Source organism: Ciconia boyciana, chromosome 1 (genome assembly GCF_034638445.1).
Source record: "Ciconia boyciana chromosome 1, ASM3463844v1, whole genome shotgun sequence".
NCBI lineage: Eukaryota > Metazoa > Chordata > Aves > Ciconiiformes > Ciconiidae > Ciconia > Ciconia boyciana.
The window spans coordinates 114,652,951-114,725,039 of NC_132934.1; the positions used below are offsets into that span (position 1 = coordinate 114,652,951).

The 72,089-nt window shown below is 44.6% G+C and overlaps 1 protein-coding gene across 3 annotated transcripts; it reads right to left on the minus strand.

Moving 5' to 3' along the window:
- Positions 1-263: 263 nt before the first annotated feature.
- On the minus strand, positions 264-59,595 carry CYYR1 (cysteine and tyrosine rich 1). 3 transcript variants are annotated; one of them, XM_072844740.1, is made up of 5 exons: positions 58,720-59,128; positions 57,546-57,608; positions 57,145-57,247; positions 6,004-6,161; positions 264-2,959 (listed from the first exon to the last, which is right to left on the minus strand). In XM_072844740.1, exons 1-5 carry the CDS (start codon positions 58,865-58,867, stop codon positions 2,826-2,828), a joined length of 606 nt encoding a protein of 201 aa, XP_072700841.1. In that variant the 5' UTR covers positions 58,868-59,128; the 3' UTR covers positions 264-2,825. The 3 variants fall into 3 exon arrangements, with proteins under 3 accessions (XP_072700841.1, XP_072700859.1, XP_072700850.1); XM_072844749.1 differs by lacking the exon at positions 264-2,959 and adding an exon at positions 2,966-4,452 and having other exon boundaries at positions 58,720-59,174; XM_072844758.1 differs by lacking the exons at positions 57,546-57,608; positions 58,720-59,128 and adding an exon at positions 59,417-59,595.
- Between the last annotated feature and the right edge of the window lie 12,494 nt (positions 59,596-72,089).

Here is a 72,089-nt window from a genome sequence, read left to right on the forward strand (position 1 = left end):
ATGGATCTGCAGAACACTGATTAACATACTAAAATCAACATCCTCATTAGCGTTTCCATATCAAACAAATAGCTCACTATCGCTATGAAATTCTCAAGCTGCTATTTCCATAATTTTCTCCTGGAATAAGCCATGTATACATCGTAGGTACTTCAGTCACCGCGACCTTTATGCAACATCATCAGAGGCAACATGCAATCGCAAAGCTGAAAAACAGAGGACTCTGTGATCAGTGTCTTTTAGTTATTTTCCAGAAATGCCTTTTTATTTAAGAAACCTACTTTATAACTTGTTCTGACAAATGTCACAGCTGGAGAAATTCTTCCTCTAAGGGAAGATTTACGATCTATAGGATAGTTTTCTTTCTCTGTATTTTTCAGGAGACGGGATTCATCAAATACAAACTGCACTTTGATTTGTGTGCCTGCATGTTCAGCACAAAGAAATGAAATACAAGAATGGGAGAAATTACAATACTTGTTATCTATAGGTAACTTTTTGGCACAGAAATATCATCCGGTGTGATCAACTGGAAAATACTGAGGTACTAGCGTAGAATGATGCGGCACAAACACGATTTCCCGCAGAGAAAACTATGCTTATTCTGTTCTTCACGCTGGCCACTACGCTGGCAGGCACATCAATATCCCAGCAGATGGTTTTGAGTAGGGACTGCCAAAACACTGTGCACAGAAGGCTGCACTTCATGGGAGGATGTCAGCTGAGGAACATCCGTCTCTTGAGAGGTCATGGAACCAGCTGAAACATCGCAGGACATAGCCCAGAGCAGAAGTAATTGTAAGGATAACCTAGTTCAGGACTTGTCACCTCTGAACAGCAAAACAGAAATGAGAATATAACTCTCCTTCCTTGGAGAACACTCCAAGGAACCAGCAGCAACCAAAACCTGTGACGCAGCTCAGTTTTCCTCTGACTGGGCTACAAATGCCTAGGTAGCTAATGGGCTTGTGACTCAAGGCTCAGTTTGGCCAAAGGCCGCAACACAGATCTTCTGAACTTACAGTGACGAGGACTGAGGCCACTTGCGCTTTCAAGTGGGGTTTCAAGAGGATAAGCTTAGTCAGCCTGGAAAGGACAAATACAATTACAAAATCTGAACAAGTACAGTCAATAAGGTCTTGTTTACAAGAAAGCTTCTGAATAACTTCTGTGCTCAAAGTTAAAAGGTTGCTTGAGTTCTTCCCTGAATCAGGACTGAATGCCAAAAATATCAGCCTTAGGGGTGATGAGAGGTTGTCAGTTGACTTCACTTGGATATGGTACCACCTTTTGCAAGCTGTTTTTTTATTCATTAATACACGGGTGCACCTGAAAAGAAGATGAGGGCTACACTGGAAAACATTTAAATGTGTTCTGATCTCCAGGAATCAGTGGTAGGCTGTAGTCTCTCCCTCTGAAATGGACCTGATGCCGCATCCTGAACTCTAGGTGCCCTATTTTTGTCACCTTCTGCTATTTTGGCTGTAGCATTCTCAAACTGCCCAGCCACCCAACTCAAACTAAGGGTGTTGAGCACTTTTAAATCCCCAAAGAGAACCACTGTCTTTGTGGTTTGCATAAAAAACTGAGAAAAATACTAGTCTTACCATTGAAGGATGATGCTTTAGGTAATGGGATACTCTATTCTGAAGTCAAATAGCTGCTGCTGAATTACAGTTAGCCCCATAAGTACATGGAACATTTTAAATCCTGAAGGCCTGTACTTTACATAGTAGAGATTAAGTAATTTTGAACAATATATGTGACAAATGCAAAAAATATTATTTGGTGACTTACAGTTTTAAAATGCCCAAGACAACATTCGAAAGTAATCTGATGCTCACAGTCTCTCTGCTCATCTGTTTGGTTAGGCCGAGTACCATTATTACTGGCAAACAATATGATTTAAAAAAAAAAAAGTCTCTATGCAATCCAACTGAAGACAAATCTATGATGCTTTAGTATTTGGTTTGTATTTATTCTCCCACTTGTGAGTTTTCCCGATTCAGTATTTTTTTTTAAAATCAAAATATCATTTGCTGATAAAAAAGGCATTGTAGCATATCTCCAATGTATACAGTATTTAAGTCCAGTAAATCAGCTATAAATTAGTGTATTTCACATATAAAAATGCTCTTTATGTTTACATTTCAGGCCACAAACTAGTCTCAAACTGTTTAAAGTAGGCACTTAAAACAAGCTGCACTTGGCCAAAAATAATATCCATCATTTTTTGGTTACTGAATAACTCCAACAGCAATTCTCTTGATAATAGCCTTATCAGACCAATATGCACAGCTGATCATCAGGTATTGTCAGCCTGAAGTAGAAACTGAAAATAGCTTCAGTCTTCCTTGTTCTTCCTTATTCCCCTCATTTCAAGAAAAGGCGTAACACATGCTGGAAGACAACAGTTGGGAGTTTTCCCCCAAAATAAGCCCCAGCAGCTGCCTCTTGTGCTTTCGAAACAGCTTGTTGAAGCATTTGCACCACTTGCATGTTCTTACATGGGAAGACCCCCACTCCCACACGCTGTAACGGGCTGCAGCTGAAGCTAAGCACTGATGCAAAGCACTACTCATCAGGTACTACTAACTTACAGGAACTGTTTTCTTTGGTCACGCATTGTTTAATCATGAAACGTGATGGTCCCGAGTGGACAGTATTTTTCTTCATCCTGAGCCATGGCAACCCTCCCAGGTTATTTCAATATCTGGCCGTATGTGTTGATGCAGACCTCATCCTATTTGTCCCTGAGCTGACAGTTTGTTCCAATGGTGCTGGTTGTTTCAACAGGCAGTTGATATCCAGGTGAAGCCATGCAATTATTTCCCTGAATATCCAGGGTAAGGAGGGGGTGGGGGATACTGTATTGAAGTCTGTGGAGTTGGAGTATAAGGTGGAGGTAGGTCAGCTGGGTACTCCATTTCATATTCATAACTGTATGGTGGCGGAGCCACTGAAATGGGAGAAAAAAGAAGACATAGTTAAAAACGTTTTTTTCAGATGCAGGCCCCCAAGTATTTTCTCGTTGACATTCAGACTTCCATACAACAGATGTAAAGTCTCCTGGCAATGCGCTCACTTTTTTTTCAGACTGTCATCATACAGTCACTTTATGTCAATGCAAGTCCTTGCTTATTGCCCTTTCCTTCCCTGCTTAGCCGTGTGCCCATCGACATGTTGTGCTGGTAACAGTGTTTGAGTGGCCATATGGCAGATGATACCAGGGTGATGTGGCAGAGCTAAACTTTTTCAGGGGACGAAGGCTGGGTTTCTATCCGATCCATTCCCTTTCAACCCCTTCAGCAGCAACATGGACTTATGTCATCCCAAACAGACAGCGTAGCGAGGGCTTTTGCTGATCTCCACAGACCTCTCACCCACCCTCTGGATCCCCAGGAGATGTGTGCCATGCCATGCCATGCCATGCCATGCCAAACACAGCTGAAAGCTCCTCACTGCACAGCAGTGTCACATCTTCCAGAGCAAATGCTGGACATCTTCCCAGGATGTTCCCAGGGCTTGGGCTGAGGAAGAACAAAGCTTTCACCTTGTTCACCCCAACGGAGGCATCTAAGGAGAGCCCTGCATTTGTAAACTGGGTCAGGCAATTAGGAAACAACAAAAATATTCACAAACAGCTGAAAACATTTTATCAACTACTTCTAATAACCTTACAGAGGAAGGATTAATTCAGTGATCATAAAGACAGTAAATGCTGCAGAATGATAGCACTAGTCTCTACAAATGTTAAGGTCCAGAGTCTGTTGCTTCTCTGTTCATGTCACCATGGATGCTTTCCTATCCCCCCCCTAGATGTCTCAGGCAGACTGGCAGTGAAATAGCACTTGAATAGAGAGGAAAAAGAAACTTAGGATGTTTGTCATGGGGGGAAGAGACTCAAATCCCAGTGTGCCATGAAAAGCATTCCCCGCTCTCTGAAAACCCGTCTGCCACTGTGGGTGAGGCCAAAGGAAGGGCATCTCCTCGCTTGCCGTTCCTGCCCAAAACAGGTAATGGCAGGGGGGAGGGTTGATCACAAACCCTGCAGTCAAAGCCAGGTCAGTCATTACTCCAGAAGTGTTCATGACAGCGGGGAACACAGAAATAATTTCAGAGCTTCTCCATCCTCCAAAAAACTGCTGCTGCTGAGAGGAAGAACTGCTCGAACTAATGTTTGCACCAGGAACGGGGAGCGTGCAGAGTCAAACTGCCTGGAGGTGGAGAGACAGGGTTGAGTCATTGCAGCAGCAGACTTGGGGAGGGAAAGGCTACAGCCCTGGAGTCTTCATTTTGCTCTTGTTTTTACAGCTTGCAGTGACTATTAGATTCTGAAGTAGCTCTTCGGCAATTCATGGTTGAGAATATTGCAGTTTTCTTTCATTACTCATCTCTCTATGCAAAACAAGGTAGCAATGATAAGGATGATTATAGATGGTTTTAGTTTAACTGGAAAGTAAGAGCATGAGGGAGAAAACAGACACTCAGAGCAGTGGATGTGATAAAGGAACACATTATAAATATTGCATAGCTTGCCTATGAGTATACATAATGCACCTGGGGTTTGCTGCAACTTTTGCAACAGGAGGGAATATAAAGGCAGGGGATCTCTAAGAGTGGGATGAGGGGACTTCATCCATGAAACACCATTGCCTTTTATTACCGTGAACTCTCAAGTTATCCCAAGGCAATCGCTCCTGGATTTGTAATTAACAGTGTCACTGAAGCAGAGACATAGCTGCATTGTATAGACACCGTTAGGGTCAGCTTCGCTCTTCAACAACATGGCCACTTTCTCATGGTGGGGAGACCATACAAATGAGCCTTGTAGACCCCAGCTGGCTTGGTGCAGATCTACCTTTGGTGCTCCTGTACCCCAATCCTAGACTGGCGTGAGTTGACAAGTGTGGTGCAGAGAGTGGCTCTGCACAGAGCTAGCTCAGGTACAGCCTGAGGTACCAGTTCCCACTAACTATGGGCACAACTGCACTGGAGCAGACCCATGAAGGGTCCCCTGGGGTGCCCCAGAGTCTGTGACAGCTTATTAACTCAGTGCCAGATCCGACTTAGGCTCTGTGCCTCCCCTGGTGTTGCTCTGCACCTAAAAACCATTACATGAAAACAACGTAAACCCACAGACAATCCTGCATTGAGCACGTCCAACACTAAGCTAGAGCTAACAAGCACCATGAGATGTCAGCTAACTTTGACCAAGGCACAACGGGCATCTCTGCACCATGCTCCAAGTGCCTACCAGTTCAGGCACGGTGCCAGGCGAATGCAGAGAGCTAGCTCGGATCCAGCACTGCATGCCAGCCAGCAGTCCCTCCTGGGACACACCGCAGAGAACGCCGTGCAAAGACGCCTGTGTGCCTTTGTAGAAGTCGTCTGGGATCCCGCAGCACCCAGCAGGGCTTGTGAGCTCTGGCCGAGTACCAGCCAGCTCGGGCTGCATTAGACTCCACGTGGCACCACTCGAAGCCTTTGCGCTATGATCCACAGACCTTATTGTCCAGGTTTTCCCCTCTCGGTGGTATGCTGGGCCCCCATTATATCAGACAATGAAAGGGAACTGACTGCACGTGAACAAGGGCAAATACAAGAACCAGAACACAAAAGAACCGATCCATTGCCAGAAAGCCCCTGGCACAGGGAGAAGGTCTATCCCGCACAATGCAGCACCACCCTGAGCGAGGTCTCAACGTGCTACTGCGGGCACCCCAAGTCATACAGCTGTGCGAGTATGGCACCCTGCCAGATCTCATTAGCCCACTGAGTAGCTGAATAAATTAGCCCAGACAGAGAGCTGCACTGACGAACACTGCGCACGCTGAGCTGTCTTGCATTTCTCAGCAGGGAGTCGTGCCGTTCCCCTCCGGACTGAGAAGAGCCGGCTGCTGTATTCACATTCCCCATTTACTGCAGAGCTGCAGCTATCCAAAGACACACTTCTACCATGAACGCAGGCACTCTTGCAGGCGTGTCATTTCGCGTCCTTACCTGGGTACGTGCTGATAGTGTTGATGTGCGTAGTTCGGATGACCCCTACTCGAGTCCCACGGTTGTTCTTCATGCACATGCAGATACAGATGGCAATCCCGGCAATCACTCCCATTATAAATACTATACCAAAAACAATTCCAGCTATCGCTGTGCCTCTGCAAGGGGAATGGAAACATGCAGTCAGTCTCAGCCAAATAATGTTTACAAACCAAAATTATTTTCTCAGGAGTGGGCCTCATTTGAGAAAAAAAGGGCATATTGATTACTGAAAATGCTGCAAATTTTGATCCATCGGGGCATCTGAATAGAAGAAATGAAATATCTCCAAGACCAAAATGAGAAACTCTTTCAAAGTCGCCTTTGCAATCATGCCAGATCACTCTGCTGATTTACCCTATGTTAAATCCTGCCATTCCAGGGCTTTCTGAATTTAACAACTTTTAAGTATTACCAAGAATAATTTTTTCTCTTTCCCCTCATCACAGCAGACGTTTTTGTCCTTAAAGGCATTGGTATGATTTTCTTTTGAAAAGAAACGGTAAGTTATCCCCAGTAATATATTCCAGAAGCATCCCAAAGCGCCTGCATGCTGTGCTTCCACCGGAATGGTTTTGTCATTGTTTTATCTTAGGTCAAAAAGTCCTTCTGCTGTGCTTCTGAGCCCACAGATTAAGGAGAGGCTTCTCTTCTTGAGAATGAGCAGCAAGAAGCAAAGCAAATGCCCACTCTCACACATCTGCTGCTGCAGCCAGCATAAGTATTTGAGGCTTAAACGATTTCTTTTAAAATGGTCCAGAGGAAAGAATTTAGCTCAGCCCCTGAAGTAATGAATGAGACTTTCCTTGAAATTACATAGAAAAAGGAAAGGAAGCCTTATTGCACTGACACATGGGAGAAAAACCTCACCAAGAGGCACTGAAGAGCTCCCAATAATACTGAGGGCAAAATCAGCCTTTCTGATGAACCCTAGTTCACTCAGGTTTGTTGTCAGGCACAGGCAGTGAAGCATGTGTTATATGAAAGATGGTATTTATAACCTGCCCTTTTATGAAGAAAACCCAGTGACTTGCCAGAAATATTCTTACTCTGTGCATCTCTTCATCTTCCAGCAAAGATTTCAAATAGCAACCTTGCTGGCAACTTTTTTACTGGACATTTTAATCAATCCAAACTGATAGTTTGTCAACGTGAATAAGCTCCACTAGGAATTATTGCAATGTAGAGAATAAAACAGGCACGGCAATACTACAAAGACAAATATTAAAAGGAGTCTAAACCATAGCTTACCTTCCCCATACAAGCATGGGAACACATAGCAGGCCTGACTTTCAAAATGCTGATAGCCTATTGGCTTCCAAAAAGTCAGCAGAAGTCAAGATGGACTCAATATTTGAAAAATCAGACGTCCTATCTGGGAACGTAAATATGAATTTAAGAGCTTGGTTTTAGGCCCCAACTATTCAGGAACTTGGCCAAGATTTGCAGTACAATTACTGAATTGTATAGCATAAGTAAACACAGACAATTTGCTGTCTTACTAAAATACACTGCCAGGGAGCTAAATTGCTCTCTGCTGTTATGTAGCAATGAATGAAGAGTGTGCAAGGAAAGTAAACCTGTTAATATTTTGCAGAATATATAAAGGCCTAATTTACAAAGCCCTAACTCATGGCACCAAGCATCTGGCTGTAAAACCAGTAGCTCCAAACACTGATGTAATCAAGTGCTTTGGTATTAACCACCCTGAGAAGCTGAGAAACACCTCCCCACCCCCTCCACATGCCCAATAGTTTGCATCTAACAAAAAGACAGTCGGATGCTCTTGGAAGATGTGACCAAGAGACCTCCAGTCTTCCCATCCTGCTCTCTCTGGGAACATTACCTCTACCTTGAGAGAAACTGCCATATGAGAAAACAGTTTGATTCAGGAGACGCCTTAACACAATACTCTCGTCATTCCAAAAAGTTTTCTTAAAATATCACAATTTAAAAATCAGGCATAATGCACGGTACCCCTATTATAAACAACAGTGAATTGCTACTGCTTTTGCTACATCCATTTAGTGGATGAATCACTGTGCCCTTCGCTGGGAGGGCTGCATTGCAGACTCACAGGGAACTCCATTATGCTGAAATAATCCCTCTCCCAGGTGGAAGAAGCAGAACCAGCCACTGCTGACCACTGGCCTTTAGGTCCTGCATTGCATTTCTGCTTTGTGCACAGTCCACTGCTGCCCAGCTCCTGCATCCCAGGTACGCTCTGCCGGGCTGATCTGCTCAAATCCCAGACACCACAACAGTTTCTTGCACTTCTAACCAGCTGCACCCTGAGGAAAACCCAACCTCCATCCTAAAGGCTGACAGAAGTGGGTAACACGCAGCGTACGTTACCTTCCCAGTGCTAAATTAAGATTTCTGTATTAATAAAGCCCACTTTGAACACGGTTTAAATAGAGTTTGTCTCAGCTGTCTCCAAAGGCAAAGGTGTCCCATTTGTTCCAGAATCGGTTGGCCAGATGCCATTCGGCCATCTGCCCTGAGCGATGGGTTGCACTCTTCACATGCTGGTGCCTACCGGACACCCCAGCCTCACACCCAAAGCCCACTCTCCCCTTCTGCATGAACAGCAACTGCTCCAAAGCAATATCGCTCCACTAATTTAAATGATGATTCCATGATACTTTACGTAAGAAGTAGAAGTATTCATAAGGAAACGAAAAAAGATGACAAAAGGTCCGACACCATCTTCAAAAGGAGTTTCCACCTTTCCTGAGGTATTAAGCAGATACTTATACACCTGCCAGCTTGCTTCGGGTGAGAGAACTGAGATCCAAGGTCTCACTTGCAGTCCTATAGCTTTTCCTAGTGACTCTTTGGTAGTGCTGGCTGACTGGCACTACCTTGCCTCTGCAAAGGAACAGTGGTAGGGCACCACACAGCTGTAGAAAGCCCATCTGTATCTGACTGCATCTGAAATTCAAAAAGGGCTGAAGTCCACTGGCAAAACTTCCAAGCTGGAAAAGGCCTCTCAGTCTAAATGCAACTATACTGGAAAACAAAAACCACTTCTGTTGGGCTAGCAAACCTGGGTCAGTAAGCAAAATAAGGAATATCAGCTAAAGAATTCTTTTGCTGGTCCCCACCATAGCTCCTGTTGGTATAGCCACGAACCAGAAACAAAAATGGTCACCAAAGAAAATATTCACCAGCTTAGCTCTGCTGACAAAACTGGTAAGTGCAAGTCTTACTCATGGTTCTGAAATCAGGACAAAAAGCAGTTTAAATAGCTAGACCCACCGCTGCTCGTGGATTCAGGTTTTCACACTGCAGTGGTAAATTTAGACCACCTATGGATGGTTACGCAAAGAGAGCCTGAGATATGGAGCAGAAGATGTAGGTCACACTTTAAATCTGGTTACAGCCTGACTAAGTACCAGCAGAAAGGTGCTTGCTGGTCTCAGTGGGCTTCAGATCAGACCCAGTGCCACGCACATGAAACTGTTCCAGGAATCGAGTCTATAAGTTGAAAAGGACCTGTGTGAAAGGACTTCAGGAGATGTACTCTCCCAAATACCTATAACACGGTATATATAACACTACACCACTCTCTGATGGTGAGTCAAAGCGTAAAACGATCCTGATTCAGAGACCTGCAGCCCCTGCCACTCACAATGGCCCCCGGTGTTTTAGGAGCACGCTGCCTCTAAACATCAGGCTGCACCTTCTCAGCACCAAATCCTGGCAGGACGACAGTCATGCAGTAGCTGTTCTGGGCACACAGCACAAAAATAAACGCTTGTTCCTTTTGTGGAAAGCCTGTGGTACGACCAGAACATACGAATTAAAATAGGCATGTATTTTTTATAAAATGGTGAAGTTTCTCTTCATGCTATTAGGGATTTTTTTAAAAATAAATATCCTATCAATAAATATCCCTTATTTTATATTAAACAATGCTTGCTTTGCCTCTCTTTCTCTCACTGATATTTTCGACTTCTGTGTAGAGACACAGAGTGATATAGAGATTTTTCATGCTATCACCACAGCAGAGCTGTTCAAGGGAAAGTGCCTAAGAGAAAAAGGACACTGTAAAGCAAAAGAAGACCTAGAAACCACACAGCAGCACATAGCAACTAGGAAGTCTGAAATAAAGCGAAAACTTTGAAATGGAACAATTTGAAGGAAAACATTATGCAAAGTCCTTTACAGAAGCAAAACCAATGAAGAGAAAAAGACTGCCACAGAAAACAATGCACAGAAAAGTAAAGATGGAGACGGGGAAAAATAATTTTAAAGCCATGGAAATGTCAAGAGAAATTGTCGGTGCAAAAATCAGATATTCAAAGAAGCAGCTTTCCACCTGCTTTTAACAACACCCCGCTGCAAAGAATATAAATCTCATTCACAGCTTAACATTTCTGGCCCAGCAGAACCTTGTGCAGGGATCAGGCCGTTTGCCGGGTGGCACCAACGCCTTGGCAATGTTGGAGCCAGGCAGGGCTCTCACCACTCTTGCAGCCGGCGTGGCTGAGGTGCCCGGGGTCAGAGAACCCATCCCTTGGGGGAACCGGTAACTTGGGTGTTTTACACAAGTGGCAGAGGTATTGCCAGCGGTTGCTCCAGCCTGTGACAGCTAGGCTTGAGACGACTGGAGAAAAGGAGAGAGACTGAAGAGCAGCCCTGCTCCTTCAGGTCTTAATGAGTGGGAATGGAGTTCATATAGTGGCCCTTCCCCCTCCAGAAGGCTACTAATTTGGGATTTAGGCAAGCAAAGTGGATGTCAAATTTGCTCAAGACGCATACTGCCTCCGTGGTCATCTCCACTTTGGGGACAGTGGATCTTGGAAGCCTAAAAATCTTATGGCTCAATAGGTTAGTGTTTCCTGAAGGAAGAATGATTACTGAATAGGCATCAATTTTTAAATGCATTGTCAAAATTTGGGAACCAGCTATACATGGCCTGCACTGCTGTATGGCAGGGACTTTGTAGTCCGTTGGCCTCTGTTTTTCCTTCTTGGGTTCTGCCCTAACTTCACACGTGGTATGGTGTGGAGCATAAATCTTTGCCGGGGAGCCTAGTTTATTAGTACAAAACTGCAAAGAAAAGAAAAAACCTTTCAGTCAGCTTTTCCTGAAAGCGCACAGACTGTAATGCAAAATGTTTTAATCCCACTCCACCTCTGCTGCCCACCCAGGGATCCCCAGCAAATTGCATGTCCCAAAAACTCCCCAGATCACTGCGGCCAAGGGATGCTGCGCAGCATGTCCCCCTGGCCTCCTCCTGCCTCTGAGGTGTCCTCAGCATGGGGGCACGTACAGGTCTGGCTCCAGTTATGGGTCAGGGCAAACCAGGCGAGGCACGGAGGGACAGATGCCCGCCAGCCCAGCCTTGCTGCACCACAGACCTCCAGCCACATCCTTACGTCCCCAAAACCCTCTGTCTGCGGCTTCCGTTGTCCTCCTCCCTCATGTTAGCACTCATGCCTCCACACCTGCACCTCCTCAGTGCGCCAGGGCAGCCCCAGCTGCTGGCACCGTTCTCCGAAGATGCCGTGGGGACAGTTTCCATTTGCACATCCTCCCACGTCCCCACCGGGCAGCAGCCCTTGCCCCCTGGGTGCCTCGGAGGGAGCGGGTGCTGCCTGGTGCTCTGCTGGCTGTGCCCACGCCCCCGACTCTTCAGCTTTGGGTTGTGCACCCTCACACCCCTGCCCTTCTTGCATTTGTTGTCCTTCACAAGCAGGTGGTTTCTCTTGATTCCTGATTTCCTTTAGCCCTTTCCCTCCCTGGAACACCTTTAAAGGCTTTCTTAAACTGGAGAAGCCACGAGGGGCAAGTAGCCAAAAAGACGCCTCGGGAAGAGCATAAGAAAAGGGAAAAAACTTTCTCTCCTGGCCTCCTTCAATGATTTGCAGCTCAGCAACTCTCTGACCCAGACAGGTTGGTTTGTTTTTTAACTGTATCAGTCAATGGATTTCTCCTCTGCAAACCTGCTCAGCCTCATCCTGAGCTCATGTAAATTTTAGCATCCACAGCCTCATGTGGCGAAGAGCTCCCCAGCTTAATTACGTATCCGAAGAACTGTCTCCTCTGGTCTATTCTGAACTGAACGCCCAGTAATTTCACCTGAGCCTCCCAGCTCTCAGCTCGTCAGATGCCAGCTACCCCTTCTGCACTGCCCATGATTTTACAGACCTTTAGCATCACGCCCGGCAGCCAACTCCTCCCCATCCTGCAGCAGCCCCGTCCTACTCGGCTGTTCTGCGCACAGGGACCACTTCATGCCTTTGATCACCCCGGCCACTTGTCCTTGCACTTTTTCTCATCCTCTTCTGTTGTCTTCTGAGAGCTGCAGCAGAAGCACGTACAACACAGAGGCACAATAACATTTGCTGTTTTCTTCTCTGTTTTCTTCTTAAATAATCTACAGTATTAGATCTGTTTTTTCTTGACCGTCAAACAGTCGGGAACTAAGGTTTTATGATTTACCATAATACCAAGTCTCATTTCTGAGAGGTAATGTCAGCCCAGAGCCCATCAATTCATGTGGGAGTTTGGGTTGTTTTTCCCTGTATGCATTACGTAGTGCTTATGGGCCCTGGATTTCCTGCCGTGGTGCCTGGACTCGTGTCCTCTACCGGAGGACACAGGCTAAAGCTAGCACAGGTGAACTTAAGCAACCAGTTTTTCCAAATCCCAGCTCACTCTGTAATACTGTATCAGTGTAGAAACTATCACTGCAGAAGTGACAGAGCTCCGCACCTGAAATGCAATTATATTGGCATAAAGGTCTTGTCATCCTGTAATAGCTCACGTTAGCAATTTTACAGAAATTTGACCGACTATGGCAAGAAGTTGTTAGAAGCATGTGAAGATCAGTATTCCCACTCTGCCTTCGCTATATTTCATTACCATATTACTGCAAGAAAGACGTGCCATTCTCAGTCTTCACTTTGCTCAGCTGATCTCTTCCATCTCATCATCTTTCCTAATTTCCAGTACTTCTTTAGTTCTCCAATTAATTTATTGCCAACTCTCTGTATCTATGATTTGCTGGCACTGCATCTCTAGAATAATATTAATAATAATGCATGCAATACACTTTGGAATACTACTGCTAATACTAATAAACACCCTTTAATTTTTTCCCCTTTCAGGCATTCAAAAAGAAGCTGATAAGGGATTTTTTAAAAGTCATTCTCTGAGATAAAATAAAAAAAATCAATGATCTTTGATCTTCTGATCCAGCCATCGACGTTTTGAAAAATGTACTCTTTGGATTCTTCATCAGACTTGATGTTACTTGGAGGGAGGGGGTGTTGAGCTAGTAATTTAATTTGGTTGGCAAACCCCGGGTTACTTGGACTGTCAGCAGAAGTGCAGCGGGGTCACGTGCCATTTTCTCCTGTCTCCGCCGGAGTAGGCAGACCCGTTCTGGGGGGTTTACCCCTCTCCACAGTTGTCCCTTTATTTTCCTAAGGACAAAAGCATGTAGTGAGTGATCCTCTAAGAGACTGGCTTTGCTGTCCAGGGCATTTGGCTTTACGGCTGGGGTACCTTGAGAACCCCAGGGCAAAAGCTGATGGAGGAGCCACTGAAGCAGCTGGGGTACCCCATGGCTGAGCCAGCAGCCTTCTCACCACAGCGTTTTGCAGCCCTGGAATGCAGACACCAGGGTAGCATGGACTGAAAAGCCATCCAAGTCAGGAATCAGTTAAATAGTCAGCTAGCTGCTGCCTCCTGTTTTAAATGAAATAATTAATTTACAGAGTGGCAACTCAAATGGACCAGGTTGTCTTTGGGGCTTTATTTTGCAAGTTGTACTTAGACAAAATTCCTGCTACTACTTCCTTTAAATACCCGTTTTACTGCAGGGAGGAAGGAGATGATTGTCTGTTTCCGTAAACAAATCCCACCTGCCTGTTAACACTGGGTACAGACTGTACTTGAACAGTATTTCCCTTCTTTTGCTCGTACTCGGTTGTATTTCAGGTGTGTTGTTAATGTTTAATTCCTTCCAAATAGTTTCCTCCGTGCCGTTGCCCCTCCACCTTGTTATATTTGCAAGATTATTAACTCAAGCACCAAAATACCCTGAGTAGCAGCTGTACAATGAAAAGGTGGTGCGTAATCATCCCAGTTCCTGACCTCCCTCCTCCCAGCTCCTTGTGGACAGGTCATCACTTTGAGACTGCCCCATATTGTTAAGCTACGTCATCTTGCAAAGGGTTAAAGGATAGTATGTTCTGTCTTTTAGTATTGCCAGTGCCTGAGCAATAGGGTACCTTCTACAGCTTGTTAAAAGGCTGCTGAGCCACTGAAGCATAACTGTGGCATACTTGCAAAACCAGAGAGAAAATCGTATGACTGCAAACCAAAAGGATATGTAATTACAGCTTGTTCTGGTTTGGGCTATCATTGGACAGACTTTTCAGACAACTTGCCTTTTGAGAAATATGTAGACGTTTTATGCTTACTTCCTTTATGCCAAACCATATGCTTTTCTCCCCAGCACACTGCCGGAGATGCTGCCTGGCCAGTAGTGCTGCAAAGCGCTTCAAATAAGCGATGCTGGAAAGGCCAACGTAGCTGCTACAGTAAAGGGAGAGTAGAGAAACAGGCTCTTCCTCTAGCTGGTTCCCAAACTGCTTCCCCTGCCTGTGTATGACAGGCCTGAGATCTTCCCACCACCCCAGACAGAGAGGGTAGAAGGAGGGATGGCATCACTTCTACCCTGCTTAAGACTCAGTGCAGGGCTAGCTCAGAAATAATTTTAAGGACAGAGGGAATGATGCATGAAATACAGCTGGGAGGTGCATGCGGCAATATAGCAAACACAATACTTGATACGCAGTGGTGTTATTAACCGATCACGCCTAAGCAAATACATTTTGATCAGTCCCAGCCTGTCCAGCATTTTCATCAGACTAATATGTGCACACACGCAGATGCTGGTTTTGAAACACTGAGTCCATCTGTCTGGCAGTTCAAAAATCTCAGAATATTGCCAGAATGTGAAACACCCCCCCAACAATGCATATTTAAATTAAAACAAGAGATTAAAAAAAGTCAGAAATACAGAAGTAAGGGGGGGGGGGGAAGCTTTTTTTTGACCTTTTATGTGAAAAAATTCCGATTAAGATATTGCAAGGATTCCAGTTACCACTTTTCACCCTCATGCGGTCCTGCTGCTTCCCTGTCCTTGTTTTGCAGCAGCTCCTCTCGCCCCACCTTTCCCTCTCAGACATCCTGTGCTGTTCCCTGCAGTCCTGACCTTCCCTCGCTCTGTAATGTGCTTCACATGCTTCCCTGGAAAGGAAACAAAAGCCATAATGCAATTTCCACTTTCCAAAACATTCCTCATTGTGCTCACGAATCCAAGGCCCAACCTGACGCTGACTTAAATAGAAAACTATGGCACAATTGTACCTAATGTAGCCTTTGCTTTAATTTAGGGATTTTTACTCTTTTCATGCCTGCAGTTTGCATTGCTGGCTGAGTCTGCCATTTAAAACACTTTCTGAATCAACAGCAACGGGAGAGGCTGAAATTGCTGCCCAACTTCCAGCCCTTTGAGCAGCAAAGCGTGAGAGGTCAGGACGATATGGTGGGCTTCCAAGAAGACCACAAAGTTAGTAACCCCCAGTTACTAACTGCTCACTTTTGGCAGCTGGGTTACTGGGTACAAACACTTAGGAGAATCCCAGGAATATTATCTTTCTGGTAATTCTCAACATACTCTTTCTGACGGTGATTTTATTTATACCAGCTTCTGCAAACACTTGACTTCGCACGGTCCATGAGCTCAGCGCAGGAGAATCCCGCAGCTCCCCTCCTGGGAAGCTCTTGCTGTAGGAGCCTGATTTACTATTCCGACTTCTGGACCTCTTGCCTGTCAGATCCTGAAATCTCTGAGCAATCGACAGTCAAACCTGCCTAGTTTTACCCAGGCATGCATCTAGAGTGTATTTTTACCCAGCCTGAAGCCAAGCCTGTAGAGTCACGGTTGCCAGAAAGGTTGATAGTTCGGCACCTTTTAGCATGTCTGCTGCCTGCTTTGAGCCTGTACAAACCCCGAGGCCAGCCACGTGTGATGTGATTTTGATGTGCCAGGGAACATCCTGCACAGGGCTGTTTTTTGGTCTATGAAACAAGTCAGCAGGCACTAAGGGAAAGGGCCAAAAGACAGGGCTCTTAACTCTTGCTCCGTGAGGCAGAGGAGCACCAAGGCAGGATGGAGGTGACCCACAGATTAATTAATTTTAAAAGAGAAAGAACTGTTCTGGCTGTTATGAAAAAGAGCAGTTCCTCATGATTTCCAAGGCAATGGGCTAAACAGAGAAGTAAACGTTAGATATGGAAACCAAAGGAGAGCTCTGCCACGCTCCAGGACGTCTTCTGTGTCCTCCCTTCATTTTCTTGCTGTTGGCCTTGATGTCTGTCTTCATAGTTTCACACCACTCTGCCCGTTCCTATCAACTTCACTTGCAAAGTTTTGCATAGTTGAAGGCTGGTGCTTACTGTATTTAATCTTCTCCACACAAGACTGTCTCCTTCTCAACAGCCTTGTGTGTGCCATCTAGCCACCACCCTGAGCACTGCAGCACAAGCTGTAGTTGCTGGCAGAGCTATGAGCATCCTCTGCTGCCTTATTTCCTTTAGCTGGAACAAAGAAACCAATGAAAGAGAATGAACTGGTTGTTGGCAGAAAACCTTCTGCCCCTTAACATGACAACCACACCTTTTTATTGCAGTTTCTGAAAAATAACCACAAAAGCAACAAAAAAAATAGTAGTAGCACTCTCCTCTCTGTGTTTCATTTGGGTGGCAGGGTGAAAGAGGACAGGCATTCAGGTGACTTTCCCCAGCTGTTGAGAGCTGGGACTTGATTCCTGGACAAGGCATCCTCCAGGCTTTCCCACAAGCGCTCACCCTGGCACAGCAGAGACCAGGACCGAGTGGCTCAGGAGGGCAGCTCTGGAAAAGACTTCTCTTGCCCATTCCTGGTGGCAGCACAAACTCATGCCAAACTCAACTGACTGTGTATCTCTGGCTGAAACTCAATGACTGAGTGAACTGAGGTAACAACATGTTATTTCCCTGCCAGATAAATCCTTTCCATGACAGGGTTGTCTTTGAGAAGCAAAATGCCACTGAATATAACTCTAAGACAATGTTATTATCTGGTTTGCTAATGAGAAACCTGTTTGTATTGTGTAAACGTGGCTCTTCTAGGCTGCAACCCTGGACCTTCTAGGTTCCCCTCAGGGGCTTCCAAAGACGGCCACGGTTCAAGCATTCAGTCTCAAAATACTCTAATGGAGGCAAAATCCCAAACTTGGTATCTTGCATTCAGTCCATGCTTCATAGAAAATTGCATGTTGCTGACTCAAGATCTCCTTCCCAATTGTGGAAAAGTTGAGGCCAACAGAAACATTTTTTTCCTTCTTGGTGGTCAGCTCTGAAGACAGAAATAACCTAGATGCCAATCTAGTAGCTTATGTAAATTGCTAAGTAAGACATATTCTTAATATTGAAAGATTTCTGCCTAGATGCAACATAGCCCCTAAATAAACACTTGGTGAATCATTGCAAAGAAGTGCACTACCAGCTCCTGACAGAGACGGCACAAGCCAAATATGAGCTTTCAGAGGAATGAAGACCACAAACTGCAGAGGGAGAAGCCACCAAGCAAATGCCACAGACTAGATATTACAAAACTGATTGCAGCTCTTTCTTGTGCGAACTGAACTGGAAGAGCATCACAGAGATCCTCATACCTGAAATGCTCCCTGCTCATTCAGCCCATTGTTCAGGAATCCATCATTCTCCCTCAAGGGGGGATCACAGATCTTCCTCTGGCATCCTAGGATATATCCTCATCACCTATTTAAAAGTTGCGTGGGACCTCAGATCATCCCGAGTAACTTCTTTTCAGGAACACACTGTTTCTTCATAAATTGCCTCTCTGAAATAAGTACTGTCTTGGGAGAGATCAGTAGACACCTGAATGCAGCAACACCAGAAGAGCAAACCATATTTATCCACAACATCACTGGAAAAGTATCCGAAGAGTAGAAACAAATTGGAGGCTTTCCCCGCTCCCCCGCCCCGGACCTTCTGGAAAGACCAGCAATGCTCCTGCTCCTTTTAATGGAATGTTGCGTGGACACCAGCGCCGTGAGGGAGGGAGCACCAGGACCCACTTGCTGAAGCAGTGTCAGGGCTGGTGCCAGTTACCTGGTGACTACATCTGCAACTAGAAAACAGCTTTGATGGCAACAAGCCAAGCCCCTTTCAGTTCCTGCAAAGCTCAACCCACGTGACACGCAATTCATGGTCCTTTCCTAATTAATAGTGTTGTTTCATTTGTACTCTTTCACTGGCATTAGTGAGGTATAAATTACTGCCAGAGCAGAAGATTATTAACTCTTCTTTTCTTTTTTTTTTCTTCTTGGAAATTGAGGGAGGAAGAAGGAGATAATTTTGCCTTTTTACGCAACAAAGAAGAGGAAGATTGTAACCAAAAACCCTTTTTCACAACAACAACAAAGTGAAAATAACATAGAATAAGACAAAGCAATAAAATATCTGAAAATGAACAGATGCCTGCAAACAACACTACTTTATGGACCTGAAAAAAAGGGTTTTGACTTTTTCAGAAATCTGATTCTCAGAACATAAACTGTGGCCCCAAAATGAATTTATGATTTATTACATTTCAACTCAAATTGGAAGATTTTACTGCTCTTAGAATTCTGCCTGTTAAAGAGACAAATGAAAAAGACGTAGGATTTTTTTGGACATTGAATAATCTGAAGTGGTTCCAGGAAGATCTGGGAGAAAAAGACTGGATTAAGAGATTAAAAACCCAGCATCATAAATGATTTTATTCCATTTTAAAAAGAGAATCATAAATTATGTGCATTGCCTGAGTAACAGTGCAATAGCTTTTTAAAAAGGCAGGGCTAGCTAGTACTGTATATTTTGAGTCTAAATAAATCTATCTGGGCTTTGAATTATCCAGCACAGGGATTTTTCCCTCATATCTTCCAATAAAAATAATAAGACATTGAGAGTTTAATTTTAGAAATTCTGGAGCAGAGTGAAAGAAAAAAAAATGTTTTTCATCTTCTCTTTCCATCTTCTTCTTCTAATGTACTTTAATATTCAACTCTTACCCTTGTGAAAGCAATAAAAGAGCCTCTTCTGCATTCTTTTCTGCATCAGATTTATAGCACCGAATCCATTTTTCTTTCTTATTCTCTCTTCCCAGGTGCTGTGTCAGAGCTTATGAGGACCACAAACACCCACTGAGTCTAAGCCAGTGGACATTCTGGCTCTAAGTCACCATTTGCAAAAACCTACAATGAACTTGAAAGTATTTACGTAAGTCTTTGCAGGATTCAAACCTTATTATGTAGCGTAAGCAAATTATAGTTTTAGAGGTTTGGAATACCCTCGTTAAGCATGCATGAAGTGCCATTTACAAATGTAAAAGGAGTTAAGTGCTTGGGTACATGAATCATTTTATGTTTCTGGAGAAAAGGACTATGAGTCAGAAAACTAAAAAAACCTGAAAATTAAACTGTAGTTACAAAAACATGCTGTGGGTCTTACAGATTCCATAAAATGATGAAAGTCGCTTTATCTGAAGGCAGCTATGCTGAGGATGCAGAAGTCACCGCATGATAAAAACGTGTGCACACGCTACATTAAGTAACGTTGAGCGAGATTTGACCTCTTCCACCTCAGGAGCTGTTTGGGGGCTGGAGAAGAGCCAGTTACTGATGAATCAGCAATAACTTCCCTTGCAAGTGCATGAAATCCTCACTCATCTGGCCTGCATTGGCTGGGACGAAGGACAGGGAAACCCCACCGAGCAGCGAGGGAGAGCAGACCGAGGACCCAGTCCCATTCTCCCCTTTCCCAGGAGACGGGACATTGCTTATTCCTGTAGAGGTGTGCAGAAGAGACACCCCTTTGCCCTGGTCCCTTCCTCACAGTTTCGCTGTCACTTTACCTTGCTTTTTATGCTAATGAGATGTAGCAAATAAAGCGCCCTGATATCTTTAGGCACAGAGCCCAATGCCTCTTCCCCTCCCATGCAGGGAAGGTAAGAAGCGCCCTCCCCAAGGGCCTCGCTTGGAAACCTCAGGAATGCACTTAGACATATGCTTAGGTTTAAATATCACACTCCCAACAAAGTCAACAGACTTCATGTGCTTTGCTGAATAAAAGCCCAAATCCACTGTCTCTCAGACAATTAAAATGTTATCCTTCCATTTTAGTTTTGCCTAAGGTAACAGCTTTGACATTCGCTCGACTATTTAAAAAGAAACGCTCCGCTCCCTCCTCTCGGAAACATGAGGAAGCCTGGCAGAAGGCTCTCCCATGCTGTGATTATCACATTTGACAGTAGTTAAACACAACCGGGATCACCAAAGCGCAGCCAACCTTCAGGGGTCCTTTGCCATACTGCACGCTCTAGTAAGTTCGTGCTCTTTACCAGGGCTGAGCGTTCATCCTGGCTCTGTGAAACAGTAACGGCATCTGCAAGCCAGAAGAGCTCATATCCATGCAAATACCTCTGGCAGCAAAAACAGAGATGTAGCGAAGATCTGAGCTATTTTGACAGAACGATCTGTAAACATAACATTTTGCAAAGTTTTCCTTGGGGCTCTAAGTACTGCTGTTATGTCACAACCTGTTACGAATCTAAACTTTACACCATTTTGTAACAGTGTGAAGGAAGTGACTGAATGCCATTACATGGCTTGCAAAATATTTAACATCAAAAGCATCCACAACCACTAAACCACATCCTAATACAGTTTTCATTAAGATACATGCTCATGGGGTCAATTTTTTTTCCAAGTGTCACAGTGCATTACAGTCACTTCAGACATACGTGCAGAGCAGGCAGGTCGGTCAACAGTGCAGTGAAGTAATACAGAAAAATGTTTCCCCAGGAAAACGGACCGAATTCCATCCCTTGGCATAAGCGAACCATGTACCCCACCGATTAAACACGAGTTACCCTCTTGAACCAGGAGATGCACTTCAGCCCTCAGTTGACAGGAATGCTGTGATACATGCAAGGACATACACTCTGCCACGCAGCAGCTCCCCAAAACAACTCCAGTCTGAAAACACCATCACTTAAGAAGGGATCAAAAAAGCTATTTCACAGTTTTATACCAAAATGGCATATGCAGGGTCAATTTAGAAACGCATCACTAGAATTAACACACTTGTAGAGGAAGCTTGCAAAAGAAAAGATTTTCAACGATCAGAAGAGTATGGCTCTGAAACAGCTTTCCAGTAGATGCAGCAGGGGTGAGCTACTTGAGAGGTGTGAATATTGAGCTTGGCACATTTATGAAAGCAATCATGTGATGGGTTGCCTGTGATAGCAGAAGCCCGGTCGCAGTGACCCCAGAGTGCAACGCAAGCAAAAGTTCTGAATTCAAAGCTAAGCTGCAGTAGGTTTAAAAAAAAAAAAGCAAAGACATCAAAAGGACTCACGTCTCTCTGAGTCAGTGCTAAGTCACCAAAGCTCTGGAAAAGCTCTGGGCTCAGAGATTGAGAGAAGGATCTAATTAGCAACCTCCATTCCAAACTTCTCCAAATTTTCTGAAGCTGCTGCATGCATCGACTGTTCCCATACAAAACACAGGAACACTTTCGTATTAAGCAAACGTTTAGTCCAGCACAGATATTTTTATCCCATCAGGACAAACGGAGGTGAGATAGTACCCTCGGGCAGGTCTCGTCACGCCATGGGAGTGGCATTCTTGGTCACCTGCCTGATGGTACCAGAAGCATGTCATGGACCAGCCAATCTGAACTGCCAACTCAATTAAACTAATTGTACTGTACAGCAAATTTTCCAAGGTACAAAGTAGAATTATGCTTCCCACCTCTGGGGAAGACAAGTGGTAAATGAAAGAAGAACAGAGTGATGTGAAGCAAAAAGGCAAATAGTACAATAAAGCAGAGAAAGCAAAAAATGAGAATCTAAGAGCAATTATATTGAAGAACCAAAGAGACTAATAAAAGAAAGAATTAACTGGTCCTCTCTGTGCTGCTGAGGATCTCTCCTTGTGGCTTTCAAACTTCAAAGGCTACTCACACTCAAACAGGCAGAGTTGAATGCAAAGGTCCTGACTCAACAAAACACTTCATCACTTAAGAGTTGAACGTGTGTTTAAATGCTTTGTTGCACTGGGACTCCAGCGCTTAAGAGGAACGAGGAAAGCAGGAACAGAAAAATAAGCGGCAGTATGTTGGACTTGGCAGAAGCAACAGAATGCACTGCGTCTAATACGTGACATGAGCTGAAACGGAAGGAGGCTGGGAACAGAGTTAAGAATTAACAGGGTTTTAAGTACCGACAGCCTAGATGACATAATGGCTGAGAAGGTCTAATCCTGAAGTTAAGTGAAGCTAACGAGGCACACTGATTTCTCTAAAGCGGAACAGAGTTTTATGAGCAGTGGCGCTCTACCTTTGGATTGTGCCTCACTTTTCAAAGAATGGCCTTGCTGCTTCTCACCCTTCACGTGAATAGTGAACATTTCAACTGGACTGAAGGTTTTGGACAGGCACACTTTAGGAACAGGACAGCAATGGCACACACGGATCGTGGGAGTGAGCGAGGGTGGGGGTGAGGGGAGGGCCCAAATTCTGGTTGCCTGACACGAGAACATCCAGAAGTATGAGAAATGCACCAGAAACCCACGACTGTATCACCTGGCACACATACTCCCACCACAGAATGAGATCCCGTCATGGGAAGCCACGACATTTTGGCCACATGATGAAGAGGCATCCAGCCACAAATTGCAGAAAGGGCCATGCAGAATGAGAACAGCGGTTGAATAAGGTGTCAGCTGCATTAATTAGCAAATTAGCCACTCTCATATTTGAGGAAATCTAATCACTGCACAAAAGCAAAGCACCACCAGGAACACTAAAGAAAAATTTTAAGACTTCAAAAAAAGGAGAAAAGCAAAACATGAGTGGGTATAATGAAGGAACTGGAAAAAGACGGAAAAATATGAAGTTGTTTTATCATACAGTTCTCATTTTCAGGCTTTTGCAATGGACAGCTTACACTCTGAGTAGCTTTTTTGCAGTTTCACTATTTCATACTTCAGCTATGTATGTCTGCCTGAACAAAAACCATGACTTAACTATCAGGAAAATGCATTTTTATCTGCCTGTCTTTAATGTTACCCTCTTGTCTACAGCACTGAATAGAAGGTAAAGTCAATATAAAACCCATAAAACAAGAGAATACAATGACCGGTGTATATGACTTAATGGTGTAATTTAATGGACGTATTTCCTGCCATAAAAATGCACTTGTGCCTTTCTTATGACCTGCCAGCTTGTGAGTAATGAAGTATGTGATCTTCTAGCTACTTAATTATTGTAATGTTTCTGTAGTTTGGTTTTGCTTAGGAATTACTTAATAATCCTTTTTTCCACATTGTGTTTCTACTCTGCTTTATCACATAGATAATTAGAAAGAAAGAGATTTACAGCTTCTTTTTTTCTCATCAGAGAACTCATGTGGATAAAGTAACATACATGCTTGCATGTTTTATAAGACCTTAATTTCAAACATCAGGATATCACTTGATTTTCAGCCTTCATCTCCTGCACTCACCAAAGACGACAAAGCTTCTAACAGGACTGCGTCAATGAAAAACCACCATGATTTTTAAGAAATGATCTGCAATTTTTTAAAGCGAATATAAGAAAGCAAAATAAAAAGTAGTCTCTCTGTGTTTCTAACATCTATGATATTTATTTCAGAACCACTGTTCAGTACATGCCTCACAGAACAGTCACCACAGTAAGATACAAATACTGCAGCTGCCAAAGAAGTAGCATGAAGTATCCAAGGAATCACTTCGGTCCCACTGTGCTTTTGCTTTCCTTTATCAGCGACTTATCTTGAAAGGTGTTTCATCTATTTCAAAATGTTTTTACAACCCCCTCATTTCTTTAATGGGTTTGGGGATTATGAACAGACCCTCCCACCACAAGGGAATCGGATAATGCTCAGATAAACATCTGTGTAGAGACTGAAGGCTGTGCTAGACCCATTACCAGATTATGGGTGGTCTGGAGACCCTGTTGTAAACACTAACTTTTGGGAAGCACAGAAACAGATAAATTAAACCCTTCCATTTCAAAACAGCAATTTGACAAAGTGCTTTTTCCTATTTTTCCCCCTTCAAAAACAGGGTTCAGGAGATTTCAGAGAAAAAGGTTTTCACTACTAATGAGAGGCTTAGCTGAAAGCTCATATGATTTAAACCATGGTGTTCTTTTCTTCCTATTTAATTGTCAAAGGGAACAGCCATGTTTTAATTTTGCCTTTTCCTCATTTACTAATTGCACAGAAAGCTGTTTCATTTAGCTTATTTAGTTCCTTACAGAATTAAACTCTACAAAAACAAAATGTAAATCATACTCAATAATTGACAGTTTAGACTACCGGCAAAAGCAGTTAGGTCTGATTTGAAGTGAGAGAGAGTTTAAATGCATATCCAATACAGAAGTCATGATCAAATACTCTGCTTTTCCTAGCCTTACAGCTGTGCTGGATTTCCAGAGATGCACACCAAGATAGGGGTTTTGACTGCCTTTGACTGGCATTTTGCATCACGCTTCTGGTCCCACTACTCAACCTTCAGCCTCAGGTAAACGAGCCATCTCAGGGTGAGGGAAAGCAGGAGGGGGGGAGAGAAGATCTCTTTCCCAGCTTCCTAAAGAGCCTCACCTCTTTTTAATTAATCAACACCATGCATGTGTGACAATATTCACAATATGGAAAATAGGTTCTCCTTTCTTTCCAGAGGACAAAAAAAGTTGTTTTGGATCCCCAGCTGGCTTGAGAGAATGTAGGTCTATGAAAGTTGACAACTATTAATGCAGATACTCACCAGCCAAGGACCCAGCTCAGAGGGTTTCAGAATAACTTCTCCTCAGTAGCATTCAAATGACCCTTACTGTACTTCCTCCGTGTAAAACTACGGTCAATGAGAGAAGAAAGTTTCTTCAACTCCTACAGCACTGCACCGAGCAGGTACTCACACTGCAGCCCATTAACGAGCGCATGCTGGAGCAGGGGAAAAGTGTGACGATGAAGGAGCAGCGGAGATTAGCTGTTATGGACACACCACACCTCCCACTCCTCATCCCCCCCTGTGCCACTCAGGGTGGGCAGGCAGAGGAGCTGGGGATGAAGGAGTTAAGTTGAGCCTGGGATAAAGCCCAGGGGAGTAGGTAAGGGGAAGGTGTTTTAGTTTTTGTCTTTGTTTCTCACCATCCAACTCCATATTTAATTGGCAATAAATTAAATTAATTTGCCCCTGGCCAGGTCTGTTTTGCCCATGATGGTAACTGGTAAGTGATCTCCCTGTCCTCATCTCAACCCACAGGGTTTGCCATCATATTTTCTTTCCCTGTCATGTTCAGGAGGGGGAGTGAGAGAGTGGCTGGGTAGGCATCTGGCAGTCATCCAAGGTCAAACTACCACAAGCAGATAAACAAACTAGAGCCCTAAATCTAATATTCTTCAATGATTCAGGCTCTCAGAGAGAGATGTCCCCAGATATCCAAGTACCCAGCACCTATGCCAGGAGGAGTCAGATTTTTAGCTGGTTAGAAGGGAGGATCTATCTTAGAACCCCCTAGGACTGGCCCTTAGCTGCCCGCTCCACCTCCTCCCTAGAGATTCCCATCCACACTGCAGGGACCGTTCAGGTTTCTGCTAATTACTTACTGAACTGCCACAAATGATGTATTAAGAAAACACAAAACTGGAGCAAGTTTACCTTAACTGCATGAAGCTTGACTGCCATTTTAGGGCAGGAGGCACAGTTTTTCATTGAATGTCTGGGCTTTTTTTTTTTGTTTTGGTATTCTTAATGTGACCTCCGAATCAGTGCAGCAGAAAGTTCTGCCTCTTCCAAAATTTTCTGCTTGGTGAGAGCAAATACAAAGCAATTCACTATGGAGATATCAGAACTGGCACAGACAGGCAAAGAATACATTATATATAAAAATGTAACACACAGGTGCTCAGAGGTTAAGCTTACCTATTCTGGTCTCAAGCTGACATGACATAAAATCAGAGGTAGAACAGCTTTTGTGAACCGAGCTGAGGGAACAGGCCATTCATTAAAATGTCATCCTGAAACACTGGAGATAAGTGACAATAGTTGAAACACAAAGCAAAAATAGAATGAGGGGCAAAAAATTTCCAATAACATTTAAAAAGACTTGGTAGTAGCTAGTTAACCATCATTTCCAGAAAAAAAACCCCAAAATCTCCATGATTTAATGTGGAAAGAGAAAAATAAAGACAACCCCAACACTACAAAAGAAAAGGAAACACATTCTCTGTCTTTAAGGCTAAACTCAGCAAACACCTGTGTATCATCTACATTTATGAAGATAAAGCTAGATCACACCTCTCACAAATACCTGTGCCCACCCTACTAACCTTCTACAGGGAAACCTTAGGTGCTTTTTTTAGTATGTGTGCAGCATTGTATTATGTGGAGCTGTTAAGAAACTAGTCAGTGCTAGAAGGGCAAAGCTGGGAAATGCAGCCAAGAAAATAACAGCCTAGAAGTTACAGTGGTGGCAGAAAGAAGATTTGCTGCTGTCCTGGGGCTAGCAGGGAAAAGTGGATGATATTTAGTCCTTTCCCACCCTACCAGTCTCTACTCCTGGGGACAGGATCTGAGTAAGTTTGACTGAAGCAATCAAATAAAATGGAGGTGTCATGCTGGAAGGGATAGCATGGCTGGACAAACTAGAGGTCACAGGCTGGATTTTGCCTCCAGTGCCTGTCTCCTCTTCGCTGTCTGAAAAGACAAATGGATTCTTTATACATTCACTCCTATGTAGCAGGTTTACTTTGCCAAGATAAACACTAGAAATCACATTTTTTAAGTTGTGGAAGTTGATGCTGGTGTCCCTAACTGGGTTTTACATATCTTGTTCAGGACAGCAAATTAGCTTTATATAAGCACTCCTGTAAGGTAAGTAAACAACCACCCCGTTTTACGACAGAGGAGGAGGCACAAGAGGTTGAACTGCAGCAGTTCCTGAAAAAGAACCCAGGATTTCCAATCCTCATACATATTAGCTGCTTCCCACCGACATCCATCTCCCTATTGCAAAATAAAGCTTTGTAATTTCCAAGTGTTTTACCGTACTGATGTGGAGATACTGAAAAGCAGTGCTAGAGGCTTCCTCAGCATTCAGAGCACAAAGATCTGGACAGAAATGCCGAGTTTGATGCAGGCTGTAGGATCCTTTCCTTTCCCTTTGCACATGCATTCAAAGGCTCTAACACAGAAAGAATGTGCTCCAGAAATGGGTGCCGAGCTGAAGAGCCCTCCAGTGATTCAGTCTGACTCCAGGCTTGAACTTCCGTCCCTATTCGCAAGGAGTTCTCACTCGAAGAGGCTGGCTGTCATAAATAAACAAATGTACAGCAGTTTGTGGCTACCAGCAAATTTCCATGATCCGTTAGTTTGGATCTGGGCTAAATATGAACCGAAACTGAAGAAGTTATGGGTCAGGGCACTGATGTATAAGCAAGGCTGGCAATAAATGGAAAAGTGCAGCCCCAGAACGTACTACAGGTAGTTGCAATCTCATCCAGGCATGTCTATTCAAAAACAGACTTTGGGTTTATTGGGTGCTTCTCCTGCCTCAGGCGCGGTGGCAAACAGGATGCTTACTGAAACACTGACCCTTGATGTGCTCAATACATAAGCATTGGGGGCTGCAGATAAGCTGCGTGTAGCTTTAGGCATTTCCCCTCTTTTGTACACTAACCCTTATATTTTTTTCTCCCCTTTTGACTGGAGGATGAATGGAACGAGTGAATCAAAGGCAAAGGGTTACACTGTGGGTTTGCTTGTTGTGTAGAAGGGGGGAAAAGACCTCCGGCTTTCCTGAGGTCCACGTAAATACAGGATACTTCTTTTACTTGGCACTAAGTCATGGGATAAGAAGCTGGGTGGAATGGAGTCACTCCCCGGGAGAAAAGACATAGGTCTTCTCACCTATCTGTTAATAAACAGGGAAAAAATCTGGTAGTGCATAGTGTTTTGCACTTTAGTGCAGCCATTTACACTCACGTGAAATGACAGTAAAAAGTCTGCAAATTAGAAGAGCAGGAGTTTACACTCACTTTGCTCCTGTATCAACAGGCAAGATGAAAAGCAGTGGAGGGGGAAAAAAACGTAAATCAGGCATTCATGGTAGAAGTGGTAGAAAAAAGGGGATTGTAATGCTTCCATGAAATCCTCATGGCACACTGTAGAAGAGCCTTTTAAGCACAACACTGAGACCTTGCTATGCTGGGACCCCGTCATGCCCTATGGGCTATGCATGGCCCTAAGCCCCTGTCAATCTCTGTGATGCTCCTTCTTTCACACAACCGGTGCTGTAGCAGAGGGTGAGTGTTTGACAAGCAACATGCATTTCTCAGATCATTGTTACATGCTCAGACCTTAAAAACCAGGAGTGAAATCATGGCACAAATGTAATACAAGAATACAGTACCCGCTCCCCTGGGAATCTTAATGGCACTGCTGCGCACTTTTGAACCAGGCAGAAAGTCAAGAAGGAATGTAATAAAATATAAGTGACCTTTTGTAGAACAAGTCTGATCAAAATCCCTGCCAATGTGTTCTCCCCCCTTCAACATTTCAGTTCTTTTAATCTTTGTGTCAACTTCCCCATGTTTCAAATAAACCACGAACTATTAATGCATTTTCTTTCATTTCAGGAACAAGGCACGCTCTTGACTCAGGACTTGGTGATTGGAAACAGTTATTTTGCCTCAGCATTGAGCCTGCATGAACATAAAATGCCTTGGAAGCCACGATGGCATTGGCAACATAATTCTTTCAATGTTATCTATGTGGTGTAAATCCAACCTTTTTTGAAATTCATTGCCTGCCAGGCAAAACTATTCATGAATAATACATATCTTGGAGTTGGACACAAGATTACTGACATTATATTACTCCCTATTTCCTTTGTCGTGGAAGCTCTGCATTCCTGGCAAACAGAAAAAAAAATCCTACATTTCTCATAAAGAAAGACCTCTTGACTATGTTTTTATTTACCATTTCTGAGCACTGACTCAAACTTTGGCATCAGTATAAGAGTTACTCCTGTTCTTCCTTTTCATAAAGTTTTGAATTTGCTTGCATTGTTCATAAACTACCTTCAAAATGACATTAAGAGAGAGCATGCTTTACAACAAGCACAACCACAGTACAAGTAACAGCATGTGTTGTAAAGAAGGTATGTATGTGTCGTTTTTGGGGTAATTCTAGCTGTAACAAAATAAAAAATGAAGCAACTCTGAGGTAAGCCTGGAATTTTCCTCTGAAAGCTGTAAGTCTACCTTCTCCTCCTATTCTTCACACTTTTATAAGGCAAGACAGCATCACATTTGAGCTTTGCTTTGTCATCTTTTTTGAACCTAAGCTTCTCATTAACCACCTTGAAAACAAGTATTTGTTCCCAGGAAGAAATATGTGTGTAGGTACTGTGTTGCATACATGTGGTAAGGGCAGATATTCAGGAAAAACAACTTCCAGCCACACCAGGCTAACTGTCTCTGTGTCAATGGTGTAATGCCTGCTCATGAGGTTTGCAGACTATGGAAATTTTAGCCTTATCATGTGCAGTTCTTACCTCTGGGCACAGATGATCAGAGTCTGACCCCTGGGGTGTTCGCAATGGAAATCTTCCTGGTTATGCGAAGTCCCAGGACGTGGCATCAGGTCTGCACTAAGATGGCCCGTCCCTACCTCTCATCTCGATGAGCGTGACAGAAGAAAGGCCAAAGATGGGTTTGACAGATCATAGAATCCTAGAATAGTTTGGGTTGGAAGGGACCTTTAAAGGTCATCTAGTCCAACCCCCCTGCAACGAGCAGGGACATCTTCAACTACATCAGGTTGCTTAGAGCCTCGTCCAACCTGATCTTGAATGTTTCCAGGGGTGAGAGGCATCTACAACCTCTCTGGGCAACCTGTTCCAGTGTTTCACCACCTTCATCATAAAAACCTTCTTCCTTATATCTGGTCTGAATCTACCGTCTTCTAGTTTTAAACCATTCAAATAATTTCTAGGGGCTAGCAGTGGGTCAAATGTGAAATAAATCTTTTTATCAGCCTTTGAGATAATTAAAGACAGCCTGTAACCATGTTCTTCTACGTTGTCCCACTGGCCACTTGGGAGTGTGACTATTCACCTGATCAAAGTAATTTTTAAGGTGTTTCCAAGAAGGTGTTTTTGAGGAAGTCAGTATGATTTAAACTCTTGGGTTTGTACTAGATAATAATACAGTGAGCATGGTAAATATGCAGAATTAAATTGTGGAGCAGAAGTCAAGCTGGCAACGGCTGCTGGCATGGACCTACCAAACATTCAAGCCTCTGACCCAGGTGTATCGCGTTCTGCCCCCATCGTTCATCACATCCAAGTCAGCATTTCTTTCAAGGATTATATGGAGTATGATGATAGTACAAGGAGTACAATGACAACATTTGTACTAGCAAATTATGCAAGGTATCATGTCACAATTTCTTGGCAGTTTCAAAATAGGGAAATAGAGCTAAGAGGTCTTTAGGGTAGCGTTCCACTAGTGACAATACGTCCACTGATGGAGGGAAGTATTTGGTTTTCCCATCTCACCACTGTGATTTTTTAAACGGAGTAATTGCCAAAATCCAGTCTGCTTTCACTTCAGAATCTCAAATGACAGGGCTCAAAGATTTCCTTGTTGCTTTGTTTAAGTTCTCCTTTCTTTCACTACACCTCCTTCCTCCTGGTTTGTATCCCTGTGCATAGGTGTTTGCTCAGTGAAAGCCTAAGGCAGAAAGACAATATGACTATTTCATGGGAGCTACTCAGTGAGGGCAATCTTGGGTCCACATATCACAGGGCTGTGTCTGCACCAGAGCAGCTGCATGTAAGGTGAGTTCACATGCCCTGGAAGCTCCTGTGCTCAATTTTGTGAGGGTCCTGGGGCAGTTGTGTTAAACAGGACAGGAAGGCAGTCAGCGTCTGAAACCATCTGTTCCCGTGTAGGGGTGGGCTGCAATAAAAGCCATTGCTGACTGAGGCGCCTGCCACCTCTGCAACACCTCTGAAAACACAGTTTCATGCAGAGAGCCTCTGGAGCTGTTCCAGAAAGTTACTCAGTTTTTCAAAGTGCGAAGCAACAAAGTGAGTGCTGCCACTGCTGAGCCAGTACCCCCTAGTCATGTTACCAGAGCTGCGGCTGTGCCCTTGGCTGCGGGGAGCAAACTTTTCAAAGGAAAACCATCAAGTGCAATGGACGCGTGGAGAAGGCCAGCCTTGCAACCCTGAGCAATACCTTGCATCGGTACAGAGTGAACACATGGTTGCAGCTATCTGGCACAGTTATGTTTTATTGTCTCTTTGTCAGGACCTAAACAACCTGCCTTGGGAGCAAGGATGAAGGAAAACAGTGGAGAAGATGGAGACCAGGGCAGTCTGCAGGGAGACACAAACATGATTGCCAGAAGAGGAGAAAAGAACTTACATGCAAAAGTTATTTTCCATTCTATTCAGAAGTAAATTTAGTCTTGTATCAGAACTCACTTTAAATACATGACAGTCTTCGCTACCGTTTTGGCAAAAGTGACTTTTCCTTCTGAGCAGCCTTTCAGGATTATTTTCGTCCTGCTGGTTTCCGCCTTTGGCCAGACTGACCTCCTGCTAAGGGCTGCGGCTGAGCTCCCCACCCCTCCCATCCTCACAGGACCTCTATCAGTCCTGCCTCTCATCTCAGGATCAGGAGCAAGAGGGTGGCCTGGACAGTCAGCCCTGGGAGAAGCCAACCTCTAAATGCACCAACCAAAAGGAGCCACGCCACTGCCAAGAAGGGCCAGCAACAAATCACACTCCATTGCCTCTCACGTGTAACCATTTAAAGTCTCCAGAGAAAGAAAAAACCTCTCCTTCCTACCCTGTCCACTAGGACATTTCTTACTGAAGACCCAGGGTGAAATAAAACACCAGGACCTGTGCCAGCGCATGCAGAAGTAGAAGCAGATGCAAACCATGCACTGTTCTTCCAGGGATAAAGTGACACAAAACCCAGAAATGCAAGACCAGAATTTTCCATTTAAAAATGCCAGGATTTGTGAACCTGATAGAACCTCAGGATTTTTACCATTCTGATTCATAAATCAGTGATTTCCATCCCAAGGGTAAAGAAAGGATTTATATTTGAAAGCGTATTTAGGATTTATTGGCAGGATTTGTACTGTAAGGCATGTAAGGATTTGTAAATCTAATTTCTCACTTATAAAAGCTGTTGAGGATTTTTGTGTGGTAAAGCCAATTAATGTAATTTTAATGTCATAATTAAAAATCAGGCAACCCTGCCCCCCAAATTTTGAACCATGTCACATCCTCATCAGTGAGAGCCACTGGAATAGTAAGGGTGCCCTGCCATTGAGCAAGGTTGTCTGGAAAAGCCTCTGCTGCCTACCACGGAGACAGGGGAGACAAGGAGCACGGCTCCCAGCCAGATGGGTGCTGGAGAAGAAGAAACACTGACGGCACAGAGGTCTTCAACTTTTTTCTCAGCACCTGCTTTGCTTGCTCATCACCACCTCTCCTGAGCCAGAGCAGGGAAACAGCCAGGGCTCTTAGCCCCGGCAAGGCTGACGGGAGGCCACCTCCTCCTTCGGACCCAGCTGTGTCCCCTCTCCCAGCTCATCCAGGGCAGCAGATATAAGGGAAGGAAAGGATCTGGTGGGTGATCAACCCACAGTTTGGGACGGCTCTCTGCGAAGCATGGCTGTCTCCAGGCTGACAAACCCAATGGCACCTCCTGACACTTTGACTCTGATGGACCTCCCTGCTGCATCTATCCCCGTCTGGGCGAGGGCACCCCCAAACATGCAGAGTGAGAGCTCAGTTCACAGCACTGCTTCCCACCGGCACACCTTCACGCCAGAGATGCTCTTGCTTCAGTGAGGACACTACCATCAAGCTTACTGCTACCCAAGAGACCAAGATACAGACACTGCTAATCCTTGAACCCCCAGCCTTCCCAAGCTGGAGAAGGTATGCTGCATTCTCTGCAGGGTTTATTTTGAGGACCTAAACTAATTTAGATCCTAAATAGATTTAGGTTTTGAAACTCTGCTGGACTCAGGTGCCCAGGCGCTGGCAGGGGGCTGCAGGGCGGCCTCTGTGAGGAGAGGCCGGGGCTGCCCCGTGCCGGACACAGCCGGTTCCAGCCGGCTCCAGCGCAGGGCACGGCTGAGCCCCACAGCCAAGATGGTGGCACCTTGGGGAAAGCCTGGGTAAGAGAGGGCAAAATACTAGACAGTCAGAGAGAAGAATGAGGGGGAAAAGTGTGAGAAACAGCCCTGCGAGCACCGAGGGGAGAGGGGGAGGAGGTGCTCCAGGCGCCCCAGCAGGGATGCCCTGCAGCCCTGGAGAGACCATACTGGAGCAGGTATCCACACTGCAGCTGTGGAGGACCCCACGCTGGAGCAGAATATGCCCTGAAGGAAGCTGCAGCCCGTGGGAAGGACCCATTCTGGAGTAGGTTTGTCCTGAAGGACTGCAGCCCATGGAGAGCCCACACTGGAGCAGGGGAAAAGTGTGCAGAGGAAGGAGCGGCAGAGAGGAGCTGCTATGGACCAACTGCAACCCCCCCTCCCCCAAAATCCCCCTGCACTGCTCGGAGGAGGGAGAGGAGTTGGGGATGAAGGAGTGAAGTTGACCCTGGGAAAAGGGGGGGTGGCAGGGGTAAAGTGTTTTAATTTTTGTCCTTGTTTGTCACCATCCAACTCTATTCTAACTGGCAATAAATTAAATTAATTTTCCCCAGGTCACGTCTGTTTTGCCCATGACGGTCAATCAGTACGTGATCTCCCTGTCCTCATGTTGACCCATGAGCTTTTTAATCTTATTTTCTTCCACCTGCTGAAGAGCAGGAGTGAGAGAGCGGCTGGGTGGGTGTCTGGCAGCTGGCCAAAGTCAACCCACCACAGAAACACAGGAGGTGTTGGCACAATTCAGGCTGCTGAGGTAGCAGCACTGTGTTATCCTTTATCCATGACTAAAGTTTCACATTTTGTAATTCTTCCTTGCCAGTCTGTCAATATTTTTATTAGTTAACCTAATTATGAGTTTACATTTTAGAGAAAACCAACAACCACCCTGTTCCTGATGTTTGAAATAGCTAATGTAAGACAAAAGATTTCCAAGTACTTAATTATCCACAAGAAACGAGTTGATTACAGTAACGTTAAAAACAACTGGTATCATATAGGCACTTGGATTTTAACCAGTCTGTTTTCTGCACTCAGATTTGCCAACCAGTTTCTAAGTCTCCCGTGTCAGCAGCTAGAACAGCCTGTTTCTTTTCAAACAATGAAAATGAATTTTAAAGAAACCAAATTCCAACTTTAGGGCCAACTGTTTGCAGGGTAAGATCAGTGACCGAGTCCATTAGCTATGCCCGGCCCTGCTAATCTGTGTCTGGTAAAGATTTGTGCAGAGATGCAGTTAGAGGAGCAAGGGACCGGATATCTGGAGAAATGGGTTGCGAGTGGTGATATAATTCCATCCCTTGCTCATTTAAAATGTTTAGACAACTTACTGCATCTCATGGTGCCTCACTGCAAACATGGGGTGGGGAAATAAATGATTTTCTGCTACTTCCAAAAGGAGCTGTAAAGCAGTAAGTATCCAGTTCCTAGCAGCTTTGGGATTGCGGGCAGTATAAAATGTGGAGGTAATTCTGATTTAATTTCACTCTTAAATTCTGTCAAAGTGCATCCAGTAAACAGGGAATATTCTTTATTATAACTAACAGTACCACAGGGTTTCAACCAAGACTATGAACCTACTCAGCCAGGAAAAAAGGAGAATAAAAAAGACTATACACACACGCTCACAGATTTGGGAACACTTGATTCCTTCAATGCATCTATAGGCTGAGCTGATGACAGCTTGCCCAAGGCTGCCCAGGACGTCAGGGCCAGAGCCAAGAATTTACCTGTGACTTTCACTAGTCCTAATCCAGCACTTCAACCTGAATTCTCTCCTTGATACTTTCACAAAATGAACTAAGAGGGAGGAAACTCCAGTATTAGCCGAGATAATTCTGATGAATCACAAAAACTATAGTCTGGCTAGAACATGTGTTTCTCTCCCATGCATCAAAAACAGGGATGATGCAGATAATCCCCAACAAACCACTGGCTTGGTAAAACAATTAATTACTGACCTTATAAAGGTTTAACAGGATAAAAAATCCTGCTAACAGAACAGCACAATGTACAATTAAGTTTTATCTTTCGACGAAGAAACCTCATTTGTACTAAAATACTGGGTGATTTATATTTGCTGTTTCAACAGATAGTTTAAGATTTAACAGATTGCTGAATAAATTGTTTAAATATGCAAATCATCTGGGCATTTTGTAATATTTCTCCAAGGGCTTTTTCCCAGTAGCTCTCACCAGATCATGCAAATTACTAGTGATTCAGAAAAGGAAGCATATAATATTTTAATTGACAGAGTGTTTATTTCAGCTCCAGTTCTTTTACATCTTCCTCCTCAGATAACTAGAAACATATGACCTCCAGGAATCTCCATATTCTGTGGGGCTCATGACAAAATCGAGTCTTAGGAGAGGCGGAGCACAGGAAATTGTTTTATGTAGATAAAATGAGCTGACCTGGGGAATACAAATAGTACTAAATTACACTATATAGTCTGCCCTGTACACCTAATTTCCATGATAAATGACGAGCTGTAATGGGCATTCATGCATTCCTTGCACGGCAGCCCCAGAACTTCATGTCGCCTCTCCCCATGCCCTGCTTAGAGGCCGGCAGCCGCTGCTTCCCAGGGGTCTGGGGCAGCTCTGCGAAGGCAGCACTGGCCATCGGACTCGCCACCACCTCGATGCTCGATGCTCGCAGCGGGGGCAGCTCACTCGCCTGTGGTTTTCACCACCACACACTGCTGCAGCCAAATCCCATCTCCATGAAGCACTCTTGACTTGATGCTCAGGGAATCTACCTTTCCACCCCAAAGCCACAAAAAGGAAAGGAGGTTTTCTCTACTTTCCCATAACTGCCTCCTGAGACTAACTCTTTAATTACCCTACGTAACCACCAGCAGCCCAAAATATGAACCTCTGAGCCAGAAAAGGACAAAAAAAAGGGGGGGGGGGGGGGAGGCAGCTTTTTTCTTAATGACTCATGCACTGATTTCACTTACCTGCTACCTGGTGAAAAGGGCAATGCATTTGTAATTGCATTACACAACAACATTAGACATAACATTACTTTTTTTTCCTATTTTCTTAAAGCTCAACCTCTGTACCAACCTAGAGAGCAAGCAACACAGACCGCACCCAGTCCCTGCTAGCCAAATTGTTCCCCTCATGCACTTCTGCTGAGAAGCAAACCCTGCAGTGGCAGATTTGGGTACGCTGGCTTCAGCATACACACAGTTCCCCAGTGATCCGCTTCAATCAGAGTCCAAAAAGAGCGATTCCAGCCCTGCAGCGTGGTGTGAGCTCTGCTACCTCATGCATTATTTCAGCATGAAATATTTATAAACTGGAGAATGGGGGCAGGCTCCTTCTTTAAAAAATGTAATGAATTTTTTTTAAATGTATGAGCGCAACTTGTAAGAATCTGCAACTTGTTTGACATCCTGGGTTTAACAGCCCAGTCCTCACTCCTCATCCATACAAAAGGAGCTGAGATTTCACCTTGTAACCAATTTCTCTTTAAAAATTGAACTTAGACTAAGCAGGTATTTTTATATCTTAGGGCTAATTTTGCTTTTCTTGACATTAGCGCTCATCACCACACCTGTATATTTTTTTGTAGAAAAGAAAAAATAACAGCATTTGGATCATAATTATCTTTCCCCTGGCAGCAGTTTGTGTTCTGAAATTAAAATGGTGGTCACTTTCTACAGTGACGCACTGTCACAAAACTGGTCCTTGGAAAGACATAGGGGACCGACAGTGACAAATCTGACGACTTAAGGGCCAAACCAGTATTCCCATAATACAAAGCAGCCAGTGGAAAAAGTCACTGACAGGTAGATTCCCTCACTCTACCAGATGACACCTGTAAAAAGTAACTCCTGTTTTAGTTGGAAACCAGAAGGCGGGACTTCAAAAAAGCTGCAGATAAACTGGTCCCCTGTGGGCACTGGGGTCCTCAGCAAGTGCCGCAGTCTCATAGCTTGGAGGACTTGGGGCTGAAGAGCACAAATCTCTGCAAATTAACCTTCTGCTTTGACGTGTTACTCTGCTAACCGATTCTGCAGAAGCAGTTACACAATTGACCTGTTCTCTGTAGCACTGATGAAGCTTTACTCTTTTTTTACCTACAGATTTAGAAATATTTACCAGCAGAGGACTAATTGACTCTCAGGAGTACAAACCCAATTTTACTTCCTTTGAAACATCAGGAAAATAATTCCAGATGCGTAGCATCTCGCAAGCAGGAATACAGCAGTTGTTACCACCTAGCATTCCTGAAGTCATTTGATTACAGAATAACTAATTACTTTTATTTTTCATGAAACATGGAGTGATTTCATATATATTTCTTGTATTTCCTTTTTGGCAAAACAAAGGTTAACTGACCTGCCTTCCACTCAGCCCTAAAACATGTCCTATCTTTGTTGCCTGCTAGTGTATGCCTTAATTTACATTTCCTTCAAGCCTGCACTATAAATAGACTTCTGTGGAGGTACTGCATGTGCAGAGATCCTTATAAATGCCAGGACCACTGTGAATCCAGCCCAGGGAGCCAAGAGATGTGCGTGGAGCTGAGTGCCCAAGCATGCCACACAGCCTCTGCTGGCTAAGGGGAGCACAGCTTTCAGAGGGAATGGGCAATTCCTAAGTGTCCTGGTTTAAACAGACCACAAAAAAAGCTGAAGTCCAGTGACAGAATGCTAAAAATTAGTTATAACTTGGATTATCTGTGGAATTTTAAATTCCTGATTTGGAAACTGCACTGTTTAAACATCAGGACAGATGCACCACAGCTAAGTTAGCAGATGCAAATCCTCTGAAGACAAGACATTTGCATCCCCTTACTGAAGTGATAATAGAATACTAAAGTGAGTTGCTAAGAAGATTATGCTTTTACTTTATTAAAGGTAGCTGGTCTGGCTTCAACAACTTATCTCAGTACAAGGAATCTTCCAGGAAATCAAGCATGTGCTCAAATTGATAACTTTTTTCCCTCCTGGGGTCATCACCTCCCTTTGGTCATTCATTCCTACAGAGCATCATCTTCTTGACTGACAGATACTGCAGTGAAAGGTAGTACAGGGGGAACAAAAGTCTGTACTTAATCTATTTCTACCTTGCTGGACATATCCTTACCACCACCAACAAAAAAGGCTCCCTTTCACTCAGTGCAGCACAGGCTGTGCTAAACCTATGCCATCTGGTGCAGATGCACACAGTAAGTACCTATTTAAATTTAGAGAGCAGTTACAGCATGACCTGCAGACCACAGCAGTAGATACTCATGTCTGAGCAACATTATGTGCTTCCATTATCACCCCGCCTTTTAAATGGAGCCCTAAAGCCGAGAGCACATTAGCTATTTTTGCAGGCGTTGTCTCTGTTACACACCGCCTTCTTTGTGGCAATATAACTAATTCTCTGGAAACTGCCAGACATGGACTATACATTGCAATATTCACTGTTCTGCTTCCTGGCATTAAGCGAATAGATTCAAAATATATCAGCTTTACATCAAAGCACCTCTCTCGGAGCCAAACTCTGCAGTCTTGTACTTAGTATATGACTTTGCTTCAGGTGCTAAATGGAGATTACACTAATTTTTAAATGCGCTGCTTGAGAGCTTGAGACATCCAGGGGAGTTGTAATAAAATGTATATCCATTTGATCAGTTCAGAAATACTGCTGTAAGATCAGCAGCGAAATTATTTGATAGCTTCAGTCCCTTTTTTGAACTGAAAGGGATCCAGCTCCCAATAACTGTAACTGGCTCTTAAGCCACCATAACCCATGCCACTCATGATGCTGACTGGTTGACTCAGCAGTAGGACTGAAGAGCAAATGCCATTTCTGCTCAGGTGGAGGAGGAGAGGATAGTATTACCGCTAAGAAGGTGACAGTCCTCAAATCTCTTCCACCACAGCCCATGAAATACAGTGTGAAACTTTCTGCTGATTTCCTGGGAGCTAAACTGGGACCCTGGTTACAAACCAAGCAGATTTTAAAAGAATTTCACTACAAACGAAACAAAAAAAAAGAAACCATCTACGTGGGTTACAGCAAATCCACACACTCTCAGCACCATCACTTGAACTTACAAAATAAACAGTATTTTAAACAACACTTTGGCCCTTGTAAAACAATTCAAGAAATGTTACAACACGCCTTAGCATAAAACTACTCTGGTTCCCACTAAACACAAAGGCTTTCAGAAACTTGTACCAGTGTTGGAAAGGTCACTTAGGTTCAGACATCACTATGTATTTCGCAGTAGATGCTTCCTTCTTATGCCCTGTTCCTTGTGAGAACCAGCCCAGTGGGCTATCTGAAAGCACATCCCTCCTGCCTTGCTGACCCCACTAGAGTAAAATGCCTTCTTCTCCTCATCTTCCTCCTTGCTGCCCTGGTGAGGTGTGGTAGGAGACCTTGGAGATGGGTGGTCACCTCCACGTGGGTACGGGTGAGCCAGGCACACGGAGGAGCGAGCTGCCTTTCACGTGCTGCTCATACCAGCAACCTGGCAGAAAGAGGAGGTGATTCATGAAACGGCTTCATCCAGTTTCTCACATCCTGGAAACAAGCCAGGCTTCCACAAAGAGAGGGATTAGGTGGCTGATGTTCCTCCACAACCCCTTTCAGCTCCCACGTTCCTTCCAGCTCCCAAGTTCCTCCCTTGCATGTCGCTCTGCAAGACAGTAGAAGCATCCCTGGAAACTGGCACTTACATCTGGGGGATGACAACCTCTGCTACCCCTTTCCTGCCTCTCCTCAAACATGAAGCACCCCTGGAGGGGGCAGATACACTCCACCATCACCCTGCATTTCTCACACCTGCCTGCTGATCCCTGCCACCACCTTTGTGAGCTCCTCTGGGCAAAGAGCTTACCATGAACTAATACAATTACATAAAGCAGACCAAACCGATCACTTGACAGAGCTGTTAAATGGCAAGATGCAGGCAACAACTGATTTGCCAGGGCATAATCAAACACTTTGAGAACTTAAAAAGAAGCAAACCAGCAACTTCACCCAGACTTTGGGTGGGAGAGGCTTTCAATCAAGGCAATGTCTTCTTCAAGTTGCTAGAGCCGTGCAGTAAACCACAGGAAGGCAGCTGCCTTCAGCACAGTCTCTGGACAAGTTTCTAGAGCCCATTTACTGCACGAAGTTGGATGGTACAACATCCTGGTTCACGAAGAGATGGAAGATCGCCACGAAGACACTACACTGATAATGCACGGCTACGATGACTGGGGTCCAATTATCATTTCCATCTATTTTATTTCACAGACTAAAATGGCACACATGAACCATGCATCAACCATCACTGTGCATGTGGACCAGAAGCATTTATTACCAGTCCAGTTCTACAGCCTCAACAACATTCCTATTGACTTCAAGATAAATCAAGCTGGCATTTTCATGGCCATTGGAAATCTGTTTTCAGACTGCAGAAATTAAGCCTGAGACAGATATATAAAGGCAGATTTTAAATTTTTTTTAAAAAGACAGTTTTGAAAATACCTTGCTAAAAATATAACTACAAAAATCTTGTTTCATAGCCTAAATGTAACACACTGCTATGAAAAAAATGCTAAGTAGCTTAAGAGAATGAACATATTGTTACTGAAATCTATTTCAAACAGGATAGAGCTTATTTTCACTCTCTTCTTGACCTTTATTTGAGAAGATGCCCTGAAACTCTAGGTATTTTGTATTACATGTGATGGCACTAATTCAAAGTTTTCAACCTATATCCAACTATCAGAGATCACAGTGCAATACAACCCACGCCTCCTCCCCCTCCCCATTTAATTCACCATCTTAGACACCTTTCAGAAATAGGAATGCAGTCACATCTGATTAAGAGCTATTTATTATATTTCATGGTTTAGCAGAACTAATGTAACAATGTTAGTGGAAAGTATGGAAGGATCAAGAATCAGAGTAACTGAGCAAGCAGAGAATGCAAGGGCTTTTTGAGGTGTGCATGCATGGTTTTTTTGTTTGTTTGTTTTTTTAAAAGGAACAGGAAAGAGCCATCGTGCCAAGACTAAAAAGTCAGGAAGTAAGTGCACTGAAGTCAGCATACACAAAGACATGCAGTTTTCCAATACGGGGGGAGGTAAAATTTTGGTCACGGAAAGCAAGTGTCCCAAAAGCCAGGAATGACTCCACAGGAGACCACCTGCAGAAAGCCTGAGTCTTTTGAGGCCTCCCAGAGCCTCTCCTCTGGAAGCAAGCCTCTTGCTGGATACATGATCTGGGATCCCCACTTTTGAACATAGGGGCTGGAAAGCACTTTGTTATGTTTCTAATTAGGTTGCATAGATATTTCTCATTGTATTGTCACCAAATTCCTGAAACACCACAATAAAAATGACAATTTGAACACTGAAAATTTTATTGCCTTTTCTTAATGTGTTAACATCACAGGAGAACACATCTTGTTTGTGTTCAGAAAAGTTATGCCACAGAAAACAAGAAAAAAGCATCCCTGCACTGCTTTGCTAGCCAGGAGGTAGTGCCTCTGCAAGGAGAGGGCACACTCAATTCTCTGGCCCTTGTGCTTCTGGTTTGAGCTATCCAACTAATATTTCGCCTGGCATCAGCTATGAGGTATTTTGGCTGTTATCAGTAGCAGCTGGAATGAGACCAGCAACATATTTCACATGAGCTGGTAAAGAATTTTGGCCATCAAAGACCCAAGCCATTTGCAGGTCTGAAACCTCCAATATCAAGATCAGAGAGGGGATCTTTTGCATGCAATAGCGCAATATGCATTAAGGGGCCAAGTTCAAATCTGTATAGAGATGTACACGCCCTTACGCATCAAAAACATCTCCATGGAAGACATACATGAATATTACAATCCCACTGCTCCATGAAAACCATGTAATTGAAGGCTGCACCACAAAGTATACAAGATAGGAACAAATTAAGGTCACAGAAACATCCTTAAATCTGTTATCTGAGAACCTCCAAAGTGCATTCATTTAATATGTATCTTTCTCACACACGCAATTTAGAACCAGGGATTTTACATTTACATCCTAGGTCCTGACTGGCATTGGAAAATTTTCAGTGCTAGTACTAATCCCCGAAGAACCTCACTGCAAACAACCCTCATTACACGATAATTCTTTGCTGCCTCCACTTTTTGACAGGTCAGCCAGTTCTTAATCCTTTTAACTTCTTAATGAAGGAGTAGTTACACAACAGCAGCATCCCATGGAAGGTCATCAGTCTGTTCCTTGAGAGTGCCTCCCTGGCACACGGCATGGAGAAAAGGGCCCAGATCCTGCTCACGGGGACGGACAGCTCTGGGACACACACCTTCTGGGAGGATGGGGCTCCCAGCCTGGGAGAAGCAGCAGCAGGCATTTAGGGCTGAGGAGTAATACTGCTGCAATGCATCATTTCCTCGGAAGAGATGTCCTGCTTGCAGCTCGGCTCCCTGGGTGGAGACAGCAACAGCTCCCACCCAGGGGCTGCAGCCCAACCTTCCCGGGGATGGCTGATCGGTGCCCACATGCATCCCTACAGCGCGAGAGGCACAGCGTTGTCCCCCCAGGGAACAGCAGCGATGACGCTCAGCCTATGCGAAGAAGAGAAAGGAGAGCTTTTTCCTCCGAACCTTTATGTCCTGCGGTGGATAAGCTGCACTTTGTAGCCCAAACTGTTTTTATTTTGGCTCCTGGGCCTGTTTGGAACTGCTACAGCAGAAGAGCAAACGCCTGGCAAGGGAAGCTTCTTCCAAGCAACATGCTTGTGGCCAAGGCACTTGTGTTGCTGCAGTCATCATGAGGGCTGTCCAAGTCCACCGGCAGGCCAGGCAGGTGGGACAGAGACAACAAGTAAAACCAGCTGGCTATTTTCTGAGGAAGCAGCAGCTAAAAACCACAAGAATAAAGCAGGACTAGAAACACCTGGCTACAAAATAGGGGCCAGTCTGAAGTTCAGCCTCCAGCAACTTCTTAAGTAGGTCAGAGCACAAAACCCAAAGCTGAAGATTTGAATTGACGGGGGCAGAAACCTCCAACCCCTGTTTTATGGCACAGGCACCCGGACAGAAAGGTTTGTGTTGCTCTTGCAAAGCCAATATGAGGATTTTCTTGACAATACCAAGGGAAAAGGTACTTTTCACACCTGAGCATGGCCAGTAGAGCACAGGGAATCCTTACAGTGGTGGAGCTGCTGCAACGCTCTTCTGGACAGCCCAAAAGATGTTGTTTGCCAGTTTTGGGGGAAAATCTCATAGTTCTTTTCCTGCTGGACCATATTTTCAGCCAGTGCATGTCAGTATAAATCAAGCAACTTGAGGATTTTGCCCAGTTAATTGACAGTTTGTATCTCCTGACACAAGTCGGAAAAAAAAAAGGAGAGCGATAAAGATACAGCAACAGCTATAGCGGTGCTACTGGCAGTTATGAAGGAGCCGTTAGTTCTGGCAGTTATTAAAACCATTCAATGCAAGTGACAGATAACAGTAATAAATCAGTTGACTTGTTTCACGTATCCACACATCCAGTGTTTTCTGTGAGCACAGCAAGTACTCAGCCTGGAAAAACAACGGCATCTCATTACAAAGCCCTATCAGCAACTGCAACATACATTAAATTATTGACACATAACAAAGCCAAAGTGCAAACCCTGACTTGAGTCATAGCTCCTTCAGATTTAAAGAACGGCTGCTAACTGGTAACTTGCTTTTCAGCTACCAGTCTCACAAAGCAGTAATTGCTTTTACATTAGCTAAAAGAGGCGCTGCATTTTCCCTCAACCTGAGGGCTGTATCCCGATGGGGTGGCCTTGGGAGCCCACCGGGAAGGTGCAAGAGGGCACCCATGCAGCAAGAACACATCCTCCCTGTGAGGTCCCAGCCTCTCCGGGGGGGCCCCTCCAGCTGCCCCCGGCCCACCAAGTGAAGGCTGAGCACCAGGCTGGCCCAATGCACCTAAAACCATGCCCTCCCAGAGCACGGCACCACGGGCAGGTCAGGGAGGACAAAACACAGGTGTCCACCAGAGACGGGCAGTGGGGTCAGGCCCCCACTTAGCAAGCACACTTGGGGGAAGAGCTCATAGTACCAAGGTACAACCTGCCCTTTGCCTTCAAATACGGAGCACAAACGCCGTGAGCAATTCTCCTTTAAACACCAGTATGCGATGAGGCATAGCAAGAGAGTACCAAGCAGCAGTTTTCCATCTTCCACACAGCCCTGCTCTCTGCCACGCAGCCTGGGCAGCTGGAAGCTCCTCAGAAGGAGTCCCGGTGATTTTTTGGATGAGCCAGCAAGCCTCCCCCCCCGGAGAGTAACCTCCCCACCTTTTAAGCAACACGAACTTCCCAAGTAACGCAATTTCTTCATGGAAGAGATGAGTTAACCTTTAATGAGAGTATAACCTAGACGTTGCAAGCTCCTGGGGTAATTTGGGATTGCAAGTAACTGTGCAATGACAGCAAATCTCTGGAAGGAAAATAAACCAGAAGTATACAGAAACTTAACTGATACTGTCTTAAAGGTATCTGACTGTACCTGTACCTGACATTTCAAGTGACATGGAGATAAACTGCAAGCATCATTTTTCTAGACTCCTAAAAATACCTGACGATCTAGTGGACACTCAGCTCAGAACCTAGGGAGAAGCCCTGGGCTGGCAATCACAACAGCCTCCCACCGCCCACCTGCCCAAGTGGGATCCCCCGGCACAGCTTCCCAGCCCTTCAGAGGGGATTGCAAGGCTCTTCAGATGCCTACTAGGGCATCCTTCTGGGGTACTGGTCACAGACACCCAGAAGAAAACCTCCCTTGCAGGAGGTAAAAAAAGACCCTCCCTCCTTTAAACAAGGATGCATGGCTCAAAAACCTAAAGTTGCTTTGTAACTTGCCAAATTGGAGTAGCTGTAATTGGAGTGACGTCAAACAGGGCTGTTTCCCTAGCAGTGCACGGGCCAGCTGACACGCAGAGGTGACTGGCCCCACTGGATAAACAATACTGACCACAGTCTGCTGTGCAGATGCCAGCCTGGAGGTCAGCTTGCAAGTAGCTGCTCTCAGCCTGTGACTGCAGAGGAATACAGGAGAGAGACCTACCAGCTTGCCGAGAGCTTCAAAATGTTTGATTGGTCCAGGCCCAAAACAGGAAAGAATTCTTACTTCTGTGGCTAATGCGAGAGGACCATCCTAGGCCATCAAATCCATCCCCTGCTAGCACAGGCACAGGCAGCCGTGCCATAGAGGCCATTTCACGAGCTGATCGCGCTTCCTCGCACATCTACTTCAGAAGAAAGGATGACTGGGGAGGGGCATGAGGAGCAAGCAGGAAAAATTTCCTCTCCTGAAGGAGAATATGGAATGTTAATGCAAAATAAATTACATTAGAAGATAGCGACAACGTAAGCTTACCAAATACAGACGTTAAATACCACAGTTCCCCTCCTAATCTCAGCACATTATCTTAATGTAGCATATTATTCAAAACATACAGCAGACATGTTTCTATGTTTACAGCACCCCTGTCATATAGCAATTTTGAAAGCATTATTGTCAAGCTGACATTTTATTACATTTTGGGAAATATGCTAATTCAATCATTAAGTTTCATTCAACAATCGTGAAGGCTCAGGAACAAAGATGTATTGTGCTTTAGTAAAGACAATTTTAAATGTTGTTGAAAATGGAGAATGAGGGACATAACTTTTCATCCATCCCCCATCCCCTTGAAGCGCTATTCTTTCGCTCTCCACTGGAATTTAATACCAAATTATCCCTGCAAGGACCCACCGGAGGAAAGCAATGCGAGGTAAGCAGACTAGCGATCCTGCCATCCATTTTCATAACTTCAGTTTATGTAAATAGGCCATCTATTTCCAAGCCAAACACAGGGTTAGCGCCGTGGACTGAACAAACATTATTAGCTTTCAGCCATGTAAATATATTAGCTATCATCGGACACAGCCTCACCAAAGTCTTTGGGGACTAGGACCACGCAGCGTAGCAAGTGGCCGGCACGCTGCAGTGCAGGAGCAGCTGTGCCCCAGGGCAGAGATGTCGGCAAACAGAAAGGCAGACAAAAATAACTGTTGCCTTAAACGAATGCAACGTTTACACATGAGATTCTCTGACAAAAAAAGTTTTGCAGGAAGGTTACCGATTACTTAGATTAGATTAACACCAAGGCTTCTCACTGACAGCTGAGAGCACTTTTGTGCTGGACGTGGCACACAAGGACTCCTCACACGCAAGGCCATTCTCTATCCCAAGAGCTTTTCATATGAATATGCTTATCCATGGCATATTCAATGTCTATATTCAGACATCAAACTTCGGCTCCAAGTAATCAAAATTCTGCCCATATCCCCAATAATTAATCTTTATTTGTGGTAGTTTACTATACTGCTCTTGGAACTGAGGAGCCATCACCAGCAGGAGCACATGCGACGTGGATGGCAGACAGGCAATGACGCCCAGACACTGCAGCCTTGCCTGACGGGATATTGTGAGCATAAGACTGAAACAACTGACAATCTTAAGCATTTTGAAACCCTTGGAAGATAATACGCTACAGAAGGGAAAAGCAATGTTGGTTACAAAAAAGCTGTATTCTTTATACAAAATATCGCACTAACAAAATTCTAGTTACTCTTCTAGGAAAACCTCAAAGATTCCAAGAGATGTATTTCAACAAGGTCTTGTACAAAATACTATTGCTTTAGCTGCTTTAGTCCAAACAATGAGAAGTTCAGTGTCAAATTTATGCTGGCTGCTTATTTTCTCGCCTCTTGGTTTACATTTCCAAAGCAGCAGATGAGGACAGGCCCAAAAGCTCAGGGACTTGAAGGATTTGATCCAAACAAAAGAATTAAGGGCTGCTGTCATGTATCATTTAAACATCATAAGTGCTACTTAATACATAAGTAATTAATTTTGGGTCTCTCCAATGCTTGTCTTCCATTTCTGAATTATCCTCAGTCTGATATCAGAATATCTCTGTTTCTCTACACTTAGGGGTCTATTGCAGAGGCATCGCGATATGAGAACAAGTGCTCTGCAACGCTCCTCCATCCTCCCGTCCACCACCCCAGCCAAAGTCCCAGAGGCCGGCCAGCCTGGAGGGCTCCTGGCAAGGGGGTCTCACAGGCTGCACGGAGCCTTGGACTCCGAACACCGAATGCTGCCAACGGGCACCACCGAAGTGCTGCTTCAACAATACAGACACCAGAACAGGATTGTAACTCTAGAGGGTTTTAGTGTTGTAGGAAAATGGGAAAGCAGAATTTCAAAAGAAAATTGATTATAAGATAATAATTGTGTGTATATACACACACACATACATATATACACATGTATATACATACACACATCATGTAGAAAAGATAATAGGCAGCAGTTGCAATCCCCTGCCCTCTCCTTGACAACCTTCCTGTTCTTCCCAGTTTATGTTACCTTACCCGGAGGGTTGCAAACTGCTCCTGGGAGGCTCTGTCCTCTGAAGTGCAAGACATCCGCTGGTAAAGCTGGAGCCCCCCTCTCCATGGTGGGACATGCCACTCTCCAAGGCTAGCGGCTTCCCTCCTGTCCCAAGTGATTCTTTCTATTCTGTTCCTTTTACTGGGGAGGAGGAGGGAGCACCAGCAGTGAGGGGAGGGCCGTGAAGGAAAGGAAGGGGCACTGCTTACATCCAGGCCCTCTCTTACCCTGCTCTTGGAAGGAAAAAGTCAAACGCACGGGCACAACAGGAATAAGCGGTACAGAGTATCAGGGACCAAAACTGCAGTTAATGCGATAGCATAAGCACACACATTTGGGACTGCATTTTATATGTTACTCCTAGTTTACTGACACTGGTGCCCTATGGGCTGCTCAGCAGCTGGGAACAGCTACAGGGCAGCAGTACCCTAATTATGCCTTCATTAGAACACCTTGACCATGGACTGTGTGAAGGACCAGAGTAGAGATAGTCTGCACAGTCCCTTTACGCTTCAATAGCAGCATAGCAAGTTCACAAGGCACCTAAAAATAAGGTTCACTGCACCTTGGCTGATGAACAGATGCTTCAACAATAGCTGTAGATCCTTAGTACCTCCTGTGCTTGTGACAAACTGTACCACGCGCCTCAATAAAGAGAGAGAAGCTGGAACATTCGGCATTAAACCAAGCCTCCCTTGTGAGCAAAAGGAATAACTCCATTTAATGACAGCAGTAAAAATCTCTTATCTGCGTGGATGAGCCAACAGAGGGAGACACGATGATGAAACATGCCTGCCCAGTTTGTGGTATTAATGCCTCTCCATCCCGTACTAAATACTTACGTACAGAGTAAGTCCCAGGAGAAATCTTGTGTTTTACAAAACTAATTCGTTACAGGAAAACAAAAAAGGTTTTTATGATAGCGAAAGTGATTCTGAAATTAAATGTCACAACTTTTGTCTTTTTTAGATAGAGAAAAATCATTGAATTTCTAAAGATTGTATTAACTGTGGAATTTCTATCTAGTTGTGGTTATAAATCTCGAAGGAACTTGTGGCTGCCCTGTGAATTAATAGTTCATTTTCTTTAATTTTTAATAACTCACTTATATACGCCGAACTTCGTCTCTGTCCCTTAAAGAGGCGCATTAAGATTAGAATGAGAGTTTATCTTTCTAGGACGATATTGTTCAAACATTGAATTAGTGCCACAGGTTTTATTTGGATTGGCTGCAATTACACTGTGTACAGCATCAAATGGCCCTCTTGCACAGCTTTTGACCTAGAAGTATCTTCATTAATAACCCTGCTTTGAGCTGGTGTGATATTACTTACTACAGAGCAACCAGTACAAAAAGCAACAGACTAATCCTCTGAGAATCCCGCGAGCTCAGTGAAATCTCAGAATTAGCCGATAAAACAGAAATTCTCCAGCTGGGGGTAGGGGAGGCATGCATGCATCGGATGTGCAGGGAGGGGATGGGTCAGCTGAGGTGGGATTTGTCCTGTGTTTCTCCTGACCCCCCACAGCAGTGACACACCTTATTGAGCAGTGCTTGAACTGGGAGCAAGGGAGCATGAAGTGGCAGTGAATGTGGAAGATACCATGGTGAATTAAAAAAAAAAAAAAAGAAAAAAATGTTTTTTTCTAACACTTGGATTCAACAAGGTACTTGAGCTTACAACTTGTCCCATTAGAGCTAAGTGCATGAAATCCCCACTGAAGTAATTAGCTTATTGATTTCAACAGGATGAGGACTCTATCCATAGCATCTACTCACCGCCTTGAAGTTACAAATGCATTTAACTACTTTGCTGAACTGGTGCCTAGCAGACTCCCTGAATTCTCTTGAAAGCTTTGGATGTACAGATGACTGAACAAAGTTGCAGATTTTTACCAAATTCAGAGGTGGACCTTTCCCCCACCTGAAAAAGGGAAAGGTGTGTGTGGAGGTATAAAATAACAGACAGAAGGTAAAATTCTTATGAAGAAAGGACAGTGCTCTTGTGATCAACATAATCTCCACGCTCAGTCTTTACGTCAGTCTTACCAAGTGTTAATAAAACATTTATCTTTTACATGACCGAACCTTATGGGAAAATCCTACAGGCTTCCAAAACAGACCACTGCAAGTGATAAACAGAAAATTATGTCTCCTTTTCACTGAAAAATCTTTTCAAAATAAACAGTGCAGTATAAGCAAGCTAATTTCACTGAATTCCTTATGAACATTTATTTCTCCCCCTCAGAGTTTTCTCTGAGCCACAGAGAGCATTTCAGTGATTTATACCTTAATGCTTCCATTTTCAGGCCAAATTCTAACAATCTTCCAAATGATGAAAAACAGATGATCCACAGGGATGTCAACAACTCAAGTTTTAGCACAAAACCGTGCTAGCCTTTTTTCTTATGAACAACAGAACTTGCATGTTTACAGACTTCCAGTTTTCACTCAAAAAAGTACTCTAGTTCTTATGGCTACCTAATAAAATAAAAAACCCTAAACTTCCAAAAACAACTAAACAAATTAAAGAACTCGGTCCCATTAGTCCCAAATATTTCAAAACAGTCAGTCAGACACCCAAAAAAACAGAGGTGGGAGACTTGAAGCAGGAGCTATCTTTTGAGAGCTGCTGTTTGGCAAGCAAAACAGTTTTTTCCCATTTTGAGCTGCCTGTCACAACAAAGGGTCAGAAATGAAAACACAAAGGGCTAAAGAAGAGGTGCCCTGTGTTTTAATTCTGGTGTTGACAAGGGTTTCCTCTGCAGCCGTCGTCAAGAGCAGATACCGCTCTGGTCATAAATCTGATTGCACATTCTCCGCTGAAGGATACGGACTGGGACAATAGGCATGGAACAAAAAACAACTGGAAGTTTAAACACTTAGCAAAGGTCACATTTTGAATACCAGTTCTCTCTCCAGCAGATCTTACAATGAAAACATGGTCCCAGATCTTTCTCTAAGCTGTGGTTAATCAACCCCCTGCACAGCTGGATACCTCTTGCAGAGGTTTTCCCAGGCTGAAGCACTGATAGCATGCTTCCACAGGTACTCCAGGTGTTAAAGACCAAGGCTTAAAAGGCTGAACTGCTATTCACCTCTTAGACAGAACGAAAGGGAAATGGTTTTAGTCTAATTATCAGAGTCTTGCCCTTACCCATGACACATTTATAGCCAGCCCCCAGCACTCAGCACAAGCATCCTCAGGCTCTGCTGCGTGTGCTCATTCAGGAAGACTCTCCTGACAAGAAGCCACAACTCAAGCCAAATGGAAAAAATAATTACTGACCCAGGCCTTTGGAGCACCTCTGGCATCATACTGGGAGTCACAGAGCCAGAGGCATGAAATGGCAACTACCAGGTAAATTGCAGCTTTACATATTGTCCCAAAGTGCTTCAATAATGGGAAATTTTGAACATTACGTTAATGAAGAACACAATTTTATTTTAAGCAGAGTACCATACAACCATCGTGCAGACACAGAACCATCCCCAACCCATATGCTGCTCCACATATTTACTGTGGGATGCCTGAAAGTGTCTAATTTTAATTATTTGGAATCTACAGCAAATGCCAAGCTTCCTGAATTTTTTTATTCACTATGAACTCCAGAGACTACATCTCTATATTCCTAACTCTTAAAATGTTAATTCTGTCCTTTGGTGCACTCCTTCTCCATACCCACTCTCTATCTCATATTCTCCTATCAAGTGAATCAGCTTAAGGGGCATTCTTCCTTTCATGAATAAAAATGGCATTCTCTGAGGTCAGCTGCTTTTCTCAAAAGTACTACTGGACATGAAGTACTCCACGTCAAATGCCACACTTAGATACACTATACACGGCTTTTTCTTCAGTTTTGCAGGCTGAGGCATGCACACGATTTTTATGCTAAATGTATTCTCTGCCTCTTTTCCTCCCATTCTCTGTCTGCCGTCCTTCCTTCCTGGCCACATTGTGCAACCTCTAGATTTAAAACAAAACAAAAAACCCACCCAAAAACCTCACCCCCTCCAACATACATTAAGTTCATGTAAATAACACCTGATATTTCATCAGTCACTGAACAGGCTGTTGTGTCCTCATTATCTCTGGTAAGATTTTTCCACCTACTCTCTTGCAAATCACCATCCACTACCCATAATGAGATCACAGTTCTCTAAAGTTTTTATTTACTTTTTCCTCCAGTTACTTTTGATATCCTTGGAATCACGCGTTTTGTTTTATTTTGTTTTTCTAAATAAAAGTTGCCTTAGAGCAAGTCATTCTGAAGACATGTACCAAGAAACTTCAAACACTTCGCAATGTAATGTAGCATCACTGCATCTTAGCTTTCTTCTGCTTAAGCCAATATTCCAATTTAGTCCCCTTAAAGACTTACCCAGGAAAACATGGACCGATTACCAGGGCTGAATATTTTATCAATGAGTTTTCTTAAATACTGTGGGCCAAATCCAGGTGTAAGTCCCTTCATTTCCACTGAATATTCAACTGGCCCAGCAGTATTCATTTGAAAGAACAGCTGGACTATTTGTCCTCTTTGCTCCATTATTTACCTGGAATCTGGGACTATTTCACATCAGCTCACAGCTGCTGGCCATGAAGTGCTGTGAAAGAGCAAAGGCAGCATCCAGAACCACCCCCTACAGCATGCAACTACTGACATCTCTGCCCAGAGAGCTCCCCATGGCTCAAAAGTTACCTGTGGGCCACGATAAACACAAGGCACAATGTGGTGGAGAAGACTAAGCTGGAAAGTAGCCCACAGAAAACCCACCAGGATAAGCACGAGGGCCAGACAATTTGGAGCCTCTCAGAAGCAAATACAAAGAGCACTGCCAGAAACACACACTCAAATTTGGGTTCTGCAGAAGAAACTCCTTTTGTACCGACTCCCACCTCTGAAGAGCTCTGGGGTTTGAGGCTGGAGCTGAAGGCAATAACCAGATGTCTCCAATTCCTCTGAGTGACAAAAGGCAAAATGCTGCCGGTTGGTTAGTTATGGAGATACTGTTGTTGTGGGCAAACCTGGTGCATATGTCAAGGAGAAAACACACTGCAGTCCCTGCAGTCTCTAGCCTGGTAGCAAGCTGCAGAAGCAGACACAGCACAGGGAAACCGATAAAAGGTCAGTCACAAATGACTCAATAGCTTAGAAATTATCTTCTGAGGAGGAGGAGAGTTTGAGTTTCTTGACTCAAAGGGCTGGGATGATGCTGAAGGCTGGGAAGGTGCCTCCAAGCTTTCTTCTGGTGGGGAGTGAAAAGGTGGGCAGGAGGAACAGTCTGAGCACTCAAGCATCCCTGCACCTTTTCCTTCATCCCACAGACACACAACTCCGTTATGTTGCACAAGTCCAAACATAAATCTGTAATTTGTCCAAGAAAAAAACATTTTTAGAAGGGCTAACTATTAAGCACTAGATGCCAAGCAAATAAACAGGAGGAAATGCACATGCATCAGAGGAAATAACGACAGGCTGTAGCTATTGAAAACTAGTGGGAAGGGAAATATAGCTGGAACGTTAATGCTGTAGCAACTTACTCTGAAAGGGTATCATGAAGTGGGGGGAGGAGGAGGAGGAGGAAGGATGTGCTACTTTACATTAGAGATGCTCATGGGATTACAGATGACTCAATCACAGACCTCGAATGCTTACAGATTATACCTGTAGTCCAACTAAAGATGGAGTTACCGGAACACCTCTTAGAGGCCCTGAAATCCTAATACTAGAGTGAGCCGATAACTCTGCATCTGTTCTTCATGTGTGGAAAGAAAAACAGGCTAATCACAGATGCATACAGCCTGGAGGATGTTTGCTGAAAATCTCATCTGACTGAAGAAAAAAAAAATTCCCCGGTGTCCTAAAAAGATGACTATTTCTTAAAACAGAAAATTCTAAAACCCTACATGGAATATCTCAATGTTGAATCTCATTTTAATTAGTGAAAAGAGTTAATTAATCACCTAAAAGCTACAAGCAACTTAAGTATCAAAGATCATGATCTGGTCACACTGACTTTGTTTTAAAAGCAGTATATACATTATTGCCTGGTGTTTATAGTCTGTTTGCACAGTTGCTGGCATATGGGTCTAGAAAGAGAAGAGTGAGAGGCGTGAAACAAATCAGTGAATTGTTTAAAAAGAACCTACTGCATGCCAAAAGGCTTTTCCAAAACTGCAAGAGAGAGTTACGCTTGTGAAAAAAACCATCCCAGAGAAGATAAAGAGCAGAAACTTCAGAAAGACACGCAGATTTATAAAGAATGGAGAGAGCGGAAAAATTAGTGTAAACAAATGAAGAAGCATAGGCAACCTCTAAAGAAGCAGAGGAGCCAATACAACACTGAGGACTACTAATGGTGTTTAAGACAGTAAAAAGGCACTTCTGAAAGCACCCACGCAGATCAAGTCCATTGTTTGGGGCAGACAGTAGTGTCAAAAATGATGACACAGAAAAATAAGGATATTTGAAGAAGAGCATTATGTGGAATTATAAGGACGCATAGTTTGTTGGATTAAAAGTGGTTCTTTAAAAGATTTCAATACACAGTTGTTAACAAAAGGCATAAGCAGATAGGTCGCTAGTGGCCATTTCCAAATTCCAGGGCTTGTGTCTTCTTCTAATGCAATTTCATCGGTTTGTCATCTGGGAGTGAGGCAACATGAAACTTCTGCAGGAAAAGCTTGCACATAAAAAACAAAGACCAATATAGTGCCAAATAATGAAAAGGGAAGGTTATTCTTATGGAGCGTAGTTAAAGTCACAATAACATCTTTTGCAATGCAACTAAATGCAAGGTGGTAACCCTAGCAAAGACCAGTTTGCAGGCTTAAAGCAGTAGACATGCTTTGAAGACCGTGACTTAAGGACTTAGCGCTGGAACAAATTTCTAGAGTTCATTATGTCTTCTGTGATCATCACAGATAGCTGCTTCAAAATAGGTACTCAAAGAAAGATACAGGAAAAAATAATCCTAGCAAGGCTTCTGTCAAAACCCTGTGCTCAGCCCTGCTAGCCACACTTCAAGAAGGAAGTGAAAATACTACAGGGAGCTCAAAGGAAGGCCAAAGAATTGACCCCTGGGCAGGGCAAAGCAAAACAAAGCAAATCTTACATGTGAGGCTGACAGAGTTCACCCAGCTCAGTGATAAGGTTGAGAGCTGTCATGATGACTATTTAGGGCCACATTTCAAACTCGCAGATAAGTTAAGAGCTGACAGTAGGAATTTGAACCTTCATTTCCCAGCAAAATTTCCCAGCAGTGTTAGTAAATGAACTATAGAACAGTTTACCAGGACAGATGGTCAACTTATTAATGCCTGAAGTTTCCAAAATGAGATTACACATGTTTAAAGAAGACAAGCCCCAAACAGCTTTTAGGGAAAAAAAAAAAATCTATGGCTCAATCACGCAAAATGTCAGGTCAGAGGAGTTACGGAGTTATACTCCTGACTGGTCTTCGAGTCTATGAATTGGAGTACTTAATGATAAAAAATGAGAAGAATCAAATGTCTCCTTCGAGACATGTGGCAAACAGCACTTGTAAGAGCCCCTCGAGTATTCAAAACCATCCAGATACACACAAACCTTTCCAATGTGTCAGAGCCATTCAGGCTCAGCTCTAATTCAATAGCTGTTTACATTTGTTAAATAAACATACAAAAGACTAGGTGTCAACCTGGCACTGAAGGCATGGTTTGAACATTTCAGCAGTCACTCTAAAGAAGCCCCTGGTCAATCCTTTCCAAAGCAGAGCTCTGACATTAGGCTAGACAAATGCTAGTGATGTTCACATGGAAGTGGGACATGAAATCCACTTGCTTTGTTGCTCTATGGGAAGCCTCCTTCTTATAATGTGATCTCCTATGCTACCGTGTCCATCATTCCTAACCACATGTGAGCCGGAATAAGGTATTCAGAAACAGCAGCTCCTTCCACATATGTAAATAGGAAAGCAATTTTGGAATGAGAAAAGAAAAATAAAAAATATCAAACCAGACATTCCCAGGGGGAGTGGGGAAAAAAATCCCTTGACATTCTCCAACAGCAATCAATCTTAAGTGCATGCTTTTTTATTTCCAGAGGAATGAAGGATTCTGGTGCTCTATCATCATTTTATTTACTTTAGCCCAGGAAGTGTCTGATCTGCTTTAAAAACTGTGGATCAATTCTGTATTAAAATGCCATCACTCTGCCTACTCCTTCAAAGTGCTATAAAATATGCTGAAGGGAACACTGACATGCTCCCCAGGTACCACGGCTAAAACAAACCCTGCAACAGAGGAGTCTTTTTAGAAAAAGCAACTACCACCTTCCCACTCACTCCTCCTCAAGCACCGAGCAGTCCGTATGACGTACCTCTTTTTCCTTTTCTGGTTTTAGTCAAGAATATAGCCCAAAAATACGTCACAGACTGCACGCTAGAGGTTAAGGAAATTACTGATGGGGTTGACGAAACAGAAGATAAGACACTCCGTCTTGAAGAACAACATTTTATGTTTTGTTTAGGTTTGTCCTCGCACATGAATGTAATACTTATGGGTTGTCACTTAAATTAAGCCCAGAGCCTAGAGTCAGGTCCACTAGCATGCAAGCTTCTCTTCTTCCTCACCAATGCAGAGCTAACAGCTGCACTGGAGCCTATGATTTTAATCAACAGTTTACTACTATATTTTTCTCTAGATAGGAAATATTCATATCCACCCCATTTCACCTGCTGTGGTTTTTTTTTAAGCACTGTGAAACACGCTGTTCATACCGCAGTGTTAAAGGGTCAGATTACCCTCACCTAGAATCTATTCAATAAATTCCACCAAAAGCCAAAACACCATTTAACATAAATAAACAAGTCAATGAAAAGAAAAGGGGAAAAAAAAAGTACTCAAAGCAAGAAGAATCTCAAATCCAGGTAACTTGAATAGTAGTTTGACTCAGGTATTGTAACAAAACATTTCAACAAAACCCACAAGATTTCTATTCACAGTCCTTTTCCTTTGAAGAGCATGAAGCAAAGTTCTCACCACCTCTAAAGCTTACGTCCACAAATTATATTATTGTACGCAAGCTAAGGACATAACCCTCAATTTTAGCAAGCTTTCTGGTATGCTTCAAAAATATATGCAACATGAGACTTTAGACCAATACCAATGTTTGTTACCAGCAAGGAAAAAAACAAACCAAAACAAAACCAAAAAACCCCAAACCCTGTGTCTGTTTATTGCCAAAACACAGTTTCCCGCAACCCGATTTTACATCAAGTCCATGAACGTAGCACATCAGTTTTTTTCTAAAGCGCAAATATACTTACGAAAGGACATTCCCAATGTAGGCATAATACGAACAGCAGTAGGGAGTAGTCCCATCACAGCAGTAAGCTTTGCAGTCATTATCACACTGAGCCAGACAATCTTCTGCCGAATAAAAATAACATTCATGCGGTCAAACGGCAGCAACAACAAACTGCTGTACAGCACAACTTTAAAGAAAATGCAATCTAACAGTTTTATACAATCACAGGACTTCACTCGAGGCGCAACCTGACCCTGTAATCCAAATGGCAGCCCATTCCCACTCATGCTGCATTCCAGTAGGAAGTTCAGAGGTGCTTTGTGTATTGGTATTTTGTAGCTGGCCAGATCAGTTCCTTCTCATATTTAATTGTTTAAAATAAAAAAGAGCATTTTGAAACGTCAAAACACCATGAATCACCTTTTTCCATTCCAGCAAGGAGTCCAGAGAGAAACCTGAGGCTGAGCTGCCTGTCTCGCTGGGCTGCAGGAGGGGAGAAGGAAGCTGTCTGGGAAGCGGCTACCTCCCCCAGCCCCTGCCCAGCCCCAGCCCCTGCCCCAGGTGTAAATTAGAGCTGCCTGGGGCGCTCTCATCCCCTGCCAGCTGGCAGTGGCTCCCCTTGCTCCAGTCCAGCTCTAGGGCCACGGCCAGCGTGGCACAGCGGTGCCCAGCACAGCGGCCAGCAGTGCCCTCTTGCCCCCCAGAGACTGTCCTGCCCAGCCGGGGCCACAAACATTTCCAGCAGCGATGCTCTGCCGGACCGAGGAACAACGCAAATTGTGAAAAAACAGCAAGAGAGCTCTTTCCAATTAAGAAACATGGAAGAGCACGCATCCTTTTATTGCCGTGAAAAGCTATTTTAAAGCTATCTACCTCTTGGCTCTGGGTACTGCTACTGCACTGTAAGAGTGTCCTCGCGAGTCCCACTCTTTCTGAATCTCATCCTGGTCTCTCCTTCCCCACTGCCAAGACCTCAGCTGCAGCCTGGATGAACCCAAACAAGACTCCCTGCCCTGCACACTGTCACCCTTGGTGACCTCTTCGGTCACACAAATGCACGCTGCCATGGTGGAGACCTGAAACCGAAGATGATAAACTATGCTTCTGCATTCCCGATACGCTGTGGCTCCTGTTCCTGGATCGCACTAAGGCGTTCCTGCTCTCCCCACAGGTTTTACTCCCAGTCCTGTTACTGCTCTCCATCCACACCAGCCCAGCTTTTGGTGTGCCAGGAACCAGGCAACCCTATCTCATCTCGGCTGCTGCCACGCTCCCATTCCTGCCTCATCTCTGTCTGCAAATTCCCACCTCCCACCGAGGCTCCTCTGCACCCCGACTGCGTAGCGAACGGCTCGTGCTGCTGATCCATCCCAACACCCAGCACCTTAATCTTGCTCATTAGACTGGAGCAGGTCAGCTCTCTGAACCCGCTCATGCTTGGTCTCTGCTTGAAAACAAGTGCCAAGCGAGGGTGAGGGCCGGAGAGGGCTGTGCGATGCAGCACAGGCATCAGCTCAGGCGACTGCACCCCAAACCTGTGCAACTACCCCGGTATTAAAGACATGCACCTGCGCAAAAAAGCGGAACAACTGACCCATCAGGCTGAAGACCAGCCCCCCAACAAGTGAACTGGGGCAGCCGGAGGGACGGCAATCTCCAGAAGGAGAGAGGAGGCCAGCAACCGGCACGGGCCCCGCTGTGAAGGAGCAGCAACGGGGGGCGACCCGTGCGGGACTCCCCATGCCAAGGCTTCTGCACGGCTGCCCACGCCAGCAACGTCAGGCTTTCGCGCTGTTACCCATTTTTTGGCATGAGCACTTGCGTCTCCGGCTGCGCCCCTGACGCGCCCGGCAAGCACCGCCACTCGACCAGAAGCGAGCGCGGCAGCCGCCGGCGGCTCGCACCCCCGCTTGCTCACCAAGCCCGGCGGTACCGAGGGGTGCCCTGGCCCTGCTACCTCACGGCGTCCCTCCCGAAGGGCGCGGATTTAACCTCCCTGCGGCCCGAGAGGGACCCGCACACGGCACGCCCTGCCCGAGAGAGGTCTGCTGAGACACCCCGGAGAGCCTGTGCCAACTCCGGCTGCCAACTCAATCACCGGCAACAAGGAAAAGCCCCCGCGTCTGCCTTAAACCGCCGCGGCCCCGCTGCCCACGGCGACCGCCGGCGGGGGGCAGCGCGGGGGCCACCGCCGGGCCCCGGCCCTCACCGCCCTCCCGGCCCCGCTCGCCCCCGCTGCCTGCGGCTTCGCGGCTCCCCCCTGCCCCAGGCACCCGCCCGGCCCCGCTGACCTGCCAGGAGGAGGAGGAGGAAAGGGGGGAGCAGCACCCCCCAGGCGGGGCGCCCCTCGGCCCGGCCGCGCCGCCCCGCTGCCTCCATGCCGGCGGCGGGCGCGGAGCCGCCGACCGCCCCGTCGCGGCGCGGAGGCGGGCCGGGGGCGGCGGCGGGCCGGGCCGGGGTGGGGAGGGTGGCGGTGGCGGGCGGCGCCGTCGGGGCCGGGCCGGGCCCGCTGCCCCCCGCCGCGCCGGGGCCGCCCCCGGGCTGTCCCGGCGGCGCCGTGGGTGGCGGCGGCGGGGCCGCCCCGTCGCGGCGCAGCCCCTCACGCTTCCCCGCCTCCCGCCGCCTTTGTCCGCCTCGGCCCCCGCTCGGCCGGCCCCGGGCCCGCGGGGGGAGCCCCGAAGGGGCGTGAAGGGCTGCGCCGGTCTTCCTCCTGCTGCCTCGCTCAGGCGCCGTGTTCGAGGGGTTTTCTGCCGGGATTAAAAGCGCGATTGTTTGTAAACGGGGATTAAAATCGTGGGTTGTTGGCAGGCGCAGGAGCAGGATCGGTGCGCGGGACAGGCTGCGCCCTGGCAAAGGTGGGACGCCAGCCATGCTGGCGGCTGTAATGACGGCAGAGCCGGCCTTCCGCCGGTGCCCGCCGCTCTCTGCCGGAGCTCCCCGGCAGCCCGCTGCCGCGGCGAGCCACGGCCCTGCCGCTGGCTGAAAGCCCCAAACGCGCTTGTCCGTGCTGCTCAGCATTACGGTTCTTCCATGACCAGGCCAGAACCGTGCTCTGTCTAAAAGTAATTTTCAAGAGTCATTTTTGATGACTGTTTAAATGCTGACGTAACTTAACCCCGTGCAAGAATTCCCACAGACGGGGCCCAGAGGCCAAAATATTTACCCCGTGGTCTCGCAAAACAGAAGGGTTAGCTCTGACTTCGCACGAAGAGCTGCAAGTCGAGGAATGCCCTTTGAAAGGCCGAAGTATGCACACAAAAATGAGAAACATCCACAGGTGTTTCTGCTCATAAAGGGCTTCCAGCTGCTGGCAGCTCAGAGGGGAAGGCTGACACAGAAACTTATAATGAAATTTTTTTAGAGGATTTAGCTATTCTACACTGACGACAACAACAAAACCCCAGATCACCAAGCCAAATCGCTTGAAAGCCGGTTGTTTTGTTTATCAACGCACAGCTGAGTGTTCTTTTAACTGTATGCCACAACCTGACCGTCAGCGAAGAAAAACGACTTTTCGTGTTTTTAACTACCCTGCAGTGTGCATCCCTTAGTTCATGCAACAGCCTGAATTAAATGCGTAAAAGGAAATTTCAGTTGTATGTTAGCTGCTGAGAGTAAAACTCTGACCAGGTGGCTAACAATTTCAGAGGAATTGCATCTGCTTCCTATGTCGTCGTCTGGTCACAGGCCACAGTTTGTCCCTGAACAAATCCCTGAAAAAACAATATGGTTTTGCCAATAGATAGCATTGGTAGTAAAGGAAAAGAATTTATCAGATAAAGGAGACTCAGATCTGGTAGGTAACTCCCAGAAACTCTGACATCTCCAGGTTTTTTATTTTAATTAATCATCTTTGATCACCATGCCAGCCTGTCTTAGAAAAGCCTTTTGTTGGTGTTTATTTTCTGTTCTTCATTTTTTGTTGTTGATTCCTTCCCTTGCAGTCCTCCCCCCTTCATAGCTCTCTCGGCACGTCACATTTCAGTATTTCCCAAAAATGTCGGGTAAAATTGTCCAGTAGTTGTAAGCCAGCGTAGCACGTTTGACTCCAGTACCGATTTGCACGTAACAACAAGCTTATGGACCTGCTGTAGCTGTTACTTCTTCCTGTCAGCAGGGAACAAGTCCTCTGAACCTCTCTAACACTCCCCCGCCCTAATTAGTTACTTTCCAAGTAGTGTCCTTTGGAGAAACGATTGAAAGGTCCATCTGACAAAGAGAAATATCTGTGTCCTCTTTCCACTGCTCCCAGCACCATGGAGGGCATTTGTAGAAGGCTGAGAAGGGGGAGAATGATGTCAGGGCGGTATCGTCTGCTTGGGCTGGGGTGAGGTGAGGGCCTTCTGGGACCAAAGCTGTTTCTTGTTCTCAGAAAGAGAGTTTAAAGGAAAACTGCTTCGTAGCAAAGAACAACAAAAGATTAGAGCTAAGGTCCTAGCCACAACGATACTCCATAGAAAACTCCATATCGGCACCACATGATGGCAAAATCATATCTTATCAGAAATGCTTTCTGAAAGATGGTTTTGAAAAGCATGCAGGATTGATAAAATTATGTTAAGTGTACAAGCCCTGAAGTGCTAATCTTCAGGCACAGTTCAAGGAGAAAATCCCACTCCCAGTGCACTAGCGTTTTGAAACTCACTATAATCAGGCATCTCTGTCTCCAGAAGCTTAATTAGCAGTTTAGAAACAGTAATTATCACACGTAGAGCACTAGAGGAAACTTAACAGAGAAAAAGGCACATGCTTAGGACAAGCATTTAAACTTCTTTACCTCTAGACTACCTCTAGAGAAATCACTTCAAAACAATTAACAGGATATCTTATATACATACTGAAGATGTCTCTTGTTGAACTCAAGCTGCTAACTGGCTCAACACGAGGAATGATAAATCTTCTACATGTTTTCCAGCAGGTAACTAGCCGACCAACTTCAGCGCACCTCCAGAAGAGCCTGGACATACTTTGTGGCAGCAGGGGAGCTGTTGAATTGGGCAAACCGTCTGGTTCTGGAAAGAGAGGAGGCTGGGAAGATGTCTTTTCATCTCTGCCCCATGTTGTCCTGTAAGGGCATTGAGGGGTAGTCCCACCTTCTGAGCGTTAGCCACCTCTGAGCACCACCTTCTCCTCCTGGCTCTGCAAGATTCGGGTGTGTGGTTCTCAGTCAGGAGGGGTGCTTGTATCTGCTGTGGTACCTGGGAAAAGTGTGAATCTCACCCTTATTTTCCTGTAGGTTCCTTGTGTCAATGTCCAGTGGCAGGGAGTAAAACAGATAGACTGTTCTTCAGATGGCAAGGATCATTTCATTGTACATTTCATTTAGTATCTTTTCTTTTCCTCCACCATGAAGGAACAACCAGGATTAGCTGACAGAGGGCATGCTCCAACCTCTGCTGAAGTTAATGAAAGGCTTCATAACAACTCCACTGTTAGCTGGACCGGGCTTTTAATTTATGATTCCCTCCAGTCTCCCTTTACTTATCTCATCACTAGTCAAAAAGACTTAATCTTTTTTCCTCCTTTAAATGGAAATCTTTTCACACTTCTAATCAGTTTCATTGCCACTTTGGGATGCTCTCTCTGCTACATCTTTTTCTGAGGATGGCCTGAATACTAAATGCAATATTTAAAATGGATTTTCAATATCAAACTCTGTCCTCCTTTGACAGAGTGCCCTGTCTTTTCCTGACCGCTCCATTAGCACGCATTAGGTCTATTGTAGTATTGGCATATAGTTACACGTACACTATTAATGACTGTAACACAAAAAAATACATGCTTGCTTTCTTTTTCAAAAATGCTGTCTATGATTACATTGCTACTTATCTCCACACCAGCCACTTCATTATCTCCTTTGGGGTTTCTGATTTCTGCCAGTATCTTTGACACTGGAGAATTTATCACAGAGCTCCTAGAAGGCTACGAGACAGTCTTGTTCTTCTCTGCACAGACTGCCGGTCTCTGTCACATGAGGAATGTACTCAACACTCCTGCCTGTTGCCATATAAAGCTCGCAAAAAGCATAATGCAGGAATGCCGTTATTCCTAGGCAGCAAACAACATACCTTATGGCTCCTTCAGTTATATTTACCATGTTAAGGTAGATCTCTGCAGTATAGCAGTTATATTCTACAGAATAGAATAACTGTACAGGTAGAAATACATTATTTTTGTAAACTTGCGTAAAAGCTAGTGAAATCTTCACCGACATTTTGCCTACAGAAAAGCTGAAGGCAGCAGGGAAGAAGATAGGTGGATGTTTTTTAATTAGTTGCAAGTCAGAAATTTCCCTGTTCATACCATCTTCATGCATTTGCCTACAGGAAGGGAAATAGTGGAACACCTTTGGCATTATTTCTGTTAAGAGCAAGGATTGTCTCAAAAACACTGTATCCTTTTTGGTAGAGCACCAGGCAGTGTTTTATAAACCTATGCTGACAGTAGGCATCTGCTGAAAGGCTGAATTTCATTCAGACTTGATAAACACTCTTTAAAAATACAGGCACTTGTGTGCTTTATTGGTTTCCTTAATGAAACATTTATTTAATAAACTAATCAGTAGTGCTTAGTGAAGCTTAGCAAACAGTAACAACATCTGGGGAAAATTCACTAACCACAGCAGTCTTGGGTTTAGGCGTTAACACTGATGTTTTTTCTCTTCCAAAACCCCTCCTTCCCAAACAATCAATTTTTTTTTCATAATTCAGTATGAGAATTCAGAATCTGAGTAATGAAATAGTCTTTCTTAAATATCTATATTGCTTTTAAGGATGTATGATTTGACGGGAACAAAATCAGAAATATAAGAACTTAGTCCAAACTAGACTTTTATTTCCTTTTGAAACTAAGCATTAGCCATTAAACACTCATCTATGACATAAAATCCATGGCTGAAGTGAGTTAACTAGCAAAGGAAAAGGTACTAGGAGGGCTACCTTATCATCTGACTAATAATCCTCTTTTTTTTTTTTCTTTTAATTGAAGAAAATTTCAAGGGGTTTATTTTGCAAATTTTATCCTGCACATGGTTTTAGGGTAAGTTTTTGTGAACAGCATCCTTTTTTAGAATGATAGTCAGTGAGGAAGGTATGTAAGGGGATGAGCAACAAGCTGGAGATCTGGTATCAATGTCCTGGTTACTGCTATTTTTCACATTCCTTCTACAGAGCATTTTAAATGATCAGCCAAACCTTCAATTACATCGGAAAGCATTGAAAGAGCACAGAGGGCTCTGTACCAAATTATCTCAGTGCCAGGAAAAGTGATGAACCCCAGAAAGGAATAAATCCCCATAGTTCGTCAGGGGCTATTACCAGCAGCCAAGATTTAGCATTATTCTAATGCTTAGTTTTGTGCCTAAGGAAATATCCAGTAGCCCAGGATTCAGGGAACCATGAATATGACTTAAAGCTCTATCTCATGTTGATTCAGGGATGCTACACCTAAGAATTTTGCCTGGAATTTTTAAATTATATGAAATACTTGTAGCAGATATTTAGACATTACTAAATATTATTTCCTCTTTAATGAAGTTGATTGTTTACAAATATATATTACTGTGCTGTAAACTTCATAGGAAGCGTTGGCCTCTGTCACATTCAATGCAAACAAAGCAAGACCTCTGAAGACATGGCAGAGGCTAACATTAAAGAACTATTTACAAGAAGCAGATGAATATCCCCACTTAAGAAACAATGATGTCAGTGAACTTCAAGTTTCTGCTCCAAATAGAATGCTTTTTTAGTTCTAAACAGAATCATTCAGAGCACAGTCATGATGCCTCCACCATTCAGTGCTGAGTGGGATTTTAAAAGCTTATGTTGGCGATAGGTAGATGAAAGTTTCATTGCCTCAGCAGTTGCTGGTCCAAAGAGTCCAAAGAACAGCTCTGTCTGGTGTGGTGCATTTTCTCTTACAAAGTCTGCTCTATCTTGTGTTTTCCCAACACATCATGTATTATCTCAGTTTGTTATTTAGCACCTATGATAAGAGCAGAATGAAGGGGTGGTAGGAAGGTCTCTGGGTTTTGGGATTTTTCCCCCCTCATATAGTGAACCTACTGAAATTGTTTTCCCTAAGAAGTGTACAATGCAAACAGCCTAATGTCACCTTTTCCTGCAGCATCCAGCACATAGGGTGAGTAGCCTCAAGTTCCCTTATCAGTGTCTGTTGTAATTACTGATGCTTGGCTGGTATTTGTGACCTTCAGTGAAAAATATCACTAAATTTACATTTCTTCTTTGCTAAACAGATCTATATAGGAAAATGTTTTACAGAAGCAAACACCAGACTGTAGATTATTCATTTCATTCTGCTGGTAAACTGGATTAGAAATTAATACACGTACTTACTTGAATAAAGATGAAATAGCAAGCAGCAGAAACCAGTTAAGACTGGTGGCAAATGAAGAGGAGCACAGGGGGTAGGAATTGTAGCTTGTTGTATTTAGGAGGGAGGAAATAGTTATTCTGCTGATCCTTTAGTCCCTGGCCTACAGTTATAAGAGCTGAAACAGGTAGTCTTCTGTAGTGCTATGTTCACAGAATCGTATAGGTTGGAAAAGACCTTTAAGATCATCGAGTCCAACCGTAAACCTAACACTACCAAGTCCACCACTACACCATGTCCCTAAGCACCTCATCCAAACGTCTTTTAAATACCTCCAGGGATGGCGACTCAACCACTTCCCTGGGCAGCCTGTTCCAGTGCTTGATAACCCTTTCAGTGAAGTAAAATTTCCTAATATCCAGTCTAAACCTCCCCTGGCGCAACTTGAGGCCATTTCCCCTCATCCTATCACTTGTTACCTGGGAGAAGAGACCGACCCCCACCTCTCTACAGCCTCCTTTCAGGGAGTTGTAGAGAGCAATAAGGTCTCCCCTCAGCCTCCTTTTCTCCAGGCTAAACAACCCCAGTTCCCTCAGCCGCTCCTCACAAGACTTGTGCTCCAGACCCTTCACCAGCTTCCTTGCCCTTCTCTGGACACGCTCCAGCACCTCAATGTCTCTCTTGTAGTGGGGAACCCAAAACTGAACACAGTATTTGAGGTGCGGCCTCACCAGTGCTGAGTACAGGGGCACAATGACTTTCCTAGTCCTGCTGGCCACGCTATTTTTGATACAAGCCAGGATGCCACTGGCCTTCTTGGCCACCTGGGCACACTGCTGGCTCATATTCAGCCAGCTGTCAACCAACACCCTCAGGTCCTTCTCTGCTGGGCAGCTTTCCAGCCACTCTTCCCCAGGACTGTAGTGTGCATGGGGTTGTTGTGGCCCAAGTGCAGGACCCGTCACTTGGCCTTGTTGAACCCCATACAATTGGCCTTGGCCCACTGATCCAGCCTGTCCAGGTCCCTCTGCAGAGCCTTCCTCCCTTCAAGCAGATCAACACTCCCACACAACTTGGTGTCATCTGCAAACTTACTGAGGGTGCACTCCATCCCCTCGTCCAGATCATTGATAAAGATATTAAACAGGACTGGCCCCAACACAGAGCCCTGGGGAACACCACTTGTGACCGGCCGCCAACTGGAGTAAACTCCATTCACCACCACTCTTTGGGCCCGGCCATCCAGCCAGTTCTTTACCCAGAAAAGAGTATACCCATCCGAGCCGTAAGCAGCCAGTTTCTCCAGGAGAATGCTGTGGGAGACAGTGTCAAAGGCTTTACTGAAGTCTAGATAGACAACATCCACAGCCTTTCCCTCATCCATTAGGCAGGGGGGCTGGGTACCCAGAAACTTGGGGGGCTGGGTACTTGGGGGGCTGGGTACCCAGAGAACAATTGGTCTTGCTATTAAAGACTGAGGCGAAGAAGGTGTTAAGTGCCTCAGCCTTTTCCTCATCCTTTGTCACTGTGATCCCTCCCCTGTCTACTAGGGGCTGGAGATTCTCCTTAGCTCTCCTTCTGCTGCTAATGTATTTGAAGAAGTATTTTTTATTGTCTTTTACGGCAGTAGCCAGATTGAGCTCTAGCTCAGCTTTGGCCCTTCTAATTTTCTTCCTGCACAACCTTGCTACACCTTTGTAGTCCTCTTGACTTGCCTGCCCCTTCTTCCAGAGGTTGTAGACTCTCCTCTTTTTCCTGAGTTCTAGCCAGAGCTCTCTATTCAGCCAGGCCGGTCTTCTTCCCCACCAGCTCATCTTTCGGCACCTGGGGACAGCGTGCTCTTGTGCCTTTAGGACTTCCTCCTTGAAGAATGTCCAGCCTTCCTGGACTCCTTTGCCCATTAGGGCTGCCTCCCAGGGGACTCTGTCGACCAGTCTCCTAAACAGGCCAAAGTCCGCCCTCCGGAAGTCTAAGGTGGCAGTTCTGCTGACCCCCCTCCTCACTTCTCCACGTATCAAAAACTCTACCATTTCATGATCACTCTGCCCAAGACGGCCTCCAACCATCACATCGCTCACAAGTCCTTCTCTGTTTGTGAACAAGAGGTCCAGTGGGGCACCTTCCCTAGTTGTCTCACTCACCAGCTGTGTCAGGAAGTTACCTGCCACACGCTCCAGGAACCTCCTAGACTGTTTCCTCTCTGCTGTATTGTATTTCCAGCAGACATCTGGCAGGTTGAAGTCCCCCACAAGAACAAGGGCTAGCAATTGCGAGGCTTCTCCCAGCTGCTTATAGAATGGTTCGTCTGCCTCTTCATCCTGGTTGGGTGGTCTGTAACAGACTCCCACCACAATATCTGCCTTGTTGGCCTTCCCCCTGATTCTTACCCATAGACACTCAACGCTATTGTCACCATCATTAAGCTCTAAGCTATCCAAACACTCCCTAACATACAGGGCTACCCCACTGCCTCTCCTGCCTTGCCTAGCCCTCCTGAAGAGTTTATAGCCATCCATCGCCGCACTCCAGTTGTGCGAGTCATCCCACCATGTTTCCGTGATGGCAACTATATCATAGTTGTCCTGGTCTACAATAGCTTCCAGCTCCTCCTGCTTGTTGCCCATGCTGCGTGCATTGGTGTAGAGGCACTTCAGCTGGGCTGTCATCCATGTCTCCTTCATAGAGGAACACCCCTTGTGTGCTTTGAGGTGTTTCACTGGTGTTTCCCTCTTGGCTCCTATTGCCTCAGTATCCCCTAGCTCAACTCTGTACAACTTCAGCTGTGCCCCATTGTACCCCGCACATCTCAGAGACACAGGCTGAGTGCCCTCGCTAGCACCCGCTCCTTCTAACCTTGGTACGTCATCCCTCAGCTTCTCTTGGGCAAGCCTGATATTATCCCCCTCCCTCTTCGAGTCTCGTTTAAAGATCTATTGATGAGCCCTGCAAGCTCCTGAGCAAAGATTCTCTTTCCCCTTTGAGAAAGATGAATCCCATCAGATGCCAGCAAACCTGGTGTTGTGTAGGCCATCCCGTTATAAAAAAAAAAAAATCGTGGCGATGACACCAGTTCTTACGTATTTGCTTGGGCAAAGATAGCTATCTGCTATTTTTAAAAGGCCATCTTATGTATAACATCCTTTTCATCCTCATGGTTGGAACAAAATATACATGGCTTCGTTGCTGTTGTCAACATTGCATGACTTGACAGGAGCCATTACATTGGAGAAAGCTTAACTTTTCCTCTTGAAGCCTAAGGGAATATAGGCATTGCCACTCTGAAAGGAAATGGTGGTGGAACGTCACTAGCCCAGCAGACGCCCTATGCTAATGGCCCCTGGTCATTCCCTTCAGTATCCTATTCCATGGATTGAAACAGGAGAGTGGTATTTGATAACATTATTTTATTTAGCTCTTGCACAAGAAAGAACCCAGTCCCTGTTAGCCAGACTCAGCGCCTTGCCTTTCAAAATTCTTTTGGCCTGTCTGTCTACACCTCAAATTCTTACATAAATTGATAAGGGGAACAGCAGTGGTAGATAAGGAGTTGGTGAGATGGGGAAGAGAAAGAAACCCAACTACCATAATCACAATTCTGCAACTATGAAAGGGCTCAAGGTCACACGTCTGAAGGCAGCCACTTTTATTAGCTTCAGTATTTGAATTGCTCTAGTCAAAACGCAGTTGCTCTTCCTTGAGCAGCTTCAGGATATGGAAGCAAATCTTTGGCTATTTCTCTGTCTTACATAAGGATGCTTTCAGAAGTGGCAGCGTGCTTTCATTGAAAAACAAAACAAAATATTCTCAACTTTTCAGTTAAAGAAGATGACAGATGTTTTGGAGCAGGGTAGAACTCATTCAAGTTGGAGGTAGAGAGAAGGGTCAAGATAGCATCATCTATATTCAGCAATGTTCCTAATCATCATGGCCAGTGGCACTGGAATTACTATTCAGACTGTATGCTCATTAGCACCTTGGCAGCTTGCTAGTTCACTAGAACTGGCAATAGAAACAAGTGATTTGTATTAATAAACTGCAGGGAAAAAATACATCCTCACAATTGCTAGATGTTTTTCAGCTTCCCAAAAAAGCTCAGCTGAACAACTTGTGTCTCCTATTTTCAATGCTCTATGCAAGCATCTTTGTATTGATCGCCATGAAGTAGAGGACAATAGAATAAAAATATTGTCAGTATTCTTACAGTGGTGTTCTGCTCCCTGGTCTGTACGGAAATAAGGTAGAGAGCCTATATGGCTTTTCCAATCCACTATGAGAAGTCAGTGACAGAAGCAAGATTTGAATCTAAATTATCCTGAGCTCCTCCTTCAAGTGCAGTCATGAATTATATCCCAAATACAGCACTAGAAATATTAGGTAGACTGGTTTCATCAACAGGTTCTGGTGAGAAAGTTAAGACAAAACTAGCCATACCTTGCCATCACGCTCTGGCCACACACGTAAACGAAAAAGCTGCTTCAAGAACTATGGCTCTGCTCTGGTTCAAAATGCAGAGATTGTGTAACCCCATATAAGAGCTATAAACATGTTGCTCTTTTTCCTAGTAACACACAAAATGCACACATACATGCATATATATATTTTTATATATGTGTGTATATATAAATATTTTTACATTCATACATACACACACACATATTTGTATATGTATATATAGAAATAGGTAATGAGCCTGTGTTCAGATAAACAAGCATACAGAAAAACCCAGTGATTTGGAAGTTTAGTGAAGCTGGAGGAAGGAAACTGAAGTGCAGTGCAGAATTCATACGTGTCACCCGTGTTATAACTGAAGCGTGGTTGGATGTTGCAGAAGGAAGACAAGGGACACAGCCTAATGCTATCCTCTTAACATTATTGTCATTCTGTTAGCTAGCCGGTGGGTAACCCCAAGCCTTACCCTTCACTTCCAAGCCTCACAAGATGTTACAGCAGGATTTCAGAAGAGTGAGTAGTGGTAACTCTCCTCCATAGCAGACAGCACAGAAAACCAGGTCTGGTTCTTGGCTGTCTGGCCTTTGGATACACCAGCTGCACAAGATGCTCATCAGGGAGAACCAGTGCTTCTGGCTAAGGTTAGGAGGCAATGTCCAAAGGAGGCACTGAATTCAGAGGAGGAAACTGCAGTTGTCAAAGACTCTCCCCATGCTCTTCCGTGGTGGCACTGGTGCTCTTCCGTTCTGGCCCTTATGCGAAGCCGCCACAGGCTTCCTCCTCAGACCCTGAGATCTGACAGTCTCCAAGTCCTGGGGCTAGAGACAGAGAAAAAGCACAGGGATTCGGAAGTCAGTGCCAAGGAGTAATGAATGGAAGATTAAAGCTCACACTTCTGAGAAACGCCTCACAGACATCTCACAATGACTTCTTGCCGTAAGAAGGACTTACTGGAATCAAGGAGCTGTTAACACAAATAAAAAATACCATTAATAACAACATGTCTAACAAGTGACAAATACACCTTCTTTATTCTTCCCAGACACTTGGGTCTTTGGAGGTCCTGCTCTCTCCTACAGAGATCAGTGCTCACAGGCTTTTGTTTGAGGAATAATTTTTGAAGAGGAAAACATTTTCTAGAGATTTCATGGCCAGCTACCATAACAGTTCAGGTGATCCATTTTCAGGCAATGGCCCACTTTTCATGGTATGCCTTAGCTTTGGGGCTGGAAGGTTTGCAATCTCTTAACATTTTTTTAAGGTTTTTCTTTTGAACTGAGGGAGAGCTTGCATGCAATGTCACCCTTGCCAGCAGCACAACAGCTGTTAATTGCGTTCTGCAGAGTTCATCATGTGGTGACACAAGATGTGGAACTGAAAAGCAAAGGGCTGGAACAGCACAGGCGTATAATCATAAGGGGGGCCGTTATAATCAAGCCATATACATTCTGTTTTGGAACTGAAAAAATTATCTTTTCAGAGTGATGAAAGACTTGGTAAAATGGATTGTAGGAGTTAAGCCAAGAGATTACTAACTTAATGAGAAGAGAAGGCATCTCCATGTACATTTAAATTTAATTGCATCTATCCAGAATTATGCTGTTATAATGGATCACACAATGGATTACCCAGTATACAATTAGTAACTATTTTTTATAAAGGGTAGGGAAAAAGCGAGCTCTTCCGTCCTGTATTAATCCACATGCACTGGATGCAGTAGGGGCAACATTTTATCAAGCACTTCAGCCCTCACCCGTAGGGAGATTCTTTCTGAAGATCCCATTTACACATCAGAATGGGTCAGTTTGTGAAATCTGTTGCAGCGCAGGACTTTGTCCTCACCATGTCATGAAAGCAACACTCTGTGCAGTCTTATTTAGGGTCCCAGGAAGGTGGGCGATGGAGGAGGAAGGGACATAGGGAAATTCTATATCCATGTATTGATGCTGAGTGGCTAAAAATCTGTTCTGTTGGGAAATTGTGTCTCTACAGCTCTTCAGTACCTAGCTTGTCCATGTGCCAAATTTGATAGGTATGGGATTTTACTAAGAACACGCCAATGCAATCATGTAATTCACTTAGAGGATTGCTGCCTAGACTCTCTTACTGGCTCAGGGCAATTCCCATGAAAACCAATGGCATTATGTCAATATGGACAGCTGTAACTGAGCTCAGTCCTGCAAA

Bases quoted from the DNA above. Each gene is read 5' to 3' on its own strand.
- CYYR1 (XM_072844740.1), bottom strand. From the start codon at position 58,867: ATGGGGAGTCCCGCACGGGTCGCCCCCCGTTGCTGCTCCTTCACAGCG. The intron at 57,609-58,719 runs GTCAGTTGTTCC...CCCCTCCTGCAG, and splicing joins GCTGGTCTTCAGCCTGATGG to CCCAGCGAGACAGGCAGCTC. The intron at 57,248-57,545 runs GTGATTCATGGT...TTTATTCGGCAG, and splicing joins CCTTGCTGGAATGGAAAAAG to AAGATTGTCTGGCTCAGTGT.